This window comes from Panthera uncia, chromosome X (genome assembly GCF_023721935.1).
Source record: "Panthera uncia isolate 11264 chromosome X, Puncia_PCG_1.0, whole genome shotgun sequence".
Taxonomy (NCBI): domain Eukaryota; kingdom Metazoa; phylum Chordata; class Mammalia; order Carnivora; family Felidae; genus Panthera; species Panthera uncia.
The window spans coordinates 56,984,853-57,049,521 of record NC_064817.1 but is presented as its reverse complement, the minus strand read 5'-3'; the positions used below and the strand labels follow the sequence as shown (position 1 = coordinate 57,049,521).

At 38.5% G+C, this 64,669-nt stretch overlaps 2 long non-coding RNA genes and 1 other non-coding gene across 3 annotated transcripts; 2 read left to right on the top strand and 1 right to left on the bottom strand.

Annotated features, from left to right (window-relative positions):
- Nucleotides 1–5,758: 5,758 nt before the first annotated feature.
- On the bottom strand, nucleotides 5,759–23,357 carry LOC125931768 (uncharacterized). The gene is made up of 3 exons (XR_007460483.1): nucleotides 22,871–23,357; nucleotides 18,559–18,678; nucleotides 5,759–6,657 (listed from the first exon to the last, which is right to left on the bottom strand). It is a non-coding gene; the product is annotated as an uncharacterized LOC125931768 (long non-coding RNA).
- On the top strand, nucleotides 14,681–18,405 carry LOC125931771 (uncharacterized). The gene is made up of 2 exons (XR_007460490.1): nucleotides 14,681–15,365; nucleotides 17,446–18,405. It is a non-coding gene; the product is annotated as an uncharacterized LOC125931771 (long non-coding RNA).
- Nucleotides 15,324–15,408, top strand: TRNAR-UCG (transfer RNA arginine (anticodon UCG)). The gene has a single exon. It is a non-coding gene; the product is annotated as a tRNA-Arg (tRNA).
- Nucleotides 23,358–64,669: the final 41,312 nt, after the last annotated feature.

The window sequence follows — 64,669 nt, the reverse complement described above, 5'->3', positions numbered from 1 at the left end:
GGAACCCTCTTGCACTGTTGGTGGGAATGCAAATTGGTGCAGCCGCTCTGGAAAGCAGTGTGGAGGTTCCTCAGAAAATTAAAAATAGACCTACCCTATGACCCAGCAATAGCACTGCTAGGAATTTATCCAAGGGATACAGGAGTACTGATGCATAGGGGCACCTGTACCCCAATGTTTATGGCGGCACTCTCAACAATAGCCAAATTATGGAAAGAGCCTAAATGTCCATCAACTGATGAATGGATAAAGAAATTGTGGTTTATATACACAATGGAATACTACGTGGCAATGAGAAAAAATGAAATATGGCCTTTTGTAGCAACATGGATGGAACTGGAGAGTGTGATGCTAAGTGAAATAAGCCATACAGAGAAAGACAGATACCATATGGTTTCACTCTTATGTGGATCCTGAGAAACATAACAGAAACCCATGGGGGAGGGGAAGGAAAGGAAAAAAAAAAAAAAAAAAAGAGGTTAGAGTGGGAGAGAGCCAAAGCATAAGAGACTGTTAAAAACTGAGAACAAACTGAGGGTTGATGGGGGGTGGGAGGGAGGGCAGGGTGGGTGATGGGTAGTGAGGAGGGCACCTTTTGGGATGAGCACTGGGTGTTGTATGGAAACCAATTTGACAGTAAATTTCATATATTAAAAAATAAATAAAAAAATATATATATAATACATTAAAAAAAACAAAAAAAAACCAAACAATTAAAAAAACAATTTGTTTACTAAAAATAAATTATTACTTTTTTTTTGCCAAGGATACCTTAACCATGCTTATAATTTTATGTCATTAAATTCCTAATCCTTTGTTATTACTTAGCCGATTTCTTAATATTCTTTTCCTTTTTAAAAAATTAATGTTTTCTATCAATAAATGGTGCAACTAAATAACATGGATGGAGCTAGAGAGTATAATGCTAAATGAAATAAGTCAGAGAAAGAGAAATACCATATGATTTCACTCCTATGTGGAATTTAAGAAACAAAATAAATGAGCAAAAGGGGGGAAAAAAGGAGAGGCAAACCAAGAAACAGATTCTTAACTATAGAGGACAAACTGATGGTTACTAGAGGGGCGGGGTGTGGGGAAGGGGTAAAATAGGATGGGGGATTAAGAATACATTTATCATGATGAGCACGAGTAAGGTACAGAATTGTTGAATCGGCATATTGTATACCTGCAACTAATATAACATATATGTTAACGATATTGGAATAAAATAAAAAACTTAATAGAAAAAAAAAAAATATGAGAACTGGGAAAAAAGAAAAAGCTAAAATGGCAGCATTGTAGGGGGACCCTAGGCTTGCCTCATCCCTTGAACTCAGCTAGATCATTATCAAATCATTCTGAATACCCAAGAAATCGACCTGAGAACTGACAGAAAAAATTACACAACCAGAGAAAGAGAAGAGCCCATGTTGGGGAAAGTAGGAAGTGCCAACACCCAGTTTTAGGGAGAAATGGATCATGGGTGCAGCAGAGGGGAGGGAGTGCTGATTGTGGAGGAAGGTGAGAGAAGAGTGGAGTACACAGGTATATGCACAAGGAGAACACTTCTCCAAAGCTATTGGCTACTAAACCCAAGAGGCTGATTTTCATGAGTTTTTTAAATCAGTGGGGGTTAAAGGATGGAGTTTCAGAGGTCCATGGACTTGGCTGGGACAGAGACCTGAGGGTACCTTACTGCCCTACTCCTGAAGAAAAGGCAGATAGGCAACCCTGAGGCACACGGTGTTATCTGAGGATCACCTATGGTGCACAGTCTCGCTGTTCTTAGAGCACATCTGTGAGAGGTGGCATTACCTCTCAGGGGACAAAAGAGCCAGCCGGCGCTATTTCCCTCCCCCACCCTTCAGCATAGATGCAGAGACACCTCTGAGCCTGCCTGCTGTGCTCCAAATCCCACACCCTTACACTCTGGTGTGACTGCCTTTCTCTGTCAAACCTTCATCAGTCCCAGTGTGGAGAGACCCTTCCCCAGAAGATCAGCACATGTCCCTGCCACACCAAGTTCCTAAAGTTTGGAGTTTTAAAAGTCAGCAGACTTGCATGTAATAGAGCCCAAAGTGCACTGCACTGCTCCAGGCAGGCAAACCTAAAGATAGACAGTGTGAAAACAGTGATCTGAAAAACACTTGGAACACAGGAGGGAAAATTATTTGCTCTTTCTGGAGTGCTTCCCTAGAGCAGCGAGCACGAACTCTCCCTCTGAGGACAAAATGCTGACTGGAGCCATTTCTCTCCCCCATCCATCAGCATGAACCAACTTCAGTAAATAGCACAGCACCAACACTGGCTGCCTAAACTGCTTATACCAAATCCCACCCATCCTCCTGCCTTCCCCCACACTCTGCTGGTACTGTTTTACTCCAACAAGTGTGCCTAATGACCAGCACAGCAGGCTCCTATCCCAAAAGTCCAACAGAAACTCCCAACACACCAAGTCTACCAACCACAGAGTTCGGCAAGGCTTCAGTTCTAGTGGAAGTAGCATCAGGGCTCATTTAACAAGACCAGAGCATACCTAATTAAAACCCACCACACTCTGCCCAAGGTCCAAACACTGCCCACTGAAGGCAAGGAGAACCACTACAGAAGAATGACCTGAGGGATAGAGCGGCCAAAACATAGCACCAGAGTGCATGCAGCATTTACTAGAGACATTCCCTAAAGTGCCAGGCCCTGGACACTACATGACATTTTCTTCATAAAGCCATTATTTTCAGGACAAGGAAACATAACAGGCTTTTCTAACACACAGAAGACAGTGGCCTAGACAAAATGCCAAGATGGAGAAATCCATCCCAAAAGAAAGACCAGAAAAGGTCACAGAGATCTAATCAAAACAGATATAAGTAATATGTCTAATAGAAAATTTAAAACAAATATCATAAAGATACTTGCTGAGCTTGAGAAAAGCATAGGGGACATTAGGGAGATCCTTACAACCGAGATAAAAGAATTTAAAAAATCAGGCAGAAATGAAAAATATAACTGACATTCGAAAGCAACTGTTGTAATGGCCACAAGGACGCAAGAAGCAGAGGAACAAATAAGTGATATAGAAGACAGAATTATGAAAAATAATGAAGCTGAACGAAAGAAAGATGGATGACAGATCATGAGAGTAGACTCAGGGAACTCAGTGACTCCATCAAACATAGTAACATTCATATCATAGGAGCCCCAGAAGAAGACAAAAAAAAAGGGTAGAAAGTTTATTTGAGGAAATAGTTTAAAACGTCCCTAGTCTGGGGAAGGAAACAGACATCCAAATCCAGGAGACACAAAGAACTCCCAACAAAATTTAAAAAAGCAGGCCAACACCAAGACATATTGTAGTTAAATTTGCAAAATATGGTGATAAAGGAAAAATCCTAAAAGCAGCTAGACAAAAGTCCCTAACTTACAAAAGGAAACCCATAAGGTTAACTGCAGATCTTTCCAAAGAAACTTTGTGAGCCAGAAAGGAGTGGCATGATTTTTCAATGTGCTGAATGGGAAAAATCTGCAACCAGGAACACTCTATCCAGCAAGGGTACCATTCAGAATAGAAGGAGAAAGAAAGTTTCCTAGACAACCAAAAACTAAAGAACGTTGTGACCACTAAACCAGCCCTGCAAAAAAATATTAAAGGGGACTCTTTAAGTACAAAGGAAGACCAAAAGCAACAAAAATTAGAAAGAAAGAAAGATAAAATCTCCAAAACCAATGTAAAAACAAGTAATAAAATGGCACTACATTCATATCTATCAATAATTACTCTGAATGTAAATGAACTAAATGCTCCAAACAAAAGACACGGGGTGTAAAAATGGATAAAATAAAAGCAAGACCCACCTATAGGCTGCCTACAAGAGACTCATTTTAGACCTAAGGACACGTACAGATTGAAAGTGAAGAAATGGAGAAACATTTGCCATGCAGATGATGCCAAAAGAAAGCCAGAGTAGCAATACTTCTACCAGACAAACTAGATTTTAAACCAAAGATCGTAACATAAGATGAAAAAGGGCACTATATTGTAATAAAGGGGTCTATCCAACAAGAACATCTAACAATTGTAAATATTTATGCCACTAACTTGGAACCACCCAAATATATAAAACAATTAACAAGCATAAAGGAACATCATTCATAATAATAAGAGCAGTGGACTTTAACATCCCACTTACATCAATGGACAAATCATCTAAGCAGAAAATCAACAAGGAAACAATGGCTCTGAATGACAAACTGGACCAGATGGACTTAATAGATATATTCAGAACATTCCATCCTAAAGCAGCAAAATACACATTCTTTTCAAGTACATATGAGATATTTTCCAGAATAGATCACATACTAGGTCACAAATCAGGCCTCAAAAAGTACAAAAAGACTGAGATCATACCATTCATCTTTCCTGACCACAACACTATGAAACTTGAAGTCAAGCACAAGGAAAAAATTTGAAAAGAGCACAAATACATGGAGGTTAAACGACATGTGAGTAGACAATAGGTCAACCAGGAAAATAAAAAAGAAATAAAAAAACTGTGGAAACAAATGAAAATAAAATCACACTGGTCCAAAATCTTTTGGATACAGCAAAAACAGTCATAAGAGGGAAGTATTTAACAATTCAGGCCTACCTCAAAAAGTAAGAAAAATCTTAATACACAACCTAACCTTACACCTGAAGGAGCAAGAAAAAGAACAAAAAACAAAGCATATAGACAGCAGAGGAGAAATAAAAATTAGAGCAGAAATAAATGATACAAAAACTAAAAAACAAACTAACAAAAACAGTAGAACGGATTAATGAAACCAGGAGCTGGTTCCTTCAAAACATTAATAAAATCAATAAACCCCTAGCCAGATTTATCAAAAAGAGGACCCAAATAAATAAATCACAAATGAGAGAGACAAAAGAACAACCAACACCACAGAAAAACAACTACAAGAAAATATTATGAAAAATTATATGCCAACAAATTAGTCAACCTAGCATTTGACAAAATACAGCATCGTTTCTTTTTAAAAACCCTCAAGAAAGTAGGGATAGAAGGAACACACCTCAACATAATAAAGGTCATTTACGAAGTACCCACAGCTAATATCATCTTCAATGTGCAAAAACTAAGAGGTTTTCCTCTATTGTCACGAGCAAGACAAGGATGTCCAATCTAACCACTGTTATTTAACATAGTGCTGGAAGTTCTAAACACAACAATCAGAGAAAAGAAATAAAAATCATCCAAATCAGCAAGAAAAGAAGTCAAACTTTCACCATTTGCAGATGACATGATACTCTATGCGGAAAACCCAAAAAACTCCAAAAAATTACTAGAACTGATAACACGAATTAATTAAAGTCACAGGATACAAAATCAACATACGGATATCTGTTGCACTTCTATTCATCAATAATAAAGCAGCAGAAAGAGAAATCAAGGAACCAATCCCATTTAGAATTGCACGAAAAATAATAAGATACCCAGAAATCAACCTAACCAAAGAGGTGAAAGACCTGTACTCTGAAAACTATAAAACACTGATGAAAGAAACTGAAAATGACACAAAGAAATAAAAAAACAGGAGCACCTGGGTGGCTGTCAGCTGGGCGCCCAACTCTTGATTTTTGCTCAGGTCATGATCTCACAGTTGTAGGATTGAGCCCCACATTGGGTTTGTTGCTGAGCATTGAGCCTGCTTAAGATTCTCTCTCTCCCTCTCTCTCTGCCCCTCTCCCCTGCTGGCACACTGTTTCTCTCAAAATAAATTAAAAAAGAAAGAAACCTTTTAAAATAAAAAAAAGAAATGAAAAAACATTCCACATTCATGGATTACAACAAATATTGTTAAAATGTCTATACTACCCAAAGCAATCTACACATTTCATATAACACCTATCAAAACACCACCAGCATTTTTCACATAGCTAGAACAATCCTTAAATTTATATAGAGCCACAAAAGACCCCAGATAGCCAAAGAAATCTTGAAAAAGAAAAGCTAAGCTCGAGGCATCACAATTCTGGACTTCAAGCTATATTAGAAACCTGTAGTGATCGTGGCGCTTGGGTGGCTCAGTCGGTTAAGCGGCCAACTTCGGCTCAGGTCATCATCTCGCGGTCCGCGAGTTCGAGCCCCGCGTCGGGCTCTGTGCTGACAGCTCGGAGCCTGGGGCCTGTTTCGGATTCTGTGTCTCCCTCTCTCTGATCCTCCCCCATTCATGCTCTGTCTCTCTCTGTCTCAAAAATAAATAAACATTAAAAAAAATTTTTTTTTTAAAAAAAAGAAACCTGTAGTGATCAAGACAGTATGGAATTGGCACAAAAATAAACACATACATCAATGGAACAATAGAAAACCCAGAAATGAACTCACAACTATATGGTCAACTGATCTTCCACAAAGCTGGAAAGAATATCCCATGGGAATAAGACACTCTCTTCAACAAATGGGGTTGGGAAAACTGGACAGCAACAGGCAGAAGAATGACACTGGCCACTTTCTTATACCATACAAAAAAATAAATTCAAAATGGATGAAAGACCTACCTTTGCGTGGGAGAGGAAACCATCAAAGTCCTAGAGGAGTACACAAACAGTAACCTCTTTGACAGGGGCCAGGCTGTAGCAACTTCTTACTAGATACATCTCTTGAGGCAAGGAAAACAAAAGCAAAAATAAAGTGTTGGGACTTCATCAAGATAAAAACCTTCTGCATAACAAAACAAACCTCTGCAATGAGAGAAGATACAGTATTTGCAAATAACATACCTGATAAAGGGTTAGAACTGGGGTACCTGGGTGGCTCAGTCACTTGAGTGTCCGACTTCGGCTCAGGTCATGATCTTGCGATTCATGAGTTTGAGCCCCACATCAGGCTTGCTGCTGCCAGCCTGTCAGTGCAAAGCCCGCTTCGGATCCACTGTCCCCCTCTCTCTGCCCCTCCTGATTTGTGCTCTCCCGAAAATAAATATTTTTTAAAAATAAAATAAAATATATAAAGAACTTATAAAACCCAACACCCAAGAAAACAAATAATCCTGTTAAAAAATGGGCAGAAGGCCTGAATAGAAATTCTTTCCAAAGAAGACATACAAATGGCTAACAGACACATGAAAAGATGCTCAAAATCACGCATCATCAGGGAAACAGAAATCAAAACTATGATGAGGTATCACCTCATGCCAGTCAGAAAGGCTAAAATTAACAACACAGGTAACAACTGGTGTTGGCAAGGATGGAGAGAAAGGGGAAACCTCTTACACTGTGGAATGAAAAATGGTATAGCCACTTGGAAAAACAGTGTGAAGGTTCCTCAGAAAGTTAAAAATAAAACTATCTTGGGGTGCCTGGGTAGCTCAGTTGGTTGAGCGTCCAACTCTCGGTTTCAGCTCAGGTCATAAACTCTCAGGTTCTGTGAGTTTGAGCCTTGCATTGGGCTCTGTGCTGTCAGTGTGGAGCCTGCCTGGGATTCTCTCACTCCCTCTCTCTCTACCCCACCTCCACTCATGCTGTCTCTGTCTCTCTCAAAATAAATAAATAAACTTAAAACAAAAAAATATATAAATAGAACCATCCTATGATCCAGCCAACTGCACTATTAGGTATTTATCCAAAGGATACAAAAACAGTGATTCAAAAGGATACATGCACGCTGATGTTTATAGCAGCATTATCAACAAGAGCCAAATTATGGAAAAAGTCCAAATGTCCATCAACTGATAAGTGGATAAAAAAGAGATGGAATATTACCCATAAAAAAGAATGAAGTCTTGCCATTTGCAACAACATGGATGGAACTAGAGGGTATTACGCTAAGCAAAGTAAGTCAGAGAAAGACAAATACCGTATGATTTCACTCATATGTGGAAATTAAGAAACAAAACAGATAAACATGGGTGAAAAAAAGAGAAAGGCAAACCTGCAAACAGACTCTTTTTGGGGGTTGGGGACCAGATGTGCCCCATCTTTCTAATTTTTTTAAATTTGAGAGTGAGTGAGCAGGGGAGGGGAAGAGAAAGAAGGAGAAAGAGAATCCCAAGCAAGCTCTGCACTGTCAGCCCAGAGACAGAGGTAGGGCTTGATCTCACAAATCTTGAGATTATGACCTGAGTCAAAATAAAATCAAGAGTCAGATGCTTAACCGACTGAGCTACCCAGATGCCCCGGAAACAGACTCTTAAATATACAGAACAAAATGAGAGTTACTGGAGAGCTACTGGAGAGTTGGTGGGTATGGGGTGTGTTAAGTAGATGATGGGTATTAAGGAGGGTACTTGTGATGAGCACTGAGTGTTTTATGTAAGTGACGTATCACTAAATTCTACATCTGACACTAATCCTACATTTGAAACTAATATTACACTATGTTAACTAACTGGAATTTAATAAAAATTTGGAAATAAAATTAAAATAAAAAATATATGAAAATTCAGAAATCTGAAAAAGATTAGAGAACCGTATCAAAGCAATTTCCTTGTTACATTTGGACAGTTTTACAAGATGTTACCATTGGGGAGAATTCAGTAAACAATACATGGGTTATCTCTGTATTATTTCCTACAACTAAATGTGTATCTACAATTATTTCAATATAAAAGTTTAATTTTTAAAAAATACACAGACCATATTTATACAGATTAAGATCTGATTTTATTTTTTATTTAATATTTTTAAAGTTATTTTTGATAGAGAGAGCATGAGAGCACAAGTGGGGAAGGGGCTGAGAGAGAGGGAGGCAGAGAATCAAAGCAGGCTCCAGGCCCCAAGCTGTCAGTGTAGAGCCCTGATGCAGGGCTTGAACCCATAAACGTGAGGTCATGGTCTGAGCTGAAGTCGGATGCTTTACCAACTGAGCCATCTAGGTGTCCCATTTTACTTTTTTAAAATGTTTATTTATTTTGAGAGAACGCACATGCACGAGCAGGGAAGTGGCAGAGAGAGAGGGAGAAAATCCCAAGCAGGCTATATGCTGTCAGTGTGGAGCCCAATGTGGGGCTCAATCCCACAAACCACAAGATCATGACCTGAGCTGAAACCAAGCTTAGGTCATGATCTCACAGTTCATGGGTTCAAGTACCGCATAAGGTTTTGTGCGAACGGCTCAGAGCCTGGAGCCTGCTTCAGTTCTTTATCTCCCTCTCTCTGCCCTTTCCCCACTTATGCTCTCTCAAAAACAAATAAACATTAAAAAAATTTTTTTTAAAAAGTGGGAAGATTAGGGGTGCCCGGGTGACTCAGTTGCTTAAGTGTCCGACTCTTGGTTTTGGCTCAGGTCATGATCTCACGGTTCTGTGAGTTCAAGCCCTGTGCTGGGCTCTGTGCTGGCGGTGTGGGGCCTGCTTAGTATTCTCTCTTCCTCTCTCTCTGCTCATCCCCTGCTCATACTGTCTCTAACTCTCTCAAAACAAATTTAATAACTTAAAAAAAAGAAAAGAAAAATTGGAAGATTAGAAGAGAATGAACCCTGTGCTTTTATTTAGAATCACACATATAAATATGAATTCATGGTTTTACATACACACAACCACACAAACACATATGTATAGAAGAATACTTACAGAAATAAGGATGTCTATGTTTGTGACTATAAACTTACACTTCCTAATTCTGTCGACTGAGAGGACCTAAAAACAATGACACCCCAATAACAATGGGCACAGGAACCAAGATCCCTTAGTAAAATGGTTGATTCCAGAGTTGGGTGGGAAAAAAACAAGTTATGCCTAATACATATTGTGATGTGAGAAAGTAGAGCAATACTCAAAATCCATGGGGGCATATCAAAAGGACACAGGAGCTAACCCAAAGAAAAGCCCAATGGCAAAACCTCAGAGCCATTACAACAAAATGATAGTATTAGATTACAACCAAAGAATGAAGTAAGTATCAATGAGTCTATACTAATTAATAAATATTTAATTAAATAAATAAAGTGGAGAGAAGGCACAGCTATTCCTTACAGACTTCCAATTACTAAACATAGAAGGAATAACCTTGAAACAAACACTAATATAATCATTGTGGCAGGTTAAGAGGCATGGATAGATAATTTCAGTGGGTGAAAGTAAGATGAAAAACATGACATATGCAAAATCTCAAAGTAGATCCCCACAAGAAACATATCAAACTGAAAGAGAAAAGCAACAACTTTACAGTGGAAAACGTTGGTAACACTTTATTTTTTTGTTGTTCTTTTTTAAAAATTTTAATTCCATTATAGTTAACACACAGTGTTATATTACAGTCAGGTTTACAACATAATGATTCAACAATTCTATATATCATTCAGTACTCATCAAAATAAGTGTACACTTAATCCCCATCACCTATTTCACCCATCCCCCCATTCCATCTCCACTCTGGTAACCATCAGTTTGTTTTCCACAGCTAAGAGTCTGTTTTTTGGTTTGTCTCCTTTTTTACATATTTTAAAAATATTTATTTATTTTTGAGAGAGAGAGAGCATGCAAGCACGAGTCGGGGAGGAGCAGAGAGAGGGAGACACAGAATCTGAAGCAGGTTCCAAGCTCTATGCTTTCAGCAGAGCCCGATGCAGGGCTCGAACCCACGAACGACAATATCATGACCTGAGCCAAAGCAGACACTTACCAGACTAAGCCACCTGGTGTCCCAGTTTGTTTTTCTGTTGTTCATTTCTTTTATTTCTTAAATTCCACATGCAAGTGAAATCATACAGTATTTGTCTTTCTCTATTTCTCTTAGCATAATACTTGCTAGATACACCCATGTTGTTACAAATGGAATGATTCCATTTTTTATGGCTGAGTAATATTCCATTGTATACATATATCACATCTCCTTTACAACTTTGGTACACTTTAACCAAGAGATGAAAGTTACCATCACATGTATTAAGACATACTGACAACATGTACAACATGATGCACAGAGAATGGCACAGCACTGCTTCTACTGCATTATTGCCAAGGCTGCATAACATGAATTAAATCATGAAAAATGCCAACAAGATGACAGTTCTTGAAACTATCTGATAAAGACCTTAAAATAACTATTATAAAAATGCTGAGAAAAGCAACCACAAACATTTTGCAACAAATATTGAAAGTGACAATCTTGTCAATAAATAGGATATCAAAAAAAGTGAAAATTCTAAAGTTAAAAATATAATAACTAAAATTAAAAAATAAATAAATGGACACACTCAAAAGCACAATGGAGATGACAAAGGAACTTAAAGAGATAAATAGAAACCATCCAATGCTAATAGCATAAATGAGCATAAATGTACAAAGGCTCAGGGAACTATGAGACAATAACAGAAGGTAAGAGAAAGAGTGTAGGACTGAAAATATTTGAAAAAATTAATGCATGAAAACTTTCTAAAGTTTGCAATACACATAGACCTACAGATTCAAGTAACTAAGAAAACTTCAAAGGGATAAGCACAAAGAAATCCACAGCCAGATATATCATAATAAAACTGCCAAAAAGTGAAACCAAATAAAATATTATACAAGCAGTAAGAAAAAAAAATAAAACGTTACCATATAGAGAAATAATGATTCAATTGATTTCCCATCAGAAACTAGGGAAGCCAAAGGAAGTGGTGCACATGTTTAAATGGCTGAAAGAAAGGGAATGTTAGCCTAAAATAATCTATCCAGAAAAATTACTTGTAAGAATGAAAATAAAGACATTCTCAGATGATAGAAAACTAAGCATATATAGCCCCTCAGATCTTATCTAAAGAATTGCTAAAAGTTCTTCATGTAGAAGGGAAACACCAGAAGGAATTCTGAATCATCAAGAATAAAGAGCAACAAACATTTATCTGGATAATGCAATAGATTATTTATCTCTCTTGAATTCTTTAAAATCGTTTTAGGGGCGCCTGGGTGGCTTGGTCGGTTAAGTGTCCGACTTTGGCTCAGGTCATGATCTCACGGTCCGTGAGTTCAGGCCCCGCGTCGGGCTCTCTGACAGCTCAGAGCCTGGAGCCTGTTTCAGATTCTGTGTCTCCCTCTCTCTCTGCCCCTCCCCTGTTCATGCTCTGTCTCTCTCTGTCTCAAAAATAAATAAACGTTAAAAAAAAAAATTAAAATCGTTTTAGGGTTGAAAACAAAAAATACGAGCATCTGATAGTTTTCAATGTATGCTGATGCGATATATGACATTATAGCATGAAAGAGAGTTAAGGAACCTAAAAGATGTTAAGGTTTCTACATTCCAAATTATAGGGTAAAAGACAGTGAAAACTTAAATAAGTATTGTATAACTCCTAAAACAAATACTTAAAAAGGAAAACTAAAAAGTATTCAAATAACCCAAAAGAAGGCACAAAGGGGGTGGGGGGCGGGGGGAGAAAGAGAAACAAAAAAGGAACAAAAAAAAAACAAAGAATAAAGTAGTAAACCTAAATCCAAATATAACATATCAATATTACATTAAATATAAATTACCTAAGCACTAAAACTCAAACACAGAAATTGTGAGAATGACAGAAAGAAAGAGCCTAAACCATGACACAATATCCTATCTACAAGAAAGACTTCAGATATATTTATACAGGAAGACTAAAAGTAAAGGAATATGAAAATACACACCATGTAAACACCAACCAAACAACAGGACTGGCTATTTTATACATTAAATGCAAAAACAGATTTCAGAGCAAAGAAAATTACCAGGGAAAATGAGGGGAATTACATATGATAAAAGGGTCAATTCAACCAGAAGCCACAGCAATGCTAAACATATATGCACCTAATAGAGCCTCATAATACATGGGGAAAAAAACTGACAAAAGAAATACAAATCAACAAGTATAAAGACTTCAACACTTTCCTGTGAGTAGTAGAATTAACAGGCATAAAATCAGCAAGGGTATAGAAGACTGAACAAGATTATCAACCAAGGAAATGTTTTCAGTAGTTATAAACAATCCAACAACAGCAGGATTCACATTCTTTTTAAGTACATACAGAATACTCACATAAAGCAAAGCTTAACACACATAGAAAAATTGAAAGTATACAAAGTATTACCTCAAACTGCAATATAACTAATCTAGAAATTAATAACAGGAAGATGATGAGAAACTCTCTCGACATCTTAAAATTTAAAAACCAGGGGTACATGGGTGGCTCAGTCAGTTGGGCATCCGACTGCGGTTTGTGGGTGTGAGCCCCGCATCGGGCTCTGTGCTGACAGCTCAGAGCCTGGAGCCTGCTTCAGATTCTGTGTCTCCCTCTCTCTCTGCCCCTCCACTACTTGTGCTCTGTCTCTCTCTTTCTCTCTAAATAAACATTTAAAAAATTACACTTTTAATTCTCAGAAGTTGAAATCTTTTTTATACCTTTCATACAAGTTAACATTTTCAGTCTTTCCTCTACATTCATAATAACTGTAAAGTCTTTAAACCATTAACTCTATCATCTATATCATTCTGGAGTCAGCTTCAATTGATAGATTTCTCTCCTCATATTTTCCAGATCTATGCCGGCGTAATATTATTTCTTTAATCTACTTTATTCACTTTTCAAAGTAAAAACGTTTGTTACCTTGCCACTCTTTTCCACCATATTGGTAGTCAAAAATTACTGTCATAAGATAGATAAAAATCCAACTTAAAAATTGGGCAGAAGATCTGAATAGACTTTTTTTCCAAAGACATCCAGATAGCCAACATGTACATGAAAAGATGCTCAACATCACTAATCATCAGGAAAATGCAAATAACAATGTTAACCACAATGAGATTATCACCTCATACCTATTAGAATGATTTTTATCAAAAAGAAAAGGAATGGCAAGTGTCTGTGAGGGTGTAGAGACAAAGGAACTCTTGTGCACTGTTGGTGGGAATGTAAACTGGTAGAGCCACTATTGAAAACAGTACAGAGGTTCCTCAAAAAATTAAAAATAGAACTACCATATGATTCAGCAATTCCCCTTATGGGCATATATACAAAAGAATTAAAATCAGGATCTCCAAGAGACATATGAATTTCCCTGTTCACTGAAGCATTATTTACAACAGCCAAGACATGGAAACAATGTAAGTGTCCATTGATGGATGAATGAATAAAGAAAGTATAGTGTATATTATACAATATTATTCAGCCATAAAAAATGAAATATTGCCATTTGCAACATGAATGGATCTCAAGTGCATTATGCTAAATGAAATAAATCAGACAGAGAAAGACAAGTTCTGTATTGAGTTCCCTTATATGTAAAATCTAAAACAACAAAACCAAGCTCACAGATACAAAGAACAGACTAGCGGTTGCCAGAGGAATGGAGTGGGAGGACAAATGGGTGAAGGGGTCAAAGAGTAAAAAAGAGAAAAAAGAAATTCAATACTAAAAACCTATTTGAAACTACAGCTCTGGGGCCCATATTGATAGATATAAAATAACACTTTAAGAAAGAACATTAGGGGCGCCTGGGTGGCGCAGTCGGTTAAGCGTCCGACTTCAGCCAGGTCACGATCTCGCGGTCCGTGAGTTCGAGCCCCGCGTCAGGCTCTGGGCTGATGGCTCGGAGCCTGGAGCCTGTTTCCGATTCTGTGTCTCCCTCTCTCTCTGCCCCTCCCCCGTTCATGCTCTGTCTCTCTCTGTCTCAAAAATAAAAAAAAAAAAAAAAAAAAAAACGTTGAAAAAAAAAAAAAAGAAAGAACATTAAAAAGTGAAATATAAAATGGTATTTTTAAGACAGATTGATTATAACTACACACAATGCTTATGTGTACATTAGTAAAGACAGATTAGTTTGAATAAAAATGGTTTAATATTTATTACCTTTGGTATATTTAAGTTTGGAAAGAAATCAGAATGGAAGAGATGTGCAGAAAGTTCTAATACAAAAAAAATTATTTGCATAAGATAGCTGTAGTTTTCCTCATATATCAGTCACCAGTATTTTTGTTCAGTGTGCTTTTATCTCTGCCTTTCAAAGGGGCAAAATGGTAAGATGCAGAAAGAATATATTTACTCATGTTTAAGAGAAATGCTATAGCATAAAATCTTTTCTCAATTATTGTTGAGTGCTATTGTGGTGATAGCATAATATAGAGTAACAGGTACAAGGGATGTTTGTTTAAACTAAGGGTAGGAGCACCTGGGTGGCTCAGTTGGTTAAGCATCAGACTGTTGGTTTTGGCTCAGGTCATGATCTCGAGATTCATGGGTTTGAGCCCCACATCAGGCTCCATGCTGGCAGTGAGGAGCTTGCTTGGAATTCTCTGTCTCCCTCTCTCTCTGCCCCACCCCTGCTCGCTATGTCTCTCTTTCTCAAAATAAATAAACATTAAAAAAAATAAACTAGGGGCGCCTGGGTGGCTCAGTTGGTTGAGCATCTGACTTCGGCTCAGGTCATGATCTCGCGGTCCGTGGGTTCGAGCCCCGCGTCGGGCTCTGTGCTGACAGCTCGGAGCCTGGAGCCTGTTTCAGATTCTGTGTGTCTCCCTCTTTCTCTGACCCTCCCCTGTTCATGCTCTCTCTCTGTCTCAAAAATAAATAAATGTTAAAAAAAACAAATTTAAAAAAAAAATAAATGTATAAAAAAAAATAAACTAAGGGTAAGCAAACCCTTTCATTACAAGTCAGTAAGGGGCGCCTGGGTAGCTCAGTTGGTTAAGTGTCCAACTCTTGATTTTGGCTCAGGTCATGATCTCACAGTAGGGCCCTCTGCAGATAGCACAGAGCCTCCTTTGGATCCTCTGTCTCCTGTCTCTCCCCTCTCTGTCCACCCTCCCCCCTTCTCTCCCTCTTTCAAAACTAAACATTTAAAAAAGAGTCAGGGGCACCCGGGTGTCTCAGTGGGTTAAGCATCCAACTTCAGCACAGGTCATGATCTCACCATTCCTGAGTTCAAGCCCCATGTCAGGCTCTGAACTGACAGCTAAGAGCCTGGAGCCTGCTTCAGATTTGTGTCTCCCTCTCTCTCTCTGACCCTCCCCTGCTCACATTCTATCTCTCCCTCTCTCAAAAATAAATAAACATAAAAAAATTATTTTTTAAAGAGCCAGTAAATATTTTAGTCTTTGCAGGCCACATGGACACTGTCTTAATTACTCAATTCTGTTTTTGTAGAATGAAAGTATCCATAGACAATATGTATGCAGGTAAGTATAATTGTATACCAGTAAAACTACTTATGGACACTGAAATTTGAAATTCACATGATTTTCACGAGTTAAGAAATACAATTCTGCTTGTAAATTTTTTAAACCACTTAAAAACGTAAAATTACTCATAGTTTACCAGCCATACAAAGTCAGGCAACAAGCCCAATTTCACCCACAAACCATACCTTGAAGAACTTTAGGACTGAAATCATACAGAGTATGTTCTCCAACATGATAGATTTTTATCTTTAATTTTTTTTACTGTTATTTATTTTTTGAGAGACAGAAAGAGAGAGCGAGCAGGGAAGGGGCACAGAGAGAGGGAGCCATAGAATCCAAAGCAGGCTCCAGGCTCCGAGCTGAGGGCACAGGGCCCGATGCATGGCTCAAACCCACAAACCACAAGATCACGACCTGAGCTGAAGTCAGACACTCAACCAACTGAGCCACCCAGATGCCCCTAACACAATGGAATTTTTAAAATTCAAAATCAAAACAAAAATTCAGGATTCCACAAATACTTAGAAATTAAATACTACATTTCTAAATTACCCATGAAACTAAGAAGAAATCAGAAGCAAAATTAATAGAAATTTCTGTGAACTGAATTATAATGAAATCACAAACCAAAATGTATGACATGAGAGGACAACACCAAAAATGGGAGAATATGGAGCTCCTAGGATCCATTCTTCCACTGAAATTATTAAGCTGGCAAAAAACGTAAGAATCTTTTACAGAACTCCAGAACCTAATCAGAAACTTACTCTAATCAGGACAGTGCTTAATGAAGAAAAGGGCTGCCATTCTGTCATTTAAAGAAATCTTATCAGGCTTCTGCCTGACAACTAAGATAATGGAATGGACACTTTACTCCTCACGTATAACAAGGAATATAGTCTGCAAAAATCATTTAGAAAAGTCATCAAACAAGTAGATGACTGCACCCCACAATATGGAACAACACAAACCCTGGGGAGGGGGGAAATACTCTGATTTCCAGAGCCACCATACTTCAAAATGCAAAGTACCTACTTTTCAAGAAAATCTTTCATTAAAAAATTATTAGGCATGTAAAGAAACACGTATGGCCCATTCACAGAAAGAAAAAAAGTTAACAGAAAGAGTCCCTGAGGAAGCCCAGACATTACTTACTAGAAAAATCAACTATCATAAATATGATAAAGAGCTAACAGAAACCATGGACAAAAACTAAAGAAAACCAGGAAACAGTGTATCAATAAATAGAAAATAACAATAAAGAGACAAAAATTACTGGGACGCCTGGGTGGCTCAGTCGGTTAAGCATCCAGCTTCGGCTCAGGTCATGATCTCACAACTTGAGTTCGAGCCCCATGTCAGGCTCTGTGCTGACAGTTCAGAGCCTGGAGCCTGCTTCAGATTCTGTGTCTCCCTCTCTCTCTGACCCTTCCTCACTCACTCACTCTCTCTCTCTCTCCCCCAAAACTAAATAATAAAAAAAAATTTTTAAACTTTTTTAAAAAAAGAGACAAAAATTACAAAAAGGAACAAATACAAATCCTGTTGCTGAAAAGCAAAAGAACCGAAATTCAAAATTCACTGAATTTTAGAGGGGTTCAACGTAAGATTTCAATAGGCCAAAAAATGAATAAATGACCATGAAGGTAAGTAAATTAGGATTATCCAGTCTGGGGCACCTGGGTGGCTCAGTCGGCTAAGCGTCCAACTTGGGCTCAGATCATGATCTCACAGCTTGTAAGTTCGAGCAAGCCTCGTGTCAGGCTGTGCTGACAGCTCAGAGCCTGGGGCCTGCTTTGGATTCGGTGTCTCCCTCTCTCTTTGCCCCTCCCGTGCTCACACTCTGTCTCTCTCTCAAAAATAAATAACAGAAAAAAAAATTTTTTAATTAAAAAAAGAGACAAAAATTACAAAAAGGAACCAAATAACAAATCCTGTTGCTGACAAGCACAATAACTGAAATTCAAAATTCACTGAATTTTAGAGGGGTTCAACATAAGATTTCAATAGGCCAAAAAAAGAAAAAATGACCATGAAGATATGTAAATTAAGATTATCCAGTCTGGGGCACCTGGGTGGCTCAGTCGGTTAAGTGTCTGACTTCAGCTCAGGTTATGATCTCAGTTCCTGAGTTCAAGCCCCACATCAGACTCTGTGCTGACCACTCAGAGCCTAGAGCTTGCATTGGATTCTGTGTCTCCCTTTCTCTCTGCCCCTCCCCCCACTGACTCGCGCATTTGCTCTCTCTCAAAAATAAACACTTAAAAAAAAAAAAAAAAAAAAAAGATTATCCAGTCTGAGGAGTGGAGAAAGAAAAAAAAAAAAATGAAGAAAAATGGAAAGAGCCTAAGCAACAACATCAAGTATACCAACATATACAAAATGAGAGGTCCAGAACAAAATCAAAGAGGCACAGAAAATATGTGAACAGGAGCACCTGGGTGGCTCAGTTGGTTAAGCATCCAAGTCTTGATCTCAGCTCAGGTCTTGATCTCAGGGTCATGTTCAATCCCTGCATTGGGCTCTGTGCTGGGTTCCACACTGGGCATGAAGCCTACTTAAAAAAGAAAAAAAAAAAAAAAGAATATTTGAACAGTGGCCAATCTACATATCTTAAAAAAATTCAATGAACCCCAAAGAGAATAAACCCAAAATGATGCAGTGAGATGTAGTATAATCAAACTGTTGAAACTCCCCAAAAAAAGACAGAATTCTAAAAGCAAGAAAAGTAACCCATCATCAGAGGCCAGAAAGCAGTGCAATGACATATTTACAGTGCTGAAAGAAAAAAGCTGTCAACCAACAAATCTCTAACAAAAACGTCTTTCAAAAATAAAGGAAAGAGAACAATTTATGGCATGACAGCATGAGCTCAAGTGACCTGTTGCTCTGCACTGAAACTGATGAAAACTACTTTTTTAAGCCATTTAAAGCCTCTGGAAACTGACCTAAAGACAAAAGGCAAATGAAGAAACCTACATTCAAGAACAACTTCAAAAATTCACTAAGAAAGATGAGTTGTATTTGAACCAAGACCACTCCCTCCCTCTCCCATGCCAGCTCAAGGAAGGGGAACCTCCACTCAAGACTCCTGCAACCAAGAACACAGGGTTCTGTCCCCACCCTACCCCCACAGGTCTCATTCAGAGGGCTTTCTTCCCAGGAGGAACAGAGTTTCTCATCCAACCCCCAGCTGCCTGTTGCTAGGGCTGAGTCCTAGACAAGTGTGCTTGAGAGGCAGGGGTTCCAGGCCTTCCGGCCCCCACTGGTAGAATGTATACTTTATTGGGTGTGGTGCACGGAAAAGCCTGGGACCCTAATCATCCTTGCCCTGGATTGTGAGGAGAGAAAAGCAAAACCAGATGACCTGTGGCTGCACCCTCCCCTCCAAGAAGTACTATTGTCACTCAGAAACTTGCCACTGTTCCCACCCCACCTCCAGAGACCAGGCTCAGAGCTTCTGTTTGAGGAAAGAAGCAGACATTAAAACAGATAGCTCTTAATTTCTTCCCAAAGGGACTGACTTCATTTGTAAGAGCTTGGAGAAAGTCAAGCCTACAGGAGTAGTGAGAAAAGTGAGGTTGGAGCAAAAGCCAAATAGCCCATTCAAAATACAGAGGCTAAACTGTAGGGAAACTAGTTTGCAGGAGAGAACTAGAGACTAAAACAACTGGGAGGGGCCCTCCTGGGGTCAGAACAAATATCAAACAATAAGCTTAGAAACTATTTCTTCAAAGGACACACGTTTTGACTGCATTTGCTTTCAAAGTAGTTTATGCCCCAGGGCATTGTGGAAAACAATTAATTAGTTCCCAGTAAGTGGATCTTGGCTGCTGGGTGTGGTCAGGGAAAGACAGCCCTAACAAAACCAGCCATCCCAGGGTGATTGGGGGCATATTCAAATTGCCCCTCCCTAAGGACCAAGGTCAGAGGACTAACCTTGTGGGAAAGAAGACTACAATGAGACACCATTTCACACCCACTAGGATGGCTAGAATTGGATGAAGTCAGATGATGACATGGTTGGTGAGAATGTAGCCAAGTTAGAGCCCTCATATACCGCGCTGCTGTGAATGTAAAATGGTGCCGCCACTTTGGAAAAAAGTCTACAGTTTCCCAATTAAACATAGATACCATATGACCCAGCAAAAACACTCTTAAATATATACCTAGAGAAATGAAAACATTTCTAGAAAGAAATTTGTACATGAATATTTCAGCAGAATTATTCTTAATAGCCAAAGGCAGTAACAACTTAAATATACATCAATAAATGAATGCATAAACAAAATGTGGTATATCCATAATGTGGAACATTATTCAGTCATAAATGGAATGAAGTATTGATACATGCTACAACATGGATAAACCTTGAAGCATTATGCTAAGTGAAAGAAGCCAAACACAACAGACTACATATTCTGATTCCATCCATACAGAATGTTCAAAACTGGGAAATCTGTAGAGACAAAAAGTAGATTAGTGGTTGCCTAGGGCTGAGCAGGTAGGGCTCAAGGGGTATGGGTTTATGGCTAAAGTGCATGGACTTCTTGGGGTGATGAAACATTCTAAAATGTTTGTAGTGATGGTTGCACATATACTGAAAACCAATGAACGATACACCTTAAGCGGGTAACTGATGTGTGAACTATATTTCAATATATCCATCAAAAGAACTGAAAAGAGAAATTAAGACATTGCCAGATAAAGAAAATCTGAGGAAGTTCGTTGCTAATAGATTTACCTTACACGTACTGTCAAAGGGAGTTCTTCAGGCTAAAACGGAAGGATAAAAGACCAACTCAAAAGTGTATGAATAAATAAAAGACATTGGTAAAGATAACTACATAGGTAAACATAAATGCCAGTATTATTGTATTTTTGGTTTGTAGCTCCTCTTATTTTTTTTCTGTATGACTTAAAAAGAAATGGACAAGCTGATCCTAAAATTCATATGGAATTGCAAGGGGCCCTGAATGGCCAAAACAATTTTGAAAAAGAACAAAGTTGGCGGAGTGACACTTTGCAATTTTAAAACTTACTATAATCTATAGTAAGCAAAACAGTGTGGTACTAGCATAAGGACAGATACAGAGACAAATGGAATGAATATGAAAGACCTGAAATAAACTTACACATCTAAGGCTAACTGATATCAACAAGGGTGCCAAGACCATTCAATAGGGAATAAACAGTCTCTTCAACATATGGTGCTGGGTCAATTGGCTACGTGCGTATAAAAGAATGAAGTTGGACCTCACATCATATACAAAAGTGAACTCAAAATGGATCAATGACATAAATACAAGAGTTAAAACCATAAAACATTTAAAAGAATAGAGATGTATGACTTCATGACTTTGGATTTGACAAAGAATTCTTAGATTTGACACCAAAAGCACAAACGAGAAAAAAACAAATTGGACTTCCAACTTTTAAAAAATTGTACGCCAAACGACATTATCAATAAAGTGTGAAAAATACCTACAGAATGGGAAATTTCAAATCAAATATATAACAGTTCAAAATATATAAAGAATTCTTACAACTCAACAACAGCAACAAAAAAAAATACCTAAATTAAAAAATGGGCAAAGGATTTGAATAGACATTTCTGCAAAGAAACATACAAATGTTCAACAAGGACATGAAAACATACCCCAAATCAGTCTCTAGGAAAACACAGATCTAATCCATAAGGACTCACCACTTCAAACACACTAATATGGTTGAATTAAAAAACAAAACAAAACAAAACAAAAACAGGAAATAACAAGTGTTGGCAAGGAAGCATGGTAATTCCGTGTTTAACCTATAAACTGGCAATCTATTTTTATTTTCCACAGTGGCTGCACCATTTTATATCCCCAAAACAATGTACACCAGTTCCAATTTCTCTACTTCCTTACCAACACTTATTTCCTGTTTTTGTTTTTTTTTTTAATTAGATTCTGCCCGCAACTTAAAAGAAATTTCAAATGGCCCCTGTTACTATAATCCACATAACAGGCACTTTAAAACTCCTCTTTTTTATTGACTTTTCTTTTTAAAATTTCTCTTCAAACTTATTTAAAAAACTAATCCATGCTAGAAGTTCACGTGTCACAAAAGTTTAAGAAATGCATGGGAAATATAATCACTGTTTAAAATAATAGTTACCTCTGGGGATGAAGGAAGAAAGGGACACATTCAGGGATGAGTACACAGAGAACTTCAACTATGATGGTAATATTTTATTTTTATGTTTGGATGGTGAAAACAGAGGTTCACTGTATTTTTTTTTTTTTTGCATCTCTCATTGTATTATTCTTTATATGTTTGTATATCTTAAGTACTTCATAACATATGTGGAAAGCCCCCCCCAAAAAGACAAAGAAAGTTAATCTTACATTCCCTCACCATTCCTCCCACCAAAAACAGCATACTAGATATTCTGTAACTTGCTTTTCTCACATAACAATCCATTATATCATTCTCTAGATCTAAAGTGTGTGAAGAGGTAAATCTGTTTCCACAGCTGCAAAATATTTCATAACATAAATGTCCTATATAGATGGATATACAGGTTGTTTTCAGTTACTCCTCATAAAAATAAAGCTGCAAACGTTTTAGTCTTCCCCAAATATGCTACGCTTAACATAAACATATTTTCACCAAAAGATTTGAACATGAAAAATCTAGCTCTTTTCTTAGTGAATCATCAAGGTAATAATCCACAAAATAATGTAACAATTCCCCCAAGAGATTACCTGTACACACACACACCCCTACTTCTGAACAGAACAATGTGCTTCCAGAATAAATGTATGCCCAGAAGTCCTCACCTGAGACCTATACAAAGGATACAAAAAAATTTTAAATCTAGCCCATAATAAGTATGCTACAAACTGATTAGTTTATCAAAACAACCTTTGCACGCGAAATGCAACACAAAGGAAATAAGGTAGGTCCAACGGGTTAGGCTGTTACTGAAAGCGTTCTGGCGTCGGCGTGGTGTCAATAAAAACCCATTTAAACAAGTTAAAAAGAGAGGAAAACGGCTCAGAATCCCTACAAGCTAGTATCCGCAACCGTCTAACTTCATCCGTGGTGGTAAGTGACTAAAAAAAGAGAAATTATTCTCCGATGAGGCAAGAGAGTAAAATGAACAGCAGGCCAGCTCCTCCCCCACTCAGGCAGGCCACGCGATCCCCAAGTATGCAGCCTTATTAACGGACATTTTTCTAGCTGACGTGAAACTCAGCACTCACCACAAAACAAAAAATTAGCGGGTTTCTGTACTTTCCTTAATAGATTTGTCCATTGGCTGCTTTCCACACCCGGTACTTGGTCGGTACTTTCCCTCGGTACAAACGCCGCCATTTTAAGTCTTAGATGAGCCCTAGGGGATAGGGCGCTAAAAACCTGGAGTGAGCGTCACAGCCAAATAGGTCCTGCGCCCAACCGCCGTGCACTGCTCAAATGGCTCCGCCGGCAACGTGACCCAGTCTCACTGTGGCCCGTCCCCCAGGCTTCCAGAGAGCTTGCACTTCCTCCTCTCTCTCTGCCTTTATCTTCAACGGAATTGCTACTTTCTGCGTCCTTTTCTTTCTTTCTCCCCCCCCCCCCCCGATTTCTTTTACCTTTGCCTCCACTCCTTTCTTCCTTCTACATTTCTGGATGTCTCGTTCTCCTCGACTGTCAGTTACCTCACAAGTGTACAGAATTTTATAATAGACAAAACTGTATTTCTGTTATTTTACCTAATTATTACAACTTTGTAAGGTAAGCTGGGGGACTGAATTTCCCAATTTTATAAATGAGGAAACCAAAGCCCATATATAGTGAACCAGTATTCCAAAAGCTGCAACAGCTAGTGTTAGAGTGGACAGAACATATTTCTTTTTGCTCCAGTGATCCTCGTGCTGCTAGAGATAACCGTGTACTTCAACTAATTGAAAAGATGGGAAAACTGAAAACAGAAATAGGAAGAGTTTGGGCCTAAATTCACACATTGAGTCAGTGACAAAACTGAAATCAAAACAATCTGCTTCCTTGTTTAATTCTGTAACAGAAAACATCTCCATAAAGGTGTTGGGATGCTTTTCTCCATCCTAAAACTCCTTCCTCTTTTTTGACTCAGCTCAAGTGGTGACTCCTTTAAGAAGCCTTTATGTTTATCAAAACCTTTATCTTTTTTTCTATCCCTCTCCATGAGGGAAAATACACTAGCTGGATGCCAGCTCCCAAAACATTTTTTAAAAAGGAGGCTGAAACTTCTTTGTGAAGCATCGTGTATGAATGGTGTGAAAGATTAGTAGGGGAGGGTTTGTGCTGCATAAGTAAGGAAAAGACAATTTAGAGGTCCTAATCCCTTTCCAAAGGCATAATTTCTGTCTACATTCTAATGTCATCTCTAGCTTTCTACAAGAACCCAGCACAGAACACCTCTTATTCTATTTATTTGCATCATTACTTTTCCTTTCTTTATTTTCAAAATTGTTACCTTCAAATAGAGGTTAATGGTAGAGAATGTGTAAACTTCTGGGCCTTGATTTATGGCCATTCTTGTGTAAAACACTACATAAAGCCAATCTGTCTTGTCAGTAACCTGTGTAGTGAAATGAAGAGGTCTTATCTTAAGCTTAAAGTGTGTCATTGCCTGGAGTTTAGACAAGTTTGAGCACATCTTGGAAACTGGTAGGGCAGACACCAGAAGTCAATTGCAGAAGGAACTGCTGACCTCTTGAGAAATTACTTATCCTAAGAGAGGAGGGAGTCAGGCAGACAACCTAGGGTAAATATAGAATCAATTCTGAGTATTGCAGGGGATTTGGTTGTACTACAAAGTGTATTTATTTTAAGCTAGGTACACGACATCTCTCTGCAGTGATTTAATTGTAAATAGAAAAGTAGAGAAAATTGAGTGAAATCTATTGCAGTTTTGCTCTGATGACTCTCAGGACTTTTTATGCCTGGAACAAAGGACCATTTGGATTTTAATTTTTTTAATGTTTCTTTTTGAGAGAGAAAGAGAGAGCAAGCATGGGAGAGGCAGAGAGGTAGACACAGAATCCAGGACAGACTTCAGGTTCTGAGCTGTCAACACAGAGCCCAACATGGGGCTTGAACTCATGAACCGCAAGAACATGACCTGAGCCAAAGCTGGACGCTTAACCTACTGAGCCACCCAGGTGCCCCAGGACCATTTGGATTTTAAAGAAATACATATAAATAAATAATCAGGAGGAAGAACTACTAGAAGAATAGGCTTGTGACGCTGCTAGTCAATTTTAGTGGGGGAAAACCTGATGCACTGTTTTATTTAGTGGTGTTTCAGATTGAGAGGTGCTGGACACAGAGACCTAAGCGGAGAAAAGCTCTATTGATAGCAAAGGTAGAAACTTCATATCCCTGCCTCTACCATTCACATTTCTCCTAGTCTAACTTCCTTGATCCCAAGAAAAATGCGTCCAGAAAACACCAGAGGCAGAGTTTGATGGCCAAGCTACAATATCTGCTCTTCGAGGCTGATCCTGTTGGTTTCCTGGACTCCTGGTCCAGTCAGTTCCTATTCCATTCTCTGTGAGAGCCCAGTTTTCCTCTCTCATTGTAAATGTTTCAAAAGTAAGAAAACTGTCTCCTGCAATATAAAATCCAAAGGGACAAAAGAAGAGTTGGGATTTCACCATCATTCAGCCATATTTGGCAAACTCTCAGAGAATTTACAAAGATAATTGCACAGGCAATGATCCCTGGGACAAGAGTTTCTCTTACCTTTGCATTTATTTTTAAGACAAATAAATGAGTCATGAACCTATAATGACAGTCCAAATGATAGATGCACGCATAGTTAGACTAGAATGCATTCATTTAAAACATGAGTTGGGAAAAAGTACAATTTGATGTGGCAAACGGGAGAGCAGATATAACATAATTTATTCATTCATTAAGAACTTACATGTAAATCTGTAAAGAACATATCACACACAATACCCAAAAAATAAATAATCCAGTTAAAAAATGGGCAGAAGACATGAATGGGCATTTCACCAAAGAAGACACACAAATGGCTAACAGACACATGAAAAAATGCTCAACATCATTCATCATCAGGGAAATACAAATCAAAATGACAATGAGATACCACCTCACGCCTGTCAGAATGGCTAAAATTAACAACTCAGGAAACATGAGATGTTGGTGAGGATGCAGAGAAAAGGGGAACCCTCTTGCACTGTTGGTGGGAATGCAAACTGGTGCAGCCACTCTGGAATACGGTATATAGGTTCCTCAAAAAGTGAAAAATAGAACTACCCTACGACCCAGCAATTGCCTGACTAGGTATTTATCCAAAGAATACAAAAATGCTAATTTAAAGGGGCACATGCACCCAATGTTAATGGCAGCACTATCAACAGTAGCCAAATTATGGAAAGAACCCAAATATCCATTGAATGATGAATGGATAAAGAAAAGGTGATTTATATATATGATATATGATATATGATATATGATATATATATGTATATGTATACACACATATGTATTGGAATATTACTCAGCCATCAAAAAGAATGAAATCTTGCCATTTGTAATGACATAGATGGAACTAGAGTGTATTATGCTAAGCAAAATAAGTCAGAGAAAGACAAATAACCATATGATTTGACTCATGGATTTTAAGAAACAAAACAGATGAACATGGGGAAGGGAAGAAAAAATAAAATAAGATAAAAACAGAGGAGGCAGCAAACCATAACAGAATCTTAACTATAGAGAATGAACTGAGGGCTGCTGGAGGGGAAGTGGGAGGGGTGGGCTAAATGGGTGATGAGCATTAAGGAGGGCACTTGCTAGGATGAGCACTGGGTGTTATATGGAAGTGATGAATCACTGGGTTCTACTCCTGAAACCAATACTACACTGTATGTGTAGTGTAATGAATACTACACTAACTTGAATTTAAATAAAAACTTGGAAGAGAGAAAAAAAAAAAAAGAACTTGCATGTAAAGAATAGGGCTATTCAAGAGAGGATGGTAAAGAATACAAATGTGAATTAAACCCAGTATTGGTCCTCAAGAAGATTAGGTTCAAGTTGGGAAGCAGAAAATAAAAGGAGTTTTAAAAGAATTATAAGCAGTATTTGTGTATCAGACACTATACTAGGTACAAGGTGGGAATAAAAGTGATGTTTGAGTGTGGAAAGAGAATATTGGAATGAATCTACCATGATGCTTAGCCTCAGGAAATTTATGGGTGAGTGGAAAAAAATAAAATATGAAGGTTGTGTAATGTTTTTTAGTAGGAGACTTAAGGAGATGAATACATATATTTCACACCTAAAATGATTAATAAGGTCATACATTTTGCAAGGCACTGTACTAAATGATGTAGGATATGGGAAGAACAATGAGAAATCTATAAATGTACTTTGAACCATTGAAGGCATTTATATTAGAATGAAGGATGTATCATGAGACATGTAAAATCACACAACTTTCTCTGTGTAAAGTTGACCTGCCTCGAAGCTCCTTTTTTTTTTTTTTTTTGAGATGTAATTCGGATACCATAAAAATTACCATTTCAAAGAGTATGATTCAGTAGTTGTTAGTAAACTCACAGACTGGTGTAACTCTCACCACTAATTTCAGAACATTTTCATCACCCCAAAAAGAAACCCTGTACCCCTTATCACTCATCCCCTCTTCAAGCCCCCAAACAAGTCCCTGGCAAATTCTAATTTATTTTCTGTATTTATGGATTTATCCCTTCTGAAAATTTCATATAAATTAAATCATACAGTAGGTGACCTTCTGTTTCTGGCCTTTTTTTTTTTGCTTAGCATAACATTTTCAAGGTTTATGCATGTTATAGCATTTATCAGTACTTTATTCCTTTTCCATTCCTTTTAGGATTAAATAATATCCCATTGTATGGATATACGACATATTTTTTCATCCAATATGTATGTTTGGATTGTTTCCACTTCTTGGCTCTTATGAATAATGTTGCTATGGACATTTGTGAACAAGTTTTTGTATGGACATGTTTTCAATTCCTTGGGAATATACCAGAACTGCTAGATAATATGGTAGCCCAACGTTGAACCCTTTGAAGAGTTGCAAACTGTTTTCCAAGGCACTGTACCATTTTACATTACCACCGGCAATATATCAGGGTGCCAGTCTCTCCATATCCTCACTAACATTTGTCATTTTAATTATAGCCAGCCTAGGAGGTGTGAAGTAGCATCCCATTGTGTTTTTGATTTGGATTTCCCTGATGGCCAATAAGGTTGAGCATCTTTGTACGTGCTTATTGGCCATTTATGTATCTTCTTTGGAGAAATGTCTATTCAAATCCTTTGCCCATTTTGTGATTGGGTTATTGATCTTTTACTTTTGATGATGATATATAATGGAATATATATTTTTAGATATGTTATTGATCTTTTACTGTTATTGAACTTTTACTGTTGAGTAGTAAGATATACATATAAAATGATAATATATATAATGGAATATATATTTTTGGATATGTGTTCATTATCAGACATATTGTTTGCAAATATTTTCTCTTATTCTATGGATTTTTCAATTTCTTGGTGTGTCATCTGAAGGACAAAAGTTTTTAATTTTGATTAAGTATAATTTGTCTGCTTTTTCTTTGTTCCTTGGACTTTTGATGTCGTATCTAAGAAACTATTGTCTAATCTAGGAGCATGAAGATATACACCTAAGTTTTCTTCTAAGACTTTTATAGTTTTCACATTTACATTTAAATCTTTAATTGAATTAGTTTTTGTATATTGTGGAAGATAGAGACCCAACTTCTTTCTTTTGCATATAAATATTCAGTTGTTCCAGCACCATATGTTTAAAAGACTGGTCTTTCTTTGTAGAAAATTGAGCATAAAATGTGAAGATTTTATTTCTGAACTCTCAATTCTATTTTATTTACTTATATTTCTTTTTTTTTAATTTTTTTTTCAACGTTTATTTATTTTTGAGACAGAGAGAGACAGAGCATGAACAGGGGAGGGGCAGAGAGAGAGGGAGACACAGAATCTGAAACAGGCTGCAGGCTCTGAGCAGTCAGCACAGAGCCCGACGCGGGGCTCGAACTCACGGGCCGTGAGATCATGACCTGAGCCGAAGTCGGACGCTTAACCGACCAAGCCACCCAGGCGCCCCTGTTTACTTATATTTCTAATGTTATGTCTCTACCACAAATCTTGATTACTGTAGCTTTGAAGTGAGTTTTAGAATCAAGAGGTGCGAATGCTACTACTTTGTTCCATTTTCTAGATCATTCTTAGCTATTCTGGTCCTTTGTAGTTTCTTTTTTTTTTTTTTTTATGTTTATTTTTTGAGAGAGAGGGACAGAGGCAGAGCATGAGCAGGGGAGGGGCAGAGAGAGAGGGAGACATAGAATCCAAAGCAGGCTCCAGGCTCCGAGCTGTCAGCACAGAGCCCGATGTGGGGCTCAAACCCACGGACCATGAGATCATGACCTGAGCTGGACTCAGATGCTTAACTGACTGAGCCACTCAGGTGCCCCTGTAGTTTCATATTAATTTTAGGATCAGCTTGGCAATTTTTGAAATTATCAAGCTGGGATTTTTATAGGGATTGTGTTAAATGTGTTCAAAATTTGGGGGAGTATTGATATCTAAACAATATGAAGTCTTCTAATCCATGAGCATTGAATGTTTTCCCACATATTTAGGTCCTCTTCAATTTCTGTCAATGACATTTTGTACTTTTTTCTATGTACAAATTTTGTACTTTTTTGTTAAATTTATTCCCAAGTGTTTTTTTTTTCTCATTAAACTTTTGTTTTAATGGGTTTCAAAATTTTGTGACAGATTTTTGGTCAAGTTGTCTCCATTAAAAAGTACTGATTTTATAGACCTACCCTATGACCCAGTAATAGCACTGCTAGGAATTTACCCAAGGGATACAGGAGTACTGATGCATAGGAGCACTTGTACCCCAATGTTTATAGCAGCACTCTCAACAATAGCCAAATTATGGAAAGAGCCTAAATGTCCATCAACTGATGAATGGATAAAGAAATTGTGGTTTATATACACAATGGAGTACTACAGGGCAATGAGAAAGAAGGAAATATGGCCCTTTGTAGCAACGTGGATGGAACTGGAGAGTGTGATGCTAAGTGAAATAAGCCATACAGAGAAAGACAGATACCATATGGTTTCACTCTTATGTGGATCCTGAGAAACTTAACAGAAACCCATGGGGGAGGGGAAGGGAAAAAAAAAGAGGTTAGAGTGGGAGAGAGCCAAAGCATAAGAGACTCTTAAAAACTGAGAACAAACTGAGGGTTGATGAGGGGTGGGAGGGAGGGGATGGTGGGTGATGGGTATTGAGGAGGGCACCTTTTGGGATGAGCACTGGGTGTTGTATGGAAACCAATTTGACAATAAATTTCATATATTGAAAAAAAAAGAAAAACAAAACAAAACAAAAATCAAACATTTATAAGTTAGAGACTGTACAAAATATAATTTTAGAGGTTGCAGGGAGGCTATTTGCCCTACAATAACTTTGCATAACAGTTTACAAGCGCTTAAGGAGAACGAGTCATAAGACCTCTCTTATTACCTTTAGTTAGGGCCTTGAGAGCAAAACTTGAATTCCTCAAGGACACTTGCCATTCCCTAAAGAGGCCTTGATTTCATAAAAGGCAGAGGACCTCTCTCTCTCTCACTCAAGTTCATCTCAAGTTTTCACTTGTTTTTTACTTATCTTGAATTTTCAAGTGGATAGTGTGACCTTTTCGTCTCATACACCTGATTTTACATATAAACAAAATCAGGAATTCAGTTCATAAACCAACTGCCAACTCCACCGAATTATCTCAGGGCCCTTCATTTACACTGCCAAGCACTCTGGAGTTATAAAGATATAGGATACCATTCTCATCTTGAAGTAGCTTAGAATCCAGTAGAGGAGCTGGAACGTATAAAAGTGACAGTGCAGTCAAGGCTGTAAATGCCAAACAGCTGCCATTGCTTCCTGATTAAAGTCCCAGCTCTTTAGTTAGATCAAACCATTCCTGTGTGCCTATGTCTGGTCCAGCTTCATTTCTCACTACCCTCCCTCTACTTTACCTAAAAGCAGTTTAGATAGTATATCATCACAGCCATACTGTATATCTTTATTTTTGCCTGGGCTGCCCTTGCCTGCCTCCCTTCTTCTACCACTCTAAATGTTACCCATCCTTTAAGACTTTAGTCTTGAAAACTTCTGTGACCACAGAATCTTTTCCATCTCGGAACTATAATATGAACTATCAGTACCACTCATTTTGTTCTTGGAATACATCTGCTTTGTGTGGAACCTGTTTTTTATTCACTTTAGTCTTTTCTCCCTCTAGATCAGAAAGGGCTTAAGAGTCTAAAAATTTTTTTAGTTTTATTTATTTATTATCTATAATTTATTTATTTTTTATAATTTCCATCCAAGTTAGTTAGCACATGGTGCAACAATGATTTCAGGAGTAGATACCTTGAGCCCCTTATCCATTTAGCCCATCCCCCCTCCAACAACCCCTCCAGCAACCCTCTGTTCTCTATATTTAAGAGTCTCTTATGTTTTGTTCCCCTCCTTGTTTTTATATTATTTTTGCTTTCCTTCCCTTATGTTCATCTGTTTTGAATCTTAAAGTCCTCATATGAGTGAAGTCATATGATTTTTGTCTTTCTCTGACTGACTAATATCACTTCATTTCATACCCTCTAGTTCCATCCACGTAGTTGCAAATGGCAAGATTTCATTCTTTCTTTTTTAATGTTTTTATTAACATTTGTTTATTTTGAGGGAGAAAGAGAGACAGAGTGCAAGCAGGGGAAGGGCAGAGAGAGAGGGAGACACAGAATCCGAAGATGGCTCCAGGCTCCAAGCTGTCAGCACAGAGCCTGATGATGCAGGACTCGAGCTCACAAACTGCGACATCACGATCTGAGCCAAAGTTGGATGCTTAACCAACTGAGCAACCTAGGCACCCCAAGATTTCATTTTTTTGATTTCCAAGTAATACTCCATTATATACATATATATACCACATCTTCTTTATCCACTCATCCATTGATGGACATTTGGGCTCTTTCCATACTTTGGCTATTGTCGATAGTTCTGCTATAAACATTGGGATGCATGTGTCCCTTCGAAACAGTACACCTGTATCCCTTGGATAAATACCTAGTAGTGCAATTGCTGGGTCATAGGGTAGTTCTAGTTTTAATTTTTTGAGGAACCTCCATACTGTTTTCCAGAGTGGCCACACCAGCTTGCATTCCTACCAGCAGTTCAAAAGAGATCCTCTTTTTCCGCATCCTCGCCAACATCTGTCGTTGCCTGAGTTGTTAATGTTAGCCATTCTGACAGGTGTAAGGTGGTATCTCATTTTGGGTTTGATTTGTGTTTCCCAGATGATGAACGACGTTGATCATTTTTTCATGTGTCAGTTGGCCATCTGGATGTCTTCTTTGGAGAAGTGTCTATTCATGTCTTTTGCCCATTTATTCACTGGATTATTTGTTTTTTGGGTGTTGAGTTTGATAAGTTCTTTATAGATTTTTGGATACTAACCCTTTATCTGATATGTCATTTGCAAATATATTCTCCCATTCTGTTGGTTGCCTTTTAGTTTTGCTGATTGTTTCCTTTGCTGTGCAGAAGCTTTTTATCTTGATGAGGTCCCAATAGTTCAATTTTGCTTTGGTTTCCCTTGCCTCTGGAGACGTGTTGAGTAAGAAGTTGCTGTGGCCAAGATCAAAGAGGTTTTCGCTTGCTTTCTCCTCGAGGATTTTGATGGCTTCCTGTCTTACATTTATGTATTTCATCCATTTTGAGTTTATTTTTGTGTATGGTGTAAGAAAGTGTTCCAGGTTCATTTTTCTGCATGTCGCTGTCCAGTTTTCCCAGCACTGCTTGCTGAGGAGACTGTCTTTATTCCATTGGATATTCTTTCCTGCTTTGTCAAAGATTAGTTGGCCATACATTTGTGGGTCCGTTTCTGGGTTCTCTATTGTGTTGCACTGATCTGAGTGTCTGTTCTTGTGCCAGTACCATACTGTCTTGATGATTACAGCTTTGTAATACATCTCAAAGTCCAGGATAGTGATGCCTCCCACTTTCGTTTTCTTTTTCAAGATTGCTTTGGCTATTCGGGGTCTTTTCTGGTTCCATACAAATTTTAGGATTGTTTGTTCTAGTCCTGTCAAGAATGCTGGTGTTATTTTGATAGGGATTGCATTGAATATGTAGATTGCTTTGGGTAGTATTGACATTTTAACAATATTTATTCTTCCTATCCAGGAGCATGGAGTATTTTTCCTTTTTTTTTTTTTTTTTTTTTTTGGTTTCTTCTTCAATTTCTTTCATAAGCTTTCTATAGTTTTCAGTGTATAGATTTTTCACCTCTTTGATTAGATTTCTTCCTACTTATTTTATGGTTTTTGGTGCAATTGTAAATGGGATCGATTCCTTGACTTCTCTTTCTGTTGCTTCATTATTTGCGTATAGAAATGCAACTGATTTCTGTGCATTGATTTTATATCCTGCGACTTTGATGAATTCATGGATCAGTTCTAGCAGTTTTTTGATGGAATATTTTGGGTTTTCCATATAGAGTATCATTTTATTTGCAAAAAGTGAAAGTTTGAAGAGTCTACAGTTTTAAATCTCTGTATTTCCCATAATATTACCTGGCTCAGTGCTCAGTTAAGACTTTGTGAATCCATTAATCAGGGTCAGGAGAGGAAAGAAAAATGGTGGTAAATTGTTTTGTAAAGGGCACTGAGGCCTCTTGGAGGAGAACGTATCCCCTGCTCATGAAGTACTCACTCTAAGTAGCCATTTTAGATAGAATAACCACAACAGGGGCAAATTTTGCTCTCAGAAGAATAAGCCTATCTCCATAGTAAATTTGGCCAGGTTGTCCTCAGAAAGTTCTACCACTGATTTGAGGCCATGTCTTCTCTCAGCCCCTCACTTCCATTCCCCAGGAAAGACAAAGCCTAAATCTAAAATAGCTCATTTCTAGAAAGACAATAATTTTAATAGAAACTTAAACTTGTCCTGTGATCATAGTAACTTGCACAAATGAGCCCGACCTGATACTTGGAAAAATAAGAGCCTTTCTCTTATTTTTATCCCTCTATTTCTCCTGCCTTTTGGCACCTCTAACAAAACTTTAAGCTAATTGAGTACAGAGACACTAGCTTACTTACAGCTTTAATTTCCAGAGCAGGGCCTAGCAGAGTGCCTTGCAAATGTATTTTTACACCCAGCAAAAGTTTATTAAAATTAAAGATTAAAAATGGACACTTAGAAGTTACAGATAAGTGATATCCAGTATTGGGAACAAGACAGAGTGGATATATTGGCTAACCAATTAACCAGAAATAATTGAGTGCTTCATGCAAGACTCTATGGTTGCTGCTTCAAGGAATACAGAGGTGAGTAATATGTGATCCCTGCCTTCCAAACATTCATAGACTCGTTGTGAAGACAAGACATACTCACAAATGAAACACTTCCAGAAAAATATCAGCTTAGTATAGTAGAAAGGGTCAGACTAGAAGTCAGGAGTAAAGCTGGGAGCCTATTGGCTATTCACATATTTATGACCTTGGACAAATAACCTCTCTGAACGTGTTTCCTCCTCCTTGCTCCATCTAACTGACAGGGTTATATATTAGTTAAGATAAATGACAGTGTTTATACATGTAAGAAAAGGATAAAATTTCAAACTAAAGTGCCACAGAGTTATAATATCATATTGTTATTGTGCTAAGCAGTTCAGATTGTAGGTATGCCCTTTGGCTGTACCATCACCACAATAAGAAACCCAGGCAGGAATTTTAAGAGGAACGAGGTCAGTTCCCTCCCCGCCCCACCTTATTTACCACTTTTTAAAAACTATTTTACTGAGGTATTATTGACACACAAAAAGCTGTATATATTTAATGCATGCAACATGATGAGTTTGGAGATAGGTATACACCCATGAAGCCATCACCACAGTCTATCCCATAAACATATATCAATTACCTCCAAAACTTTCCTCCCATCCTCTTATTATGTTTTTGTGATAAGCTAATATAAGATTTACCCTCTTAGCAAATACAATACAGTATTGTTAACTCTGGGCACTATGCTGCACAGTAGATCTCTAGGATTTATTCATCTTGCATAACTGAAACTTTGTGTCCATTTCCCCCTCCCTTCAACCCCTAGCACCTGCCAGTCTGTTCTCATAGAAACTCTGTTTCTATGAGTCTATTTTAGATTCCTCATATAAGTGGTATCATTTATATAAAGTGTATTTATATATCACTTACATAAAGTGTATTTGTTCTGTATCTGGATTCTTTCACTTAGCATAATGCCCTCTATGTTCATGAGAAAGGAGAGTTCTTAATAAATCACTCCTTGTCTCTTCCATTCTCTTCTTGGCAGCCGCTCTCCACAATACACATATTTATATCCAGATGATATACATTTTTTTCTGAAGGTCAAGTGTAGTCTTTAAAAGTTGTGACAGGCAGTCACAAAAAGATAAACCTTCAGGTATGTGGATGGGAATTTCCAATGCTTTCTCCCTACCATTTCCATTTGGTGATAGATACTGAATTTGGCCTAGTCCCTTCCCTCAAGTTACTCTAGGTGACCAATCAAATATTTTCCAGGAGTCAGAGAAGTAACATAAATGGGTTAAGTCACCAGACAGAAGACAGTAGGGAGTTGTAGAGGCTATGGGCAACTAGAGAATGCATGCTCCATATTATGACATTTTTATTTAAAAATTGGGGCAACAGTAAACTTGCACAACAAATCTCAAAAGACCTGTCCCCTTGCCCAAAGTGTCACCCTAGAAAGGTACTTACTTGGTTGCTCTTTTGTCTCTTTCTTGGCCAACTGGCACCCATACAGCCTAATCCCTTTCCAACTCTGCAGATTTTTCACTTAAAGAAAGAAGAGATCAGCAGTGGCAATAAGGACCATACTGCATAGGAAAACTGGAAACCTGGATTCTGACCCCCGTTCTGACCCTGACTTCCACATGCTTATTCCCAAATACCACATCCTACCCAGCAAGCAAGTGAGAGTATGTCTTTGAACCTCATTTTCCTCAACTATAAACATAAAGAATGTAGATTCTGATCCCTAAATCCTCATCAGCTGAGACATTCTATATTTAAACTTGGGGTGAGGAAGATGGAGTACTGATAGTTTATTTTTTGTTGCCCATGCCAGCATTCCCTCCTTTCCCTGGTCTTGGGAATAGCCCAACTTAACTTTGGATTAGTTTAGACTCAGAGGAGTTAGCTTTCACTGTAACAATATTTTTTCCTTGCAACTTTGCCATCAGACAGAGAAGAGAGAGATTCTTGCAGAAGACCAAGATCCTTGATCCCCTGCTACTGAAAGCAGGGGAGAGGAATTGGATATAAAAGGTGAAAGTGAAGAAGTGACACCTGAGGAAAGAAGTGCCAGTAGCAGCAAGGAAACTGTCTAAGAGATCTTTGGCCTTTGGCCCCCTTGGCTCTGCAGTCATGTGGCCCATATCCACCTCAGTCGTTTCTTAATTTTCTACCAACTTTCACCTGGTGCCCGTTGCAGAGTATCCCATCCTGGTTACCCCACCCATTAGAAGCATCAAGATTGTGGTGCCAGGGGGAAGCCAGGTAAGGATTGCCTCCTGAGTATATGTGTTTAGGGTAGGGGGACAAAGGGCAATGGAATCCAGTGGTCACCTCTCCTCACCACACAGTGAACAACTAAGAGTACTGGCTGATGAGAGGACCTTGTGGGGGGAAAGCAAAGGAATTTTATTGAGAAGGATGCCACCAACCAGGTTGAAGTGGGTGGTGAAAACCCAGAGCCTGTCAGTAGGTTATTTGTGCAGGAAACTCGGAGATAGAGGATTGGGGCTAAAAGTGGATGTAAGTAGTTGAGCCTGATCCAGGGGGCAGTAGCTCTGAGAGATGAAATAGAAGCACCTCCCCTCCAACTCTACAGGTAGTTCAGCTGCCTGGGGAAAACAAAACTGCAACTCAGTGATGCTCTCCACCTCCAGGCACCCACTCATCATGGAGAGGAGATCTGTGACTTTCTTTACTGTTTCTTTCACTTGCTTACCTCTCCTGTTCTCTCTTGGGGGTTGGCTAATAACTGTTTAGGAAAATTACCATTCTCTAAGATTTGTCTGTTTTAGGATGGAACAAAGGTTTATTCAACATCAAACAAGTCAATCATTCAACCCAAGAAACTTATCCCTCTCCAAGGGCTCCTACAGAGGGAAGTCAAGAGGAGGGTAGGGTACAATTTTGATTGGGATTGCATTGAATGTGTAGATTGCTTTGGGAAGTATTGACATTTTAACAATATTTATTCTTCCAATCCATGAGCACAGAATGTTTTTCCATTTCTTTGTATCTTCCTCAATTTCCTTCATAAGCTTTCTATAGTTTTCAGCATACAGATCTTTTACATCTTTGGTTAGGTTTATTCCTAGGTATGTTAGGATTCTTGGTGCAATTGTGAATGGGATCAGTTTCTTTATTTGTCTTTCTGTTGCTTCATTGTTAGTGTATAAAAATGCAACTGATTTCTGTGCATTAATTTTGTATCCTGCAACTTTGCTGACTTCATGTATCAGTTCTAGTGAACTTTTGGAGGAGTCTATCGGATTTTCCATGTACAGTATCATGTCATCTGCAAAAAGTGAAAGCTTAACTTCATCTTTGCCAATTTTGATGTCTTTGATTTTCTTTTGTTGTCTGATTGCAGATGCTAGAACTTCCAACACTATGTTAAACAACAGTGGTGAGAGTGGACATCCCTGTCATGTTCCTGATCTCAGGGGGAAAGCTCTCAGTTTTTCCCCATTGTGGATGATGTTAGCTGTGGGCTTTTCATAAATGGCTTTTATGATGTTTAAGTATCATAATAAATTTCATATTTAAAAAAGAGGAGGGTAGGGTAGCATAAAGTATTATCTTTACCTTGTTGTACAGCTCTGGTGCTCAGCTCTCTCACTGATTATTTTGTTGGAGACTATGGGCCAATACCCATGAATGTAGCCCATGAAGCTCTTCTTACTACTACCATCCTCAAAAAACAGGAAGCAGATGCCTTGCGGAGAAATGCAAACTTCCTTTAGTTTCTCTTCTACCCTCTTCTCCTCCCCATCCTGAAATTCCTCCAATTTATTCCCTTTCTTTCTCTCCAGCCTTTGTACTTCACATGAAGCGAAAGCATCAAAAGAGGTGAGCCATTCAAATCTATACCTACTAAGGGAGGGAAAATCTCTCCAAATCTCCATAGGACCCTATCCCCAGAAATTCCATCCAATGATATGAACTTAGAGGAGAAAATCCACTAAGAGAGTAAGAATGAGGTAAGTGAAAAGTACACTTTTTTAGTCAGAATGGGCTATCTAGGAAAGACACAGAATATAGACACACACACACGTGCGCACGCACACATTTTCCCCTCTGTATGTGTCTTTATCTGCTGTGTGCAAATATGTGTCTAATGTATATATGTATGTATATTAAAAGTACAGTGTATGTGGTTATGAGAGAAGAATCTTAAGTTATACATAGCACTGCTTTCCTGACACTCTATGAAGTTATGTCAATCATTTTTATAGGAAGTTATTAAATGGCTCCAAAAATTATTTTTCTCATATTTTCTAGGTTGGTACCATAGCAAGCTGGCAGAAACTGGCAGAGGAAGCATTGCCAAGAGACAATAGAGGTGCTGTACTCAAATCCCCAAAGACAGTGAGTGGTAGGCTCACTGTAGCCAAGCTCAGCCAACAGTCTCCCTTATGAAGCTTTCCTCCCTTGGACCTTGACTCTGGGCTGATTACAGCACAAAGATCCACTGAATTTTCTGTGACAGATCCATGGGTATCCCAATTATCTGGAGGCCATTTTGAGAAGTATCAGCCTAGGCTACATCTCCAAGAGATAGGCAGGTGTCCATTCCTAAGACTAGACCAAAAGCAGGGTGCTAGTGGCACTGGGTAGGAAGGGAGAAGTAAGCCTTCAGAAAAAATGAGAAAGCAGGTGAAACTGAATCCTTGCATCTGTCTTTTCCTGAGAGATTCTCTCTCTCAGGCACTCTGTCTACCCCCACCCCATTTTCTTTACCTGATATCTAAAACCTGACCCGTGGGGCGCCTGGGTGGCGCAGTCGGTTGGGCGTCCGACTTCAGCCAGGTCACGATCTCGCGGTCCGTGAGTTCGAGCCCCGCGTCAGGCTCTGTCTCTCTCTGTCCCAAAAATAAATAAAAAACGTTGAAAAAAAAATTAAAAAAAAAAATAAAAAAATAAAAAAAAAATAAAACCTGACCCGTTTCCTGGCTATTAATGAATAGAATGTGGACCATTTTCCCACTTAGCTGAAAACTCTTAGAGATTATGTGTCCAGGTCCCTCAATTTTTATCTAGGAAACTGAGTTCCATAACATGAAAATGATTTGTCCAAAGTTATACAGCAACTTGTATAACTGCAAATGTCTCCTGATTCCTTGATCTATGTTTTCTACTACAACACAGTGAGTCTTGACCTGTGTTCCATTGATTAGGTGCCTTATATTTCCATTGGCTTTCCATGGATGGGAGAATAGATCTGTCTCCAGGCTCAGGATACCCTATTTATGTCTTTCAATGTAAGAGTTATTTTTACCAGTCTCCTCATTTGTTTACCTGTATGTATGTTACACTGGCTCCAGCAGAACTCATTTGCCTGTCAAGGTTCCAAGTTCCCAGTATGAGAAAGGAGAGGTGCTTTCCAGTTGTAACCTGAGAGGGGGACTCTGCCCTGTATAACTCTTCCTATGGCTTATTTCCCAAGGGATTTGATAGACATGCTCCTGGAAGAACAGTTGGTTCTAAAACTAAAATAGGTATGATAATGAGTTGAAAGCCATCTGTGGAGGCCAAGATACCTCAATATTAAGGCTGAGAACTGAGTAGGAAGGCCAGAGATTCTAGATGGGGAGCAGGAGATATTTCCTATTTGAAACCTCCTTGGCATTGCTTATCCCTTATGCCTGTCCCACAAAGTATAGAAATGGTGCACTTCGGGGTGCCCGGGTGGCTCAGTCGGTTAAGTGTCCGACTTTGGTTCAGGTCATGATCTCGCAGGTTTGTGAGCTGGAGCCCCATGTCAGGCTCTGTGTTGACAGCTCAGAGCCTGGAGCCTGCTTCGGATTCTGTGTCTCCCTCTCTCTCTGCCCCTCCCCCACTTGCACTCTATCTCAAAAATAAACATTAAAAAATAAATAAAATCTTTTTAAAAAAGAAATGGTACAATTCATTTTACAAAAGACAAAATAAGTTCCAAGAGTTTCAGTATATTGTTCACAGACACACAATGAAATTACAATTCCTATTGAATCCCAATTCACTTCACCTTTCTCTCCAGGCTTATCTCCTAATTTACTCGCTAAAAGTTTTAGGGGTGCCTGGGTGGCTCAGTCAGTTAAGTGTCTGATTCTTGGTTTCAGCTCAGGTCATAATCTCACGGTTCATGAGTTTGAGCCCCACATTGGGCTTTGCACTGACACTGTGGAACCTGCTTGAGATTCTCTCTCTCTCCTTTTCTCTCTGCCCCTCCCATGCTCATTCTCTCTCTCTCTCTCAAAATAAATTAATAAACTTAAAAAAAAGAAGTTTTACTCAGTACACATTAACCAAAAAAGGTCGAAATGCATGTGTGAGTGTTTGTTCAACTATCCTTGATTTCTGTTTCTCCAGCTATTTCTTCATTTGGCTTGAGTGGGTAGGTCATATTTTTCATCAATAGACATAACTGTTCATTAGTGATCAATGTTACAACCCTGATTTTAGCAAACAAAACCACTTCTAAATGAAACCCAGAGAAGGAATGGGGAGGAGAGAAAATGGAAGAAAAGGAGACTGAGTTTGGAAAATGTTTATCTTTATTCCTAGATTGATCTTTTTCTGATGAAGAGAAAAATTGCTATCCAAGTAAGCTCTCCCATAGGGGTAGAAATCTGGGATTTTGCAATGGGGAAAAGTAAGGGATGAATAAAGATAAGGAAGAAAAGAGGAGTGAGTGAAGATAAGGAGTAGGTGAGTGTGGGTGCAGGTGTGGGAAGTTATCAGGGTAGAATGATAGAAGTAAATGCTGAAGTAAGTGTCCAAGAGCAGGAGGTGGGGAGCAAGGAGAGAGAAGTGTTGAGGAAGAAGCTCTAAAGTTTTAGTTCCAGAGCAAGTGCTATACATTTGAGCCACTGTAGCTCAGAAGTATGTGTGTTCATGTATGTGTGTGTATGTGTGTGCATGTGTGTATGTGTGAGAGAGAGAGACAGAGAGACAGAAAGAGAGACAGAGAGAGGCAGAGACAGAGAGAGACAGTTTAACGGCTGGCATCCAAGAATTCAGAGGTGATCACTGGCACACTCAGAAATGAATCTCTATTCAGTTGTTTTCCCAAGAAGCAGAACAAGAGAAAATGAGTTAGATGAATCTGCAGTTTTTGACTAGAGATTTCCACTCGGGATTTGTCTTAAGAACTTCCAAAATGATATAAACCTGATCAGAAATTAAGTGGTGGATAATATTCCATTTGTAAATGTAGCCATAACATTCCATAGAGGAAGTTGTTTAGTGTTTGTTCAGACCAACAACTACCTTTAATCCCCTCAGCCAAGGAAGTTAGAGGTGGAGAGTAAGCAAGAACATGCAATGTGGACCTGTTAGGTATTTTTCTTCCTTAATGTAGTAAGGATAAACTCAGCTTTGTCTTATCAACAGATTTTCTTCTCCCCAATATTCCTACCCAGGATGTCCTTCAGCTCTACAATTCCAACTCAGGTATCTGGACAACTTTGCCTATAAGAGCTCCAGGCCAGAATCATGTTGTCCCATGGGCTCCCCGCTACAAACCAAACTCTCTGGAGCCCAACCATATTTCATTCTACTTCTCTCCTTCATCTTCTTTTTATATATCTTATGGCTTTGCCTGTATCCATTCTGTCACTGATGATGTCAGCTATGACCGCATGCACCCCCTGTTGTAGAATAGTTACTTGATCAACCTGAGCCCCAACATCCTTATGGTGCTGGTAGTCAACAATGGTGACATGCTGTGGAACCACCAGATGTCATCAGAAGGGACTGTGTAAAACAAAGCCACACCGAGATACCACCTCACACTGGTCAGAGTGGCTAAAATGAATAAATCAGGAAACTACAGATGTGGAGAAATGGGAACCCTTTTGCACTGTTCGTGGGAATGCAAACTTGTGCAGCCACTCTGTAAAACAGTGTGGAGGTTCCTCAAAAAATTAAAAATAGAACTACCTTACAACCCAGCAATAGCACTAGTAGGAATTTACCCAAGGGATACAGGAGTGCTAATGCATAGGGGCACATGTACCCCAATGTTTATAGCAACACTTTCAACAATAGCCAAATTATAGAAAGAGCCTAAATGTCCATTAATTGATGAATGGATAAAGACAATGTGGTTTATATATTCAATGGAATACTACTTAGCAATGAGAAAGAATGAAATCATGCCATTTGCAGTGACATGGATGGAACTGGAGGGTATTATGCTAAGTGAAATAAGTCAGTCAGAGAGAGACAAATATCATGTTTTCATTCATATGTGGAACTTGAGAAACATAATAGAAGACCATGGGGGAAGGGAAGGGGAAAAAATAGTTACAAACAGAGAGGGAGAGAGGTAAACCACAAGAGACTTAAATACAGAGAACAAACCGAGGGTGGATGGGGGTTGGGGGAAAGAGAAAATGGGTGATGGGCATTGAGGAGGGCACTTGTTGGGATGAGCACTGGGTGTTGTATGTAAGCTAGTTTGACAATAAATTATATTAAAAAAATAAAAACAAACACAGGAAATTAAAATAAAAAAGAAGGGATTGTATAGCTTCCCAGTGACCTGGATAGTATTTACTCTAAGCTCACTGGCAGGGAGAATGTTTGATACTTTCCAGAAACTGTGTCAGAAGGAGCACCACAGGCATATTCAACCTAGTGGACAGGGCCAACAACAATGCTTGGGGCAGTGGGAGGTGGCACCACTAACAGTGTGAATAACAATGGAGGCAATGGAGAAAAGCACAGGAGGAGTCTCCTTTCTCACCCCAAATCCCTCAACATACATGCAGGCCCTCACCTCTAAGAGCAAGGTATCTACTATCCATACCTGAAGAGTCAGAAATGGCGAGCTGAGAATTGGAGCATGTTTCTTTCTCTTACTGTGTTACTAAACTTCCTGATTTCTAAGTTTGTGGTTTTCTACTCTTATTGGGTATTTCTTATGGAAGCAGAACCCCCCTGAGAAAATTCATCCTTTCATACCTCTTGTGGTCCCATCAGACCACATCTGCCCTTAGCTTGGAAAAGGTAGAATTGGGTCCCCCAAAGTCATCACTATTGCTCAGTACTTTAAGGAATACACCACTTGTGGTTGCTCTTTATGTCTTTTTTTCTCTTCTCCAAATTATTCATTTATTTCTAAAGTCAAAGATAAGATCTCACTTCTGAGATTTCATCTGAGTGCTCTTCCTTTCTTCAAGATGAGCCCAGGGGACTCCTTTCCAAAACTGGTAAACAACTCAGCATCATGGTCTAATGGTTCTGAAGTCATATTTTCCCCATTCCCCCAAACCCCTATTGTGTGTTTTCTTGCTGTTTCTTAGCTGTTTTTTCTCCTGCTACCACTCCTCCCTGTTTAGGTTCTCTGGGATATGCATAATAAAATGAAGAGGAACGCTAGATACAAGGCAGCATATTGATATCATTCTTTACCCTGGTAACAGCTAAATTTCTGTAAATGTGTGTATATGTGTGCATTTATGAAGGGTAGTATTTGGTTCTTAGATTTTGATATTTTCCCAAATAAGTGGATGCCAGGAGAGGAGTCATTAAATGGCAAATATATCTTGTTTTTCAATAAAATACATTAAAGCTTTACCACTATCTTAATAAGATTGTCAGTTTGGGTGGAATGATATTTTTATTATTATTATTTTTAGAGAGGGAGAGAGAGCATGCGAGTGGGGGAGAGGGGGAGAGAGAGAGAGAGAGAGAGAAAATCCCAAGCAGGCTTCACACTCAGCATGGAGCCCGAGGTGGGGCTTGATCCCATGACCCTGGGATCAGGACCTGAGCCGAAATCAAGAGTCGGATGCTCAACTGACCGAGCCACCCAGGTGCCCCTGAAATGCTATTTTTATGGAAATTCAAACAATTTTCATTCCTGGTAAGAAATAAGAAGGGAAACATACTGAATAGAGTCCCTTCCTTCCTTCCTTCCTTCCTTCCTTCCTTCCTTCCTTTTCCTTTCCTTCTCCTTTTTGCAAGATTTAAATAGACCTTATTGTTACAAGGACGGCTCTACTGAGCAGGACCTTATAAACCAATATATGTGGTCCCAGGATGTCACCATGGAGAAATCGAGAAGTCATGAAGGGGTCACTGAAGACCCCTGAAGGGGGTCACAGAAGAGGTCACTGTAATTGAAGGACATGATCCAGGGAAGGCCAACCAGGAATGCAACAGACATGATCAGAACAGGTGATCAGGACAGCTTCCTTCACTCTTGCTTCTTATAGCTCTCCAGATATGACAGGACGCAGACCCATGGCAGAAGGAAACACAAGAAGCAGGAGGTGAGCCCAATGGTGATATCCATGTTCCTGAGCTGCCTCCGTGGCAGCTTGGAATGAATCTGGGCACAGAGCACCAGAAGCTGCCAGGATAGGCCTGTCAGGACCCTCAGCAGCAGCGGTGTCAGCATGGACATGACCGCACAGAATGACTGCAGACAGTGGCTGGCAGGAGCCCAATATCAGGAACCATTTCTTTATTAAAAAGTTCCTGCCCTGTGCCAGCCACTGGGATACATTCAAATATGAATAAGCCATGGCCCTCGCTTGTAAGCATCTTAGAAATAATTTCAAAAATGCTAAAAGAGTCAAGAGAAGGAAACAATCATTCATGATGTGATCATCAGGGAATGCAACAAGGAAGAAGTAAGACTTGAATTGGACTTTATATTGAAATGGGCACATTTAATGTAAAAACAAAGTAATAGGAAGATGTAAGGTTCGGCTGAAGTAGAAAGCATATATGTGTGAAAAGTGGATGATAAGTTAAAAAGTCAGAAGTAGCATAAGCTGGAAACTCAGAGCCTCAAGGCCTCTCTTAACTCATGCAGTTTTTCCTTGATTGGACAGACTCTAAAGCTCCCAGGGTCATCGCCATAAAATTTTGTCCAGCTCAGACAGGTGACAGAACCTGTGGTCTTTGGCACGAGCTGAGTGAGTGGAATATATAAGGGTAAGAAGAGGGTAAGAAGAGTATCTGCATGGAAGAGGGATCTGGGGCTAGTTAATAAACATATTGGAGCCTAGAGTCCTGAAAACTAGAATGAGGCACGAGATTAGAGGCAAAAGAAACACAAACTTTCACAGTACCACCCATAAATGCAAGCAGCAAAGAAAATAGTGTAAGGGGAAATGGAAAAACCATGGTCCACCGTTCTGGCTTTGCTGGAATTTCCTGCATGATTCTGGGAAGGCCATTGCTCCTGTCTTGGCTTTAGTTTCCCCATATGTGAAAGGAAAAAGTTTTTTTTTAATGTATATGACAATGTTTTTAATAGTTGTCTGGTATTTTTGAAGACAGGTGAGGGATAGAAAAGAAGGAGTAGCGATTGTTTCACTTTGATTAAATAAGTGTGGGGGAAAACTGACTCAAAGCCTGAGAAAGCACTGCAACCAGGTGGGGTCTCTGACCTTGGTAGTGTGAATCTGTGGGCCTTCTTCCTAGATTGTTTCAATTATGGTGGCTCAACTGCTAAGACTTCCTAGCCTCTGTGACTCTCTCTTCTAAATTCTAAATTCAGGGGAGCCAGAGTCTGATTAGTTAAGCTTGAAAGTGAATGCCACTGTGGTAGAGTTTAGCATGGCTCCTAGAAGCCAACTACCTCAGCTGAGGGAGTCACTGGAAAATCCATGCAGTCCCAAAGACACCCTCTCTAATAGAAAGCAGGAAACAGAGTGTATGACAGAAGCTCCAAGAAGAGAGCTGCACCTCTTTCATACCTGATGATGGGAAGTCCTTTAAAGTTTTTGGTTTGCCAGCAGAGATTCTTAACATGCAATCTATAGAGTTCACAATCAGCAGTTAGGATGCGTTTTAAATCAAAGTTCTCTCTGCGAATTTGATTAATAGTGCCTGCCAGGGGTGAGATAAAATGGGGAAGTGCAAAAGTTGCCTGTTCAGCATAACAGATTATCTCAAATATGCTGAGAAGAATAGTAGGAAAGGGGAGTTAATGAATCATCACCATCTAAAAATCATGTTGGTTCTAAAATATAGATTTTGTTTATCTTTGAGATTGCTGTTTCCTGGAGGTCTTTAAAAATAACCTAAAAGCTTATAGAAAATATCCTGTTCTTAATTAAGCAGGTAAATGCACTCCTCAGATGGTAGTTAGCAGTGTAGGTTCTATGATCTTAGAACTGTTCAAACTTGGCTCTTTAATGTGCTAAATGTTGAACTTTTGTCAGGTATTTTTTTTTAATTTTATTTTTTATTTTTTAAAATTTACATCCAAATTAGTTAGCATATAGTGAAACAATGGTTTCAGGAGTAGATTCCTTAATGCCCCTTACCCATTTAGCCCATCCCCCCTCCCACAATCCCTCCAGTAACCCTCTGTTTGTTCTCCATATTTAAGAGTCTATTATGTTTTGTCCCCCTCCCTGTTTTTATATTATTTTTGTTTCCCTTCCCTTATGTTCATCTATTTTGTCTCTTAAAGTCCTCATGAGTGAAGTCATATGTTATTTGTCTTTCTCTGACTAATTTCACTTAGCATAATACCCTCCAGTCCCATCCATGTAGTCGCAAATGCAAATGGCAAGACTTCATTCTTTTTGATTGCCAAGTAATACTCTATTGTGTATATATATATATATATATATATATACACACACCACATTTTCTTTATCCATTCATCCATCGATGGACATTTGGGCTCTTTCCATACTTTGGCTATTGTTGATAGTGCCGCTATAAACATGCGGGTGCATGTGTCCTTTGGAAACAGCACACCTGTATCCCTTGGATAAATGCCTAGTAGTGCAATTGCTGAGTCGTAGGGTAGTTCTATTTTTAGTTTTTTGAGGAACCTCCATACTGTTTTCCAGAGTGGCTGCACCTGGTTGCATTCCCAAAAGGAAATAGTTTATGCGGTAATCATTAAAATACCTTCCAGTTTTGACATTGTATGTTGGGTACTTGGAGACCAGAGTTGTGATGAAGGCTGAGCTTGTCTACAATGGGAGTAAAGGAGTGGGCCAGAGCAGCCCAGAAAGCCCCGGTGCCTGCCTGAAATCCATTTTGTAGAGGACAAAGCCTTCCATTCCATTGTCATATAAAGCTAATGTCAGAAAAATCTTTCCTGAAACTCTGAAGAGTGGGATAAGTCCATAACATGGGGGCCTGTGTAACTCAATGGGCAGGGAGCAGCACAGAGAGGCCCAGAATGAAAGTGTCTGTGCACTTAAGTCAAACATCAAGTTAACAGTCTAGCTTTGGTCCTTTCTGTGATCCAGTCAATCCCTCTACTCATTATAGCAAGTCAGTGGCGAGTTATCAGACTTCAACATGATTCCCAGAGCCAGGTGGACCTGGTATACCATCTAGTATCACAGGGTCAGCCCTACATATAGAAGGAATAGGTAGCCACATATACAACACCTATATTTGGAATTCCACCTTCATCAGGATTTGCCAAAATGCAAATATTTTGGGGGTTCCTGGCTGACTCAGTCATGTAGAGCATGTGATTCTTGATCTCATGGTCATGAGTTTGAGCCCCACATTGGGTATAGAGCTTAATTTTTTTTTTAATATGAAATTTATTGTCAAATTGGTTTCCATACAACATCCAGTGCTCATCCCAACAGGTGCCCTCCTCAATGCCCGTCACCCACCCTCCCCTCCCTTCCTCCCCCAATTAACCCTCAGTTTATTCTCAGTTTTTAAGAGTCTCTTATGGTTTGGCTCTCTCCTTCTCTAACTTCTTTTTCCTTCCCCTCCTCCATGGTCTTCTGTTAAATTTCTCAGGATCCATATAAGAGTGAAAACATGTGGTATCTGTCTTTCTCTGTGTGACTTATTTCACTTAGCATAACACTCTCCAGTTCCATCCACGTTGCTACAAAAGGCCATATTTCATTCTTTCTCATTGCCAAGTAGTATTCCATTGTGTATATAAACCACAATTTCTTTATCCATTCATCAGTTGTTGGAAATTTAGGCTCTTTCCATAATTTGGCTATTGTTGAAAGTGCTGCTATAAACATTGGGGTACAAGTGCCCTATGCTTCAAAAAAATTAAAAATAGATCTACCCTATGACCCAGCAATAGAGCTTACTTTTTAAAAAGTTACAAAATACAAACATTTTATCTGAGAGTTGTGGACAAACTTATTAACTTGTGATTGATTAGTCATCAAAATCTTAGCTCTATTCCAGTTATCTGACTTGGCTGGATGAAATGGTGCAGAAAGGGTGGGTACAATTTGATAGAGGAGTTGGGGCTGAAGAAATGTCTGAAAGGTTCTGGAACATGGGACATTGGCTGTGTTCAATAGTATGCCAGAGTGCAAAATGGCATGAGGGAGGGGAGGGTTCCCTCTCCTCCTGAAAAAAAGGATGTACTTATTTATTTTTTGTGTAACATTATAGTTAATTTTGTAGACTGTCTTCCCAGCTGAGCTGTGAGTGACTTGAGGTTCTAGTATGCTCATGGCTATTTCCACCAAGTGTCTAATCTGTTATCTCAAATTTCTGCTACTGAATTAGGAGGTAAGTTTCTAAGATCCAGATCTGAATGCCTTTCATGGACAAAGAAGCTTGTATTTTATCTTCTAAACAGGCTTAGAAATGGCTACTTCCCTTACTAGGGGGTGCTTTTTACCTTCTCCTCTCTGTCAGATTTTAACTTCCTGACGACTCCTCATTCATCTATGATCTGAATTAAGATATTAAGAGTAGGACTAGAAAGGAAAGGATGACCAGAAGAAAAGTTAGCAACTTCTTACCTGGTCTCTCTACTTGTAATCTATCATTTTATTTAAATATTTACTTATTTTTAAAATTCCAGTATAATTAATGTATAGTGTTATATTAGTTTCAAGTGTACAATATAGTGATTCAATAATTCCAGACATTACTCAGTGCTCATCACGATAAGTATACTCTCAATCCCTTTCACCTGTTTCATCCACCCACCCCTTTCCTCTGGCAACCACTAGTTTGTTCTCTATATTTGAGAGTCTGTTTTTTTTAAGTTATTTATAATTTAGTTAGTTAATATACATGGCAATATTGGTTTAAGAAGTAGAATTCAGTGATTCATCACTTACATACAACACTCAGTGCTCATAACTAGTGTCCTTCTTAATACCCATCACCCATCTAGCCCATCTCCTACCCACCTCTCTCCATCAACCCTCAGTTTGTTTTCTATCATTAAGAGTCTCTTGTGGTTTGTGTCCCTTTCTTCTCTTCCCCCCTTCTTAAATTCCACATATGAGTGAAATTATATATTTGTCTTTCTCTGATTGACTTATTTCACTTAGCATAATACATTCTAGCTCCATCCACATCATTGCAAATGGCAACATTTCATTTTTTTGATGGCTGAGTAATATTCCATTGTATATATATACCATATCTTCATCCATTCATCAGATGATGGATATTTGGGCTCTCTCCATGGTTTGGCTATTGTTGATAATGCTGCAATAAACGTGAGGGTGCATTACCCCTTCCAATCTGTATTTTTGTATACTTTGGGTAAATACCTAATAGTGCAATTGCTGGATCGTAGAGTACTTCTTTTTTTAGTTTTTTGAGGAACCTCCATACTGTTCTCTAGAGTGGCTGCACCAGTTTGCATTCCCACCAACAGTGCAAAAGGATTCCCCTTTCTCTACATCCTCACCAACAACACCTGTTGTTTTTTGTGTTCATAATTTGAGCCATTCTGACAGATGAGAGGTGGTATCCCATTGTGGTTTTGATTTGTATTTCCCTAAGGATGAGTGATGTTGAGCATTTTTTCATGTCTCTGTTAGCCATCTGGATGTCTTCTTGGGAAAAGTATCTATTCATGTCTTCTGCCCATTTCTTTTTTTTTCTTTTATTTCAACTCTTTTTTTTTTTTTTTTTTTGCTGTTTCCCAACCCCCCACCCCCCATTTTACATCCAAGTTAGCCAGCATACAGTGCAACAATGATTTCAGGAGTAGACCCCCCAATGTCCCCCACCCATTCAGCCCATCCCCCCTCCCACAACCCCTCCAGTAACCCTCTGTTTGTTCTCCATATTTAAGAGTCTCCTATGTTTGGGGCACCTGGGTGGTTCAGTCAGTTGAATGTCCGACTTCAGCTCAGGTCATGATCTCACAGTCTGTGAGTTTGAACCCCGCATTGGGCTCTGTGCTAACAGCTCAGAGCCTGGAGCCTGCTTCAGAATCTGTGACTCCCTCTCTCTCTCTGTCCTTCCCCTGCTCACAGTCTGTCTCTGTCTCTCTCTCAAAAATAAACATTAAAAAAAGAGTCTCTTATGTTTTGTTCCCCTCCCTGTTTTTATATTATTTTTGCTTCCCTTCCCTTGTGTTCATCTGTCCTGTGTCTTAAGGTCCTCATATGAGTGAAGTCATATGATTTTTGTCTTTCTCTGACTGACTAATTTCGCTTAGCATAATACCCTCTAGTTCCATCCACATAGTTACAAATGGCAAGATTTCATTCTTTTTGATTGCCGAGTAATACTCCATTGTGTATATATGTGTGTGTGTGTGTGTGTGTGTGTGTGTGTATCACATCTTCTTTATCCACTCATCCATCGGTGGACATTTGGGCTCTTTCCATAATTTGGCTATTGTTGATACTGCTGCTATAAACATGGGGGTGCATGTGTCTTCGAAACAGCACGCCTTTATCCCATGGATAAATGCCTAAGTAGTGCAATTGTTGGGTCATAGGGTAGTTCTATTTTTAGTTTTATGAGGAACCTGCATACTGTTTTCCAGAGTGGCTGCACCAGCTTGCATTGCCACCAACAATGCAAAAGAGATCCTCTTTCTCCGCATCCTCGCCAGCATCTATTGTTGCCTGAGTTGTTAATGTTAGCCATTCTGACAGGTGTGAGGTGGTATCTCATCGTGGTTTTGATTTGTATTTCCCTGATGATGAGTGATGTTGATCATTTTTTCATGTGTCAGTTGGCCATCTGGATGTCTTCTTTGGAGAAGTGTCTATTCATGTCTTTTGCCCATTTATTCACTGGATTATTTGTTTTTTGGGTGTTGAGTTTGATAAGTTCTTTATAGATTTTGGATACTAACCCTTTATCTGATAAGTCATTTGTAAATATCTTCTCCCATTCTGTCGGTTGCCTTTTAGTTTTGCTGATTGTTTCCTTCTCTGTGCAGAAGCTTTTTATCTTGATGAGGTCCCAGTCATTCATTTTTGCTTTTGTTTCCCTTGCCTCCGGAAACGTGTTGAGTAAGAACTTGCTGTGGCCAAGATCAAAGAGGTTTTTGCCGCTTTCTCCTCGAGGATTCTGATGGCTTCCTGTCTTACATTTATGTATTTCATCCATTTTGAGTTTATTTTTGTGTATGGTGTAAGAAAGTGTTCCAGGTTCATTTTTCTGCATGTCGCTGTCCAGTTTTCCCAGCACTGCTTGCTGAGGAGACTGTCTTTATTCCATTGGATATTCTTTCTTGCTTTGTCAAAGATTAGTTGGCCATACATTTGTGGGTCCATTTCTGGGTTCTCTATTGTGTTGCATTGATCTGAGTGTCTGTTCTTGTGCCAGTACCATACTGTCTTGATGATTACAGCTTTGTAATACATCTTGAAGTCTGGAATTGTGATGCCTCCCACTTTCGTTTTCTTTTTCAAGATTGCTTTGGCTATTCGGGGTCTTTTCTGGTTCCATACAAATTTTAGGATTGTTCTAGTCCTGTCAAGAATGCTGGTGTTATTTTGATAGGGATTGCATTGAATATGTAGATTGCTTTGGGTAGTATTGACATTTTAACAATATTTATTCTTCCTATCCAGGAACATGGAGTATTTTTCCATTTTTTTTGGTTTCTTCTTCAATTTCTTTTATAAGCTTTTTATACTTTTCAGTGTATAGATTTTTCACTTCTTTGGTTAGATTTATTCCTAGGTATTTTATGGTTTTCGGTGCAATTGTAAATGTGATCAATTCCTTGATTTCTCTTTCTGTTGCTTCATTATTGGTGTATAGGAATGCAACCGATTTCTGTGCATTGATTTTATATCCTGCAACTTTGCTGAATTCATGAATGAGTTCTAGCAGTTTTTTGGTGGGATCTTTTGGGTTTTCCATATAGAGTATCATGTCATCTGTGAAGAGTGAAAGTTTGACCTCCTCCTGGCCAATTTGGATGCCTTTTATTTCTTTGTGTTGTCTGATTGCTGAGGCTAAGACTTCCAACACTATGTTGAATAACAGTTCTTCTGCCTATTTCTTAACTGGGCTGTTTGTTTTTGGGTGTTGAGTTTGTTAAGTTCTTTTTAGATTTTTGGATACTAACCCTTTATAAGATACATCATTTGTAAATATCTTCTATTCCATAGGCTGCCTTCTAGTTTTGTTGATTGTTTCCTTTGCTGTGCAGAAAATTTTTAACTTAATGAAGTCCCAATAGTTCATGTTTGCTTTCATTTCCCTTGCCTTCTGTAATGTGTCTAGTAAGAGGTTGCTCCAGCCGAGGTCAAAGAGATTTCTACCTGTGTTCTCCTCTAGAATTTTGATAGTTTCCTGTCTCACATTTATGTCTTTGAATTGGAAAATTAAACACAGCAAGTATGTCAATTTTCTCCAACCAATCTATGAGTTTAATAACAATCCTGTCAATATTATAGCATGTTTTGTAGACATAGACAAGATCATTCTAAAATTTATATGGGAAGACAAGCAAACCATATGTCTTACAGAAGACTAGAGTTGCTAAAATAATCTTGAGAAAGAAGAGATTACAAGTTAGTTCTACCTGATACAGGCCTACTATCTATTTAGAGTAATCAGAACAGCATGGTATTGGCAGAGGGAGAGCCACATAGAGTAGTGGAAGAGAATAGAGAACCCAGAAATAAACACACACAAATATGTCCAACCGGTTTTTGTTGAAGTTGTAAAGGCTATTCATCGGAGTGAGGATAACCTTTTACACACATGATGGTGGAACAATTGGACATAAATAGGCACAAATGAACCTTTGCCTGAGTCTCATATCTTTTATAAAAATTAACTCAAATGGATCACAGAATTAATTGTAAAATGCAAAACTATATGACTTTTAGTAAAACATGGGGGAAAAATCTTTGGGTTTTAGGGTGAGGCAAAGAGTTCATATATTTGACACCAAAAGTATGGCCCATAAAAGGAAATACCAATGCCACATCAAAATTTAAAATTTTGCTCAGCAAAAGACTCTATAGAGAAGACAAGCTACAGATCAGGAGAAAATATTTGCAAACCACATATCTCACAAAGAACTAGTATCTAGAATATATAAAGACATTTCACAACAGTAAAAATAAATAAACACACCAAACATTAAATAGATAATGGGAAAAAATATGAAAAGACATTTCACTATGGTGGCTATGTAGATGGCAAATAAGTCCATGTAGAGATGTTCAACATTATTAGCCAATTCTGAAAAACAAATTAAACTACAACGAAATATCACTATACACCTTCCAGCTTGCTTAAAATAAAAAATAGTGACAGCAGCAGTTGTTTGTGAAGGGCCAGGGAAATTTGATCACTTATATATTGCAATTGGAATGTAAAATAGTAATCCACTCTGGAAAACCCTTTGGCAGCTTATAGACTACACATGCAAATATCACCTAGCAAATCCATTCTTGGGCATTTATTCCAGAGAAATGAAAACTCATGGTTACATAAAATCCTGTAAATGAATATTCATGACATCTTTATTCACAATAGCCCCAAAGTGTAAACAATTCAGATGTATTTTAGTAGGTGAATGGCTAAACAAACTGATACATTCATAACATAGAATGCTATTATGCAATAAAAAAGAATGAGCTATTGATGCATATGACAACTTGGATGAATTTCCACTGAATTATATTGAGTGAAAGGCCCAATCCCCAAAAGTTACATACTGCATGATTCCATTTATATGACATTCTTGAAATGGCAAAATTGTAGATTAGTGGTTGTCAGGGCTCAGGATGTATGTGGAGGGGGTGAGACAGGGAAGTGGCTAAGGATAGAAAAGGACAACAGAAGCCATTCTTCAAGGGATGGAAATGTTTTGTATTTTGACTATGTCAGCATCATTTTCTGGTTGTAATATTTTACCAAGTCTTGCAAGATATTACCATTGGGTGAAACGGGGTAAATGGCACATGGTCTCTCTGTATTATGTCTCACAATTGCATATCAATCAATCTATCATAATCTCAAAATAAAAAATTGACATGAAAAACTCATTTAACTCTTATTTACACTGAATTCTGGTTTTGCTTACTAGGTTTAGACCTCAGCTGGCATTCAGGGACTCGGAGTATCCTTACTCTTGCAAGTAAGGATATGTTTAATGAATGATACTAAAGAGCAGTGAAAAGATGGAGCAGGAAGTAAGTTGCCAAGGAAAGGTGCACAAGGCTTGAACAATGTGTACCTGTTTTTAAGGCTTGCAAATGGTTTTGGTTTTTCTTATTTTGAAAGTGGAAAAAGATTTCTGTGTGAGAGAGTATAAATTTGTCATGTTTCCAGGGAATTTATGCTTAAAGCCACTTGATTAATTAGAAAATACCCTTTTGGAGTACAACAAAATTTAAGTGGAACTGCATCGGAAGTGTTTTGCCTACTAGGTTTAGACCTGAGCTAGCATTCAGGGACTTGGAGTATCCTGTGATCAGGAGGCCAGTGCTAGAAATATGGTTATCTAAAGACAGGATTTTAAATGGATGGGAAACTCTGAAATCTGGAGTCCTAGGAGGTAGGACAGAGGAGTCCCAGGCCACTATAGTGACATAGTCACCATGCTGTACATTAGATCCTCAGAACATATTCATCTAATAGCTGAAAGTTTGTAACCTAAGACCAATGTCTCCCCATTTTCCCCAACCCAGCCCCTGGCAACAGCCATTCTACTCTCTGTTTTAAAGTTTGACTTTTTTTTGATTCTACATATAAGTGATATCATACAATATTCTCTGGCTGACTTATTCTACACAGCATAATGCCCTACAGGTTCATTCATGCTATTGCAAATGTTAGGATTTCCTTCTTTTTTATGGCTGAATAATGTGTGTGTGTGTGTATGTGTGCGTGTGTTCACAGATATGTACAATGACATTTTTTCTATCCATTCATCTATTGATGGATACTTAGGTTGTTTCTATATCTTGGATATTGTGTAATAATGCTGCAGTGAACATGGGAGTGCAGATATCTCTTTGAGAAACAGATTTGACTTTCTTTGTATATATACCCAGAAGTGTGATTGAAGGATTTTATGGTAATTCTATTTTTAATTTTTAAAGTACCCTCCATACTGCTTTCCATATGATTGTACCAATTTACATTCCCACCAACAGCGTACAAAAGTCCCCTTTTTTTCTGGGTGTTGAGTTGTATCAGGTTTTTATATATTTTGGATATTACCCTTTATCAAATATGTTATATGCAAATATGTTCTCCCATTCAGTAGGTTGCACTTTAGTTTTGTTGATTGATTCCTTCACTGTGCAGAAGCTTTTTATTTTGATGTAGTCCCAACAGTTTAATTTTGCTTTTATTTCCCTTACCTCAGGAGACATATCTAGAAAAATGTTTCTATGGCCAATGTCAAAGAGGTTACTGACTGCTGTCATCTAGGATTTTTATGGTTTCAGGTCTCACATTTAGGTCTTGCTTAATCCATTTTGAGTTTATTTTTGTGTATGGTGTAGGAAAATGGTCCAGTTTCATTCTTTTGTATGTAGCTGTCCAGTTTTCCCAGCACCATTTGTTGAAAATGGGAGCTATTTTTGAAGCAACTGTATGTAAGTAACACTTGTTTTCTATTACACTAAGCTGGTGTACAGAGCATACACCACTTTATTTTAGTTTTATTTTTTAATGTTTATTTTTTTTTGAAGGGGGAGTCAGAGAGAGAGGAGAGAGAGAATCCAAGCAGGCTCTGTGCTGACAGCACAGAGTCCAATGCTGGGCTCCATCCCACAGACCAGGAGATCATGACTGACTGAGCCATCCAGGTGCCTCCAGAGCACACAACACTTTTAATCTCAAAATGTCAAGGGGTTAAGCTAGAATAATTGTGTCACATGTTACAAATTTTATAGAAATATGGGAAAATCAGAAGTTAGTTCTGGTCTGTGCCTCCAAGGAAGCATTCTTAGACAAGGTAAGATAGAATTAAGTTTTAAAAAGATGGAATTGGCACCTCTGAATTTAAGGTTTTACTTTGAGTTATTTTTCCCCTTCCTGACTTTAAGAATCCATATTAGGGTCTCATGTGGCAACTTGGTGTGGTTGGCACGCATGAGATAGGATAGCTTTTTTTTTTTTTTTTGAGATAGGATAGGTTTTTAGAGACAACGTAAAAATAGTTCTCATATCATGGACTCTGTCATTAAGACAAACCAGGTTCAAATGTCAGTTCTTTCCATTTCTAGTTTGTGTGATTGATCCTGGGCAGATCACCTCACATCCCTGAGATTGATTTCTACATTGGTATGATGAAGACTACTTATGATGCCTTTTGTAAGCATCAAGTAGAATAATATATTTAAAACTTTTTCACGGAATATGTGTTCAATATATGGTGGTAATTATTATCATTGCAGAAAAAGGAAGACAACACAATCAAACAACTTGGAGTAATTCTGATGCTGCTGGTTTGCAGGACCTGCCACTCTTTGAGAACCACTGACCTAGCCTATTAGCCTATTAGACTGGTAGATATCAACCAAAAAACAAACAAAAAACCCCCACAACTATGTCGAATATCCCAATTTGAAGAGAATTAATCTGAGAGGTGATGAAAAAGAAACTGTAAAGAGAATTAATCTGAGAGGTGATGAGAAAGAAACTGTATGTGGTTCTGAGTGGCATACATAGCCATTCTTCTTTTACTACTGATTGCCTGTACTACTCAGAATCAGTTTCTGGTGGATTATTTTATTCAAAGTTATGCTTAATTGTTGAATTCCTTTCTATGAGGTGAGCTACAATCTCTTCTCATCTCATTCTTTCTGGAGGAGTAAACTTTGATGTGCTATTGAATCACCTGGTGCTACACTATGTTTCTATTTTTTTTTTTTTTGGCTTAAAACATCAACAATGTATTATTTCTCATGATTCTGTGGGTTGGCTAGGCTCAACTGGGCAGTTCTGATTTATGTGCCATTGTCTGGAGTCACTCATGCAGCTTCTTTCAACTGGGAGCTTGACTATGGCTGGAAACCCAAGATAGCTTTGGTCACTGGTTTGGTACCTTAGCTAGGGTAGCTGGAATGGCTGGAAGCTGCTGGACTTCTCTCTGCCAGGGTAATCAAACTATTTAAATGGTGGGTCAGGGCCCCAATACCTCCATGACCTCTCCCATTTCTTGCCAACATTTTCTTTCTTTTTTTTGTTATAAAACACATAATGTAAAATTTACCATTTAAATCATTTTAAAGTGTACAAGTCAGTGACATATAGTACATTTGAATGTTGTGCAACCATGTCCACTATCTAGTTCCAGAACATTTTCATGACCTTAAAAGGAAACCTCTTCCATTAAGCAGCTTTCCATCCCTCCCACTCCCTCCAACCCCTGGCAACCACAAATCTCCTTTCTGACTTTATGGATTTGCATTGTCTGGATATTTCATATAAATAGAATCATGCAATATGTGGCCTTTTTGTGTGTGGCTTCTTTGACTTAGCATAATGTTTAAAAAAATTTTTAATGTTTATTTATTTTTGAGGGGGTAGGAGAGCAGAGAGGAAGATGGAAACAGAGGATCTGAAGCAGGGTCTGCACTGATAGCAGAGAGCCCAATGTGGGGCTTGAACTCATGAACCATGAGATGATGAACTGAGCTGAAGTTGGATGCTTAACCAACTGAGCTACCCAGGTGCCCCTAGCATAATGTTTTTGAGGTTCATCTACCTTGTAGCATATCTCAGTACTTTATTCTTTTTATTGTTCAATAATATTCCATTGTATGGCCATACCACATTTTGTTTACCCATTCATCAGGTGATGGACATTTGAGTTATTTCCATATTTTGGCTGTTGCACATAATATTCTTAATTTCTTTTTCAAATTGTTCATTGTTAATGTATAGAAATACAACTGATTTGGTATCCTGTACCACTTGCTGAATTCATTTATTAGCACTAATAGTATTTTTTATTGCTTTAAGATTATACATATATATACTATCATGTCATCTATAAATAGAAAGAGTTTTACTTCTACTTTTCCAATTTAGATGTCTTTTATATCTGTTTCTTGCCTAATTACTTGGGTTAGATCTTCCAAGACAATATTGAAAGCAATGGTAAAAGTGGACATTTTTATCTTGCTCTTGGTTTTAAGGGGAAAGTTTTCAGAGTTCCACCATCAAGTGTAATATTAACTGTGGGGTGTTTTTTTTTTTAACTAAATGCCCTTTATCATGTTTAGGAAGTCCCCTTCTATTTCTAGCTTGTTGACTGTTTTTATGATGATAAAATGTTGGATTTTATCAAATGCTTTTTCTATATCCATTAAGACGACCATGTTTCCTTCATTTTATCAATGTGATATATTACATTGTTTGATATGCATATGTTGAAATACTTTTGCATTACCAGGATAAATTCTGATTGGTCATGGTGTATAAATGTTTTATATACGGTGATGGATTTGATTTGTCACTATTCTGCTGAGAATTTCTTCATCTATGTACATAAAGAATATGGGTCTGTAGCTTTCCTTTTTTTGTGGTGTCTTCGTCTGAATTTGGTGTTATAGAATGAATTTGGTGTTAGAAGATGTTTCCTACTCCTTTATTTTTTGGAAGAGTTTGAGAATGACTGGTGTTAATTCTTTCTCAAACTTTTGGTAGATTTCCCAGTAAAGCCCTCTGGTCCTGGATTTTTCTATGTTGGGAGGTTTTTTGTCACTGATTCAATTTCCTTACTTGGTATAGGTTTGTTTAGATTTACCATTTCTTCTTGAGGCAAGTTTGGTAGTTTGTGTGTTTCTTGGAATTTGTCCCTTTCATCTAGGTTATCTAGATTTTTGGCCTTAAGGGGCACCTGGGTGGCTCACTCGGCTAAGTGTTGGACTCTTGGTTTCGGCCCGGGTCATGATCTCCTGGTTTCTTGAGTTTGGGCCCCACGTTGGGCTCTGTCCTGATGGTGCAGAGCTTGCTTGGGATTCTCCCTCTCTCTCTGCCCCTCCCCCGCTCATGCTGTCTCTGTCTCTCTCTAAATATATACACTTAGAAAATTAATAAATAAATCTTTGATCTTCAATTGATCATAAGAATCACTTATTACTATGTGATCATAGTGGTCACTTATTATGTGATAATGGTAATCACTTATTACAACCTTACTAAAGTAAAAAAAGGTAAGGTCCCATACATAGGATCTTGAGCTAGTTAGAAGATCCTTACAGGTAGGGGTACTTGTACCCCAATATTTATAGCAGCACTTTCAACAATAGCCAAATTATGAAAAGAGCCTAAATGTCCATCAACTGATGAATGGATAAAGAAATTGTTGTTTATATACACAATGGAATACTACTTGGCAATGAGAAAGAATGCAATATGGCCTTTTGTAGCAATGTGGATGGAATTGGAGAGTGTTATGCTAAGTGAAATAAGTCATACAGAGAAAGACAGATACCATATGTTTTCACTCTTATATGGATCTTGAGAAACTTAACAGAAGACCATGGGGAAGGGGAAGGAAAAAATAGAGGAGGGAGCCAAACCATAAGAGACTCTTAAAAACAGAATAAACTGAGGGTTGATGGGGGTTGGAGGGAGGGGAAAGTGGGTGATGGGCATTGAGGAGGGCACCTGTTGGGATGAGCACTGGGTGTTGTATGGAAACCAGTTTGACAATACATTTCATATTAAAAAAAAAAAAGGAAGAAGATCCTTACAGGGCATGGGGCCTAACTTTTCTATCTAATGATTCTCCTCATAGCATACCCATGAAATACATCATTGGCTTTCCTACCTTCAAGGACTGGCATCTCACCAGTTCTGGGTGTAGTTTGTTTCATCTTTGGATAGCTCAGAGTATTCAGACATCTTTTTTATATAAAGTTACACAAAACAAATCTAATCATTTTCTCCCACTGTAGACAGTCCTTATGAATTGTAAAGAGTCCTTCCCCAAGTATTCTCATGTCCACAATATGTCCTAGTTCCTTTAATTGCTTTTCACTAATGATGACTTTCAGGGTCCCCCCATCAGTCTGTTAATTTGGTTTTGAATGCTTTATGAAAATCCTCTTTGAGGGGCATGGCATTAAAGCCAAGGACAAACTCCCACTCAGGGGACTGTTCAAATTAGAGGGATTTGACTATTTTTCTTTCACTCTTTCTTCTGTTACTGAACTTGTATGAATAAGATATTTCCCCCTTCAATTCAGACCTTAGTTGAGGTTGGTATTAAGAACTTGGCTCCTTTCCTGCAGTCTGGCTCAGTATTTCTTTGATAATTTCATGCTGCCATCTGCTGGCTAAATCAGGTAGTTCCTGCCTTTTTGTTTTGTTTTGTTTTGTTTTTTGCTTTTTGAACTAATTGAGCAGAGGAGAGGAAGTATAGGTCAACAAAATGACAAGGCAAGAAGTGGTATATTTGAGATCTATTAGGAAGAGGTCTTGATTTCTTCACTCCATATAATTCCTATTGTATGCCATGCATTTGGGAGCCCAAAGTAGAAGTAATGTGGAGACAGCGCGGGTATAGCTGCAGAAAATGTGACTGGAACATTCCCATTCGGTCCAACTCTGACTAGCTAATTGAATTTGAGCAAGTCACCTATTTTTTGTGTGTTATTTTCCACAGCTGTTATCCCAACAAGTTTATAAGACAAAGCCAAGTAGCAGTAAAGGCAACGGAAGAACGTGAAGTGAAGGACTGAAGTCTCAGGGAGAGGGGGTGGGGTGGGGTGGGGGAGGAATAAGTAAAGCCCAAAGGTGATAAATGACAGGAGAGAGCAGGGTTTCTTCAAAGAACATGGGACTTTAGGCAAAAAATTCAGAGAGTCTCTTCCTATTTAAGTAATTTGATTAAATATGTTATAAAAGGGCTGCCTGGGTGGCTCAGTCAAAGCATAGACTCTTGATTTCGGCTTAGGTCATGATCTCATGGTTCATGATATTGAGCCCCACATTGGGCTCTGCACTGACAGCATGGAGCCTGCTTGGGATTCTCTCTCTTTCTCTCTGCCCCTCCCCCATCAAAATAAACCTTTAAAAAATAATATAAATTATAATATTCATGAGCCCATGTGAGGTATAGTAGTTACTGTAGCAATGAAGATTTAGAATATTGGGTAGTGGGGTGTAGCAATGAATATTTAGAATATTGGGTAGTGGGGTGCCTGGGTGGCTCAGTTGGTTAAGTGTCTGACTCTTGATTTCAGCTCAGTTCATGATCTTACAGATCAGATCGTGAGATCGAGCCCAGCGTCAGGCTCTGTGCTGAGCGTGGAGCCTACTTAAGATTCTCTCTCTCTCGAGGGAGGGGAGGGTGGGTGATGGGTATTGAGGAGGGCACCTTTTGGGATGAGCACTGGGTGTTGTATGGAAACCAATTTGATGATAAATTTCATATTTAAAAAAAAGATTCTCTCTCTCTCTGTCATTCCCCTCTGCCCCTTTCTCCTGTGTGTGTGTGCTCTCTCTCTCTCTCAAAAATAAATAAATAAATAAATAAATAAATAAATAGAATAATGGGTAGAAAGAGGTAGTTACATATTTGTTTATTCAACAGTTCATGTGAAAATTCTTCCGAATGTCCTTGTACCATCTCTTCCTTTCCAGGTCCAGAAACCACTTGTTCAAGTTCTTTACTGTCAAATGTGCTATACCTGGCTAATTTTATACCTCCCTTTAAAAGAAAAAGTAGCAACACTGTGACAACATCCAATGCAATGACCTGTTTGTATCAAAATAGTATAGTTTCTTGCCTCTGCAGTTCTTTTATCTGTATCAACTGTTCTTAGTAGCCTAGAGCCTGAAAATGTCCTGTGTCTGATGTGAGTGACGGTCATCCAGAATCATCATTTTGTCACCATTTTGGCAGCCTAATCTCATCCAATCCCCTGAAAGAAATTACTATGAGAGCCAATGGGAGTAATCTGCTAGCCTGGCTGCTCTCCAGGAACCAGGGCCTGGCTGCAGAACTCCAGGATAACCAGTTTATATCTTGTCTTTTTACCTTTTAAGGTGTTTATGTGAAATAAAACATTTTAATTTCAGAAAGTCAAATTTATCAGTCTTTTGCAGTTGATGATCTGAGTCTTGTTTAAGAAAAATTTCTTTAACCCAAGGTCTAAAAAGTATAGAACATTACCACAATTGTAGAAAATTCTATCAGACAGAGCCGTATTAGGCAGGTCTAGTTATCCTAATGATTGGTAGCCTAGGCTAAAGACACAATAAGCTGAAACAGGTAAGTTCTAGAGTGGAGTCAGATTCCTGGTGATACTATTAGTTCATGGCCTATAGAGAAAGAGTTTAAGATTTGTCCAGGTGACCTGATAGCATTGCTGCTGATGATAATTGGCTTGCTTTTTTAAGTCCTACTGGTTAGTCTATGCTGAGAGCCCAGGTGTTAAGGGAATACTAATCATATATTTTTCTCTAATGACTGAGTGATATCAAAGTGGTTGTAGCTACTAAATTTTATAGGTATGATTGTTATTTTTCAAGTATACCATGATCATTAAAGTGATTTAGAACTCCACACAAATTACACAATTCTCACTAGAGAGATCTAATACACAAGGCAGTCTTGTTAACAGAATTGTTTTACTAAAGCACCACCAAAGCTATGGGTCCCAGGACCTCTACTCTGGGATCCTCATGCTGTCACTAGCTTTTAAACCAAATGCAAAGAAATCAACATCCTTCAATCTCAATTTACTAACCTATAAAATAAGACTCTTTTACCCCTGTTCCTTTCACTAGAAACTTGTGAAAGCTTAAATTAGAATGAAATCTTAAAGACATTCAGAATTATAATCCCACTTCCTGCCCCAAATCTGGAAAGCACAGCAGGTCTTGTTTGTAGGGGTTTGCTCCATAGTTAATTTTTGGGTATTCAGGAAGGTTCCTGTGGAAAATTATCTTCCAGACTGAAATTCTGTTACTAGATTCTCTTTGTGTTAAACATTGTCTTCTCAAGGGTACCACATGTACAACACAATTTCCCTCATTTTGAATAACAAGTCGGATACTTTTTTGTGTGTGAACCAAGAGCATTTAGAGGATGGAGTGTATCCTAAAGGAAGAAAATTTTACATACTTTATCATTTATCTGGAGACTGGAGGACATGCTTACCTGGTAGTATTTGCCTTAATAGTTACATTTTACAGTTTAGCCAGTAGGAGGAAAATGTATCCCTTGACTTTCTAGGAGTTGTTGTGTGATACTTTACATTGTCTCCCTCTGGTTCTCCATTGTTTCTTTGATAAACAATATAGGAGAGTTTATGAGATTGAATGCTTATCACTGAAATAGCCAGATTTGTGGGGTCAGCTTTGGCTTTTATATGAGCTTTTGCCTATCAGATACTGCCAGTGGGTGAACTTCACTTCTGTGCCCTCATAATTGGTTCAATGTTGGGGGTCATCAGATTCATGGAGGAAGTAGGGAAATACTAAAGATTAAGGACTCACAGTTAAAAAATTACAAACAGGTCACAAATAGTATAGCGTCTTGATTAATTAGGGGTCAAAATTACTTTCTGTGAATTACCTTCTGTTCTTTCCTTTGTCTTGCTCACCAACTGACTTAAAATCAGTTGATTAGATTACTTCTAATCTCTACGATCAGGGGCCATACAAAGGCTGAGTTCTGGAGTAGAAAAGACACTGGCTCAAAATACTGCTGTGTGACCATACGCATATTAGGTAACAGCTTCATTATCTATAAAACAGGAATAAACCGGTATCTCATTAGATAATGGAAGGGAAAGTCCCTCAGAGAGGGTTCTAACCTTAATGTAGTGCTCTTCCTAACTTCCTTGGTTCAAGAGTTTGGTGGGGTAGTTATACATTCTGGCTGAAAGAGGTATTGGGATTCTTTATCAGCATATCAAAGCTTTACTTCCCCCTTCTTCCCATTTCAAAACCAAGCTGAACTAAAACCCTTTCATTTGTTATGCTGTTTGTGG